At 45.0% G+C, this 60,948-nt stretch overlaps 5 protein-coding genes across 6 annotated transcripts in view; 2 read left to right on the top strand and 3 right to left on the bottom strand.

Annotated features, from left to right (window-relative positions):
* Positions 1 to 424: 424 nt before the first annotated feature.
* On the bottom strand, positions 425 to 5,781 carry LOC118100436 (ORM1-like protein 3). Its single transcript, XM_035145547.2, is given in 5 exon segments — positions 425 to 3,085; positions 4,329 to 4,445; positions 4,447 to 4,478; positions 4,763 to 4,991; positions 5,465 to 5,781. Coding segments are annotated over 4 exon segments (459 nt in total). The 5' UTR covers positions 4,937 to 4,991; positions 5,465 to 5,781; the 3' UTR covers positions 425 to 2,949.
* Positions 5,782 to 13,788: 8,007 nt separating this feature from the next.
* On the top strand, positions 13,789 to 31,418 carry wnt3 (wingless-type MMTV integration site family, member 3). The gene is made up of 4 exons (XM_035145983.2): positions 13,789 to 14,159; positions 25,156 to 25,397; positions 28,022 to 28,287; positions 30,908 to 31,418. The coding sequence occupies exons 1-4, from the start codon at positions 14,080 to 14,082 to the stop codon at positions 31,385 to 31,387; spliced, it is 1,068 nt and encodes a 355-aa protein (XP_035001874.1). The 5' UTR covers positions 13,789 to 14,079; the 3' UTR covers positions 31,388 to 31,418.
* Positions 31,419 to 34,287: 2,869 nt separating this feature from the next.
* Positions 34,288 to 52,085, bottom strand: LOC118100840 (vesicle-fusing ATPase). 2 transcript variants are annotated; one of them, XM_047338394.1, is made up of 21 exons: positions 51,980 to 52,085; positions 49,866 to 49,951; positions 49,381 to 49,477; positions 48,474 to 48,513; positions 47,277 to 47,443; positions 46,959 to 47,066; positions 46,778 to 46,853; positions 46,014 to 46,169; positions 44,118 to 44,317; positions 42,990 to 43,155; positions 42,705 to 42,779; positions 42,336 to 42,523; positions 41,725 to 41,820; positions 41,233 to 41,389; positions 40,999 to 41,132; positions 40,658 to 40,724; positions 40,477 to 40,556; positions 38,856 to 38,990; positions 38,527 to 38,640; positions 35,395 to 35,446; positions 34,288 to 35,290 (listed from the first exon to the last, which is right to left on the bottom strand). In XM_047338394.1, exons 1-21 carry the CDS (start codon positions 51,989 to 51,991, stop codon positions 35,265 to 35,267), a joined length of 2,232 nt encoding a protein of 743 aa, XP_047194350.1. In that variant the 5' UTR covers positions 51,992 to 52,085; the 3' UTR covers positions 34,288 to 35,264. The 2 variants fall into 2 exon arrangements, with proteins under 2 accessions (XP_047194350.1, XP_047194351.1); XM_047338395.1 differs by lacking the exon at positions 51,980 to 52,085 and adding an exon at positions 48,887 to 48,902 and having other exon boundaries at positions 49,866 to 49,880.
* Positions 52,086 to 52,739: 654 nt separating this feature from the next.
* sfxn2 (sideroflexin 2) lies at positions 52,740 to 59,884 on the bottom strand. Its single transcript, XM_035145914.2, has 12 exons — positions 59,752 to 59,884; positions 57,109 to 57,350; positions 56,496 to 56,666; positions 56,318 to 56,416; positions 55,954 to 56,029; positions 55,203 to 55,288; positions 54,726 to 54,786; positions 54,551 to 54,617; positions 54,424 to 54,473; positions 54,281 to 54,330; positions 54,137 to 54,184; positions 52,740 to 53,654 (listed from the first exon to the last, which is right to left on the bottom strand). Exons 2-12 carry the CDS (start codon positions 57,261 to 57,263, stop codon positions 53,555 to 53,557), a joined length of 963 nt encoding a protein of 320 aa, XP_035001805.1. The 5' UTR covers positions 57,264 to 57,350; positions 59,752 to 59,884; the 3' UTR covers positions 52,740 to 53,554.
* LOC118100620 (ADP-ribosylation factor-like protein 3) overlaps positions 59,768 to 60,948 on the top strand; it is a 4,294-nt gene continuing 3,113 nt past the window's right edge. Inside the window, exons 1-2 of the mRNA XM_035145917.2 lie at positions 59,768 to 59,892; positions 60,431 to 60,534. Coding sequence (XP_035001808.1) covers positions 60,466 to 60,534 — 69 coding nt within the window. The 5' untranslated portion in view covers positions 59,768 to 59,892; positions 60,431 to 60,465. The remainder of the gene's footprint in view (positions 59,893 to 60,430; positions 60,535 to 60,948) is intronic.

The following is a 60,948-nucleotide window of genomic DNA, read 5'->3' as shown; positions in this document are numbered from 1 at the left end:
AGAAAGTGTAGTCAAACCTTCCTCTAGTTTGGTACATTTCCTTCACAGTGTCCTCTGTGCAAAAAGCTCTGGAAGTAATAAAAAATCCACTTCAATAAAGGGATCGACTGTTATGACATGTTTTTTAAAAAAAAGAGTCGTCTGAACCTCCGAACATGAGCTCGACTAAACGCTACAAGTCAAAACAAGTCACTGACTCATGGAGACATGGCAGCGCACCAGAAACCTGTTTCTGTTTCACATTAACACTCTGTCCTCCAATCTTTCACACTGGGTTTAGATTTAAACATTAAATTCCTCCGGTGTGTTATATGCAGTTGGTTTTTTCTGCAAAGTTAAAAAGCCCCAAAGAAAACACTGCTCCTGAAATGTTTGGATTTCCGAGACACTGACACACTCTGGAAACAACAGAGACTTTTCTGGATGATACTTAAAAAATACTGTATTTTGGGGTCACACACTCTTTACAGAACATCACACTGACATTTCCTTCAGGTACCAACGAACAGAAACCACGAGCAGAGCTTCACATTGAATCCACATTCAGTTCAACCGTTCTTCTGCAGCTGTTGTCTTCAATAATCCAGTAAAAAAAACCTAACTGATGGTCACTTTGTGCTACAACGTCTCATATCGAAGCCCTTAATGCTGATCATGACATTTGAAAACATCCTGATGGAGAAATAAATGCTGCAGCAGAGAAACTCGAGTATTTACAACTTCTCAATTGTCTGGATCTTTGGTCCTCGCCTGTAAATGACACCAATTCAACACGTCAGTCTGCGGAAAGAAACAACTCAATGCAACAGTTTTGTTTTAGTAATAATTCTTATTAAAACCGTAGAAGCAGAAACTAGTGTTGTGTCTTTATTAATGTTTGTGTGTCTGAGATAGAAACGAGTGGTCAACACTGTTCAGGTTAACGTCAGTAAACATGTTTCATATGTTTCATCGAGCAGAAGAAGAAGAAGAAATTCAGTCCTTCGATAGAGATCTCACTTTAAAACAGAAACTGAAACGTAAAAATGAATCTGGAAACAACAATTTGACTCTTAACTCGACAACGTGTAAAACATAGTTTTTTTTAAGCTTAAATAAAGATGATTTCACGTGTTTATCTGGAGATTTGACTGTTTTGACTCAATAAAATCAAAACCCTGTTAAACCAGCGAGTGACATCCTACATGTTAAAATCATGACTTCACATTATAGAACAATTCAAGAGGAGACTTGTCAGGAGGAAATGGTTCATGGACACTTCAGCCGTCCAGTACGATGACAAATAAGATCAAACACAATCATTCTACTGGAAATATGGGTTTTGTATTTAGATTTGTTCTTAAAAGATAAAGGTTTAACTTAGACTTTACTCTCTGGACAAAACTACTGCTAAAAAATGTACCTGTGGGTAAAGCTTAAGAAAAACAAAGTCTCTTTCCAACTATTTTCCTACAGGAAGAGGGAAGAACCTTAAAGCTGCATTAATCAATACTTTTGATATTAACTGTGGATGAAATGAGGTTGAGAAAAAGTGATTTCATCAATGTGATAAGAACCAAAAACAGAAACTATCCTGGATAAAAATGATTTGATGTGAATTTGACTTTTTAGTTTGGTTCATGTCCCATCCACTTACATGGAGGAGGTGGCGTTTATAATGATAACTTTAATAATAACTTTATTTTATGACCTATACTGCAGCCAGCCACCAGGAGGCGATCTGGATGCTTTGGCTTCACTGTCATGTCGTCCATCTTTATGTGGTCTGTGGTTCACAGCTTTACTGAGAGCTTAGTGCCCCCTAGTGGCTAAAAAGTAGATTGATGCAGCTTTAAATTGTCCATTTTTGATTTTTCATGAAGGAAATTGACAATATTTCATTTTAAGAGCTACGTCATATATTTGACCCTAAATAGGGATGAAGACAATATTAAAAACACTTGAACCTTTCATGATTGACAGCTGCACAGTACTTAAGACTGCTCGTGTGTACCTAATAAACTGGTTACTTATCATTTAAATGCAGGTATGGAAGTGAGATGCAGAAATACCACGATCATGTCAGTGTAATGGGACCTGAGTGCTGTCACAGAGCAGTTGTAGGCATGTGTCCCCGTATAAAACTCTAACTCTGAGCAAAGTAATGACAGGAAAACGTGACCCTTCCCTCAGACGGCAGAATCTTTGGTTACGTTGGATCAGCGCAGAGCTCTCGTGCATATCTTCTGCTCTCAGACCAGACGACTCCGCAGACTGCAGGCGCTCTGCGACACAAACCGGGACAAGAGGAGTCCAAATATGGACATGGTCAGATAAAATAAGAGCTGCTCAACTTAACTCCTTTGGCCCTGAGCGGAGCAGCGAGGGCTAAATATAAAACGCTGTGTGGCTTCTGGTGTCTGGACTCTGAAGTCGTTCACAGTTCCCTCACCACGTCGTGACGCTGTCGCTACTCGAGCCCAGAAGCCTCGGGAGAGAGGAAGCTCAACATGGGAGAGAAGCTGAATAAACACAGCAGTGTAGCATTAGCTAAAAAAAAACTAAGAGTACTGTCTAAGGTGCCGATTGAAAATGGCACAATATCAGTGCAACTACATCTTCCTCTAACTTCTAAAAACTGCCATCTCTACAGAAACAGACATAATACTGTATAATATATAATTCCTCTTTACAAATGCTTTTTAAGTGTCTGTGGAAAACTTGTAAAAAGGCGACAGGCCTCAACAGTACACTTTCCCTTTCTCCTCTCTGTAAAGAACCTCGTCTCTTTCCTGGGGTTTGGAGCCATGGCAGCGTCCCAGCGGGCGTCATTTAGAGTCGGCAGGCAGAGTCCGGAGCCAAAGAGCAACAGATCCTCGTGGATCCGCGGCCAAATCAGAGGCCTGATACTCTGCGTGCTCTCAGCAGGTCCCTGGGGACTCGAGGAAGGAGGTGTCCTCTTCTGCCTTGTCAGTACTTATTAATCCCAAAGATCCTCACGCCGTGGAGCTGCGGCAGCTTGGGGATGAGCACAGTGAGCAGGGAAACGGTGTTGACCACAAAATGGACCCGATCGTATTTGGTGTAGAAGCTGGTGAGAATATACCTGAATGGGATGAATCAAAAGAAGAGGAAGTTACAGAGCGAAGCTCTGAAGAAGAGGGAGATATATTCATGCACTACAGGGGACAATAGATTGTGTTTGAAACCTCACAAGATGATCACTGATGTGTTTCTATTTGGGTTTTGTCTGTAAAGCTTTATTCTGGGAAACATTCAGAAACGTTAATAAAAGGCAGTTCCCAGCACAAACCCTGACATCAAGCTGGTGACAGGTCAGAGACGCAAAAACCCCAAAATTATATCAAGATAAAAATATTTACATATAAGAAGATTTCAATAATTATCTAAATGAATGTCAAATTATTATCATCATTATTTAAACAATGATTTTTGCTCCTGAGCTTCTGGTTTTAAACTCTTTTTTATGAACAGAGATATTTTACAAATCTGAGGTTAATCAACTATGTGTTTTACTTCCTATATCAATATATGAGACTATTGTTGTAATGCTATAGGTGAAAATGATATTGTGATTATTATTAATGTTTTACTGTCCAGCTACAGGCAATGAGAGAAGAAGAAAGCAGCTGTGCCCATGTGATGTAAACAGATTTTTAAATGAACACACACACACACCAGTGGGGGATGTGTGTGACTGTACAATGAGGAGCTGCACATCCTGTTCTCTGCTGAACAAGGGAGGAAATAAGAAAAGCTCCCTAATGAATCCTTTTTTCCATCTGGAGCCTTGAGCTTGACCACTTGTCTCTTCCTGCTGGAAACAGCTGGAAGAGGAGGAGTACACCTGCAAAACTGCTCTCACTACAATGTTCAGGCTGAGCTGGCATGTCAGCCGCAGGGAGCCAGAGTGCTTCCTGTAAGCTGAAGTCTGCAGGTTAATAAGAACAGGGCGAGAGCTCCTGCTGCAAACTACTGAGCCCCAGAACAAGAGGGTGGTTGATAATAAGAGAGCAGAGGAGATGTGGATCAATAAACTCTCTTTGTGAGAGTGAACTCAAATATAAGAGCTACAAGGACGACATGATGTTCACAGATGAAACAGAAAATACAAGGTGCTAGTATAGCAGATCAAACACAACTGGTGCTGGTTGTTCTTCTGGTTGGTTTGTCTACTCTGTCTAATGTCTGCACACAACCAATGGAACTCTATAAAAGCTGAAATCCTGCTTTTCTCATTTCTATGACCGGACTTGTAAATGAGAAGCTTTTCCTGAACATGTAACAGAATTTCTGAGACAAGCGTTAGCTTTATTGGTGACACTCACAGCACAATGGGTGTGATGGTGAGGAACTTGTGCGACGCGGTAAACTGGATGCCGTAGTCCATCTGCTCCCAGTGCGTGAGGAGGCGCGCCTTGCCCTGGTCGGGGGTCTCGAAGGCGTCCCTTGACCGTGTGCAGGAGCAGGTACATGCACTGCAACAGGGAAGAGACACAGAGACCGTCAGAGACGGAAAGAAGAGGCTGTTGTAACAAATGTACAGAACTGATATTACACATCTGGTGAATGAATGACTAACACCACTTGTTGTTCCTGGGACACAATCACTCAGGAAGAGAGTTTGAAAGGTGGTTAACTTTACGTAGAGCAGTGATAGAGAGGGGGTGAACCTCTTCACTAAGCCAGCGTGTTCAGTTAATGATGAAGTGAACTGTGGTGGCGTGTGCGTGTGCGTGTGCATGTGCTCGGCTCCACTGACCAGATTGTGGATGAGATTGGTGAGGGTCCAGACCACGGGCACGCTGGCGAAGGGGATGCTGAGCAGGATGATGTGCAGGAGGCCGATGCCCAGGATGTACGACAGCCACATGCCCCTGCTGTTCATCACCCGGGTGTTGGGGTTCACCTCGCTGTGCGCCGTGCCCACGTTCATGGTGGCAGCTGGCGTCAATGGACACCTAACAGCCAATCAGGAGCCAGTATTTTTCCTGTAGCAAAGGTAAACAAGGAAGTAAGAAATGTGCTGACAAAATCACGCCCCTGCTGCAGATCAACTAATTGATTATTGATCGAAAAACCTGTATATTACTTATTAGCATCAGAACTGTAGTGACAACGGTTAAATACTATAATACTATAGCTACAACATTAGCCACCATTCAATTACAATCACAGTTATATTGCACGACACATAACGGTCACCTGTCAGCCAATCAGAGATCAGCATTCCGCTGTGGCAAAGGTAAACAAGGAAGTGATGCGAACAGGGGCTAAACGAAGATGCTAACATGTTTTAAAGTGAATTAAAAACAGAGAACAAGTCGAGTCCGTCTAGTTCGCGACAGGAAACAAACGTCGCTCTTCACATTTAACAACTTAGAGCCTGAAATGTAACAGGATGTTAAATAATGGCGGCTACGGGCTCAGATCTACAAGTAGCCGCAGATTAAAGATCACTCACTGCGGAGAAAAATGGCTTCTGCTCGGACCGTTATCCCCGTGCGTGCGTGTGTGTGTGTGAGTGTGCGCGTGTCTTAACGGAGCCTCCGGTTGGGTAACGCGGTCACCGGGAGGCTGGCGACGCTCCGGTGCCTCGGTCCGTCCGACCCCCACCCCCCTCCCGCACACACAGCTCACACGGCCCGGGGCCACACATCCGCTGGTGCTCCGTGTTCGAGCCCCACCACACGGCACCGTCCACGCGTCACGTCATCGCTGCTCGTGTTCACGGCTCCGATCCTCGACTCGCTTCTTCAGCATCGCTTCTTTTTTTTTCTTTTTTTTTTAACTCTGCGCATTGCAACGTGATTGGCTGCCTCGTGCCACGGGGTCCTCGCCGACCAATCACCGCTCAATGCGTTGAAATGACCTGGATCACGCCCCCTATCGACGTCAGGGTGGAGGAGGAGGAGGATCCCAAGGAAAGAGCATGATTGACACATGGAGTATATTTATATATATTTATATATAAATACAATAAATATACTTATAAAACTATTGATTATGGATTATTGATCAAATATGATATATATATTTTTTTTTTCAACTTCTATGCGGTTCCATATATATATATACACATATACATATATACATTGTATATTAATCTAAATATCTATCTATCTATCTATCTATCTGTCTATCTGTCTGTCTGTCTGTCTGTCTGTCTGTCTGTCTGTCTGTCTGTCTGTCCATCTATCTATCCATCTATCTATCCAACTTATTTTCTTCAAATCTTATTAGATATTGTAAAAATGCATGTTGCTGGATGAGTGAGGCTTTATTATGTCTTGATTTGAATAATTGCAGAACAGTGTAGATCGCAAGGAGGCAACAGAGCAAAAGAAAAGTCAGAGAATCACTGAAGATTTTTGATTTCAACCCAGAGTCTAAGTCTATTTTTATATATCGTCTTCACTATTGACTGAAAGAATGAAATGCTGGATAAAAGGTGAGTTTTCTCCTCAGGGTGTCGGGGCTCAGCGTTGGAGACGGGGTGAGGAGTTTGAACATCCAGAAGGAGCTCGGAGCAGAGACGCTGGTCCTTCCTGTTGAGAGTTGCCAGTTGAGGTGGTCTGAGCATCAGAGCGGCTCTCGGGCACCTTCCATTGGAGGTTTTCCAGGCATGCCCTGATGGGGAGGAGACCCCCGGGGCAGACCCAGAACTTATACATCCCATCTAGCCTGAAAACAGCTCAGCATCCCTCAAGAGGAGCTGGGAAGCGTAGCTGGGGAAAGGGATGTGTGGAACACCCTGTTGCCACCATGACCCAACCTCAGATAAGGGAAGGAAGGTGAAGTCTGGGCTGTAGCTGAAAGTCTAGCGAGCCACGCACATGACTCCCTGCAGCTTAAAATAAAGAAACAGGGGGAAAAGACGTAGGTATTATGGGTCTTGAGATAACATTTTAACACTCTCTGGTTCTCTCCATACCTCGGTACAAAAGGAGGCCTTGACTCGTCATGCAGCCAAGGTGAGAGGAGACCTTGCTGGAGGCGAGGAAAGCTGACTGATGAGGCTGATACTCTGCTCCTCAAATCAAAGATCAACAGTGTCATGTTCGAGATCCAAAGATAAGCACGAATACTAATTTAGGGCCTCAGTCGCCGGAGGCTGGGGGGGTCAACTGTGTTCTCCTTGCATGCGATGTCACATGACACCCACTGTCTCTGAGGGCTGTGATGAGTGGCATCAGACAGGTTTGGCCGGCTGACAGTGGACTCTCTCACATGCTCGTGGCCTCGGGTGCTGAAGCTGTCGTAGCTGTGTAAACCTAGAGGTCTGTGCAACTGCGAACGATGGATGACAGTGTGGTGAGATCATCGCTGGCACTGGAACAATGGACGAATACATGACAGAGATAAAATGCACCTCAAGAGGAGGAGGAGGAGGAGGAGGAAGTGTCATCGTCAAGTCGTCATCTGGACATATTTGACATTCAGGGACACATTTTGAAGCAGGACAGTGAACTCTTCTCCTGTTGTTTCCTCAAAATAAATACACCGACATGTTTTCTCGTGCAGCATCAGTGAGAAGAGCTGAGCCGAGACAGAGTGGATATGCAATATTTGCCGTAGGACACCTCTGGCTGCCACCGCCGATGATAAAATCAGAGCTTCAAAGTCCTGCGGTTGTATCCATTTCTCCACAACCACATATTTAATAGATGTTTAGATAAGTTCCGCTGTAGACTACACTTCTCTGCACTTTGTGCGAATGCCCACGGGTCATCGACGCTGCGGTTGTCAGACGCAATGTGATTCCGTTAACAAGGCCCATGCCAGTAATAAAAGGCTTTTAATGATGAGATGCATTTCATGTTGTAATCTGCTCTGGCGTCTGCAGCTGCGAGTCCAGTGTCAATTATTTTTTATGTGTCATCAGCAAAGAATGTGTCGTTCGGAGGCACAGTCGACGATTCAGAAACTTGTAGCTATCGAGTCTTACAGGGGTTTTATGATTGTTTGACATTTATAGTGTGTTGGAGGGATAGCGTGCACGTTACTCTCAGGCTAATGCAGCTTTAATGGCTCATAAAACCACAACAGCAGCTTTAAAAGAAAATCTGGAGGAAATCCGAAGCTGTTTATTCTTTTTTGTAGCAGATATATGGAATAATTCAGTGTTCCTGGCTGAGGGCTCTGGTGTTACAGAATTACATCAATTTAATCTTGACCCATTAAAACCCAATCAGTCAATCAAAAGCCTAATCAAACACAACACAATTATAATATCGAATTTACAAACTTCACTTCATTGAACATGAGCAGCTCCACATTTCATAAAGATTAATTTGCTTTCTCCTGTTTTATATAATTCTAAAGTGAAAATTCATTGTATAAGAGTAGACGATCCACATTCTGCTCCTTATAGTACAGTACAAGGATTTAAATACAAAGATTGTCTTGCTATTTTCCTTTTGTATAATTTTAAAGAGAAAATCCGTACTTTCCCATATCGCTGGTCACAAAAAGAGTATTTGTCAAAGCATCACTTTGGACTCTGGAACCACATGTTGTGCATTTATCACAATAATTGACGTTTTTACTGATAAACCCTCCAAAGTATCAGAATCAATCACTGGCTGCAGCTGTCGTCATCACAACACAGGCTCATGACATCATCCATACAGGGTTCAGAGTTTCATGAATGACAAATCAGGAGCGTGTGATTGTGTTTCACCAGCAGGTGTCAGCATCCACACACTGTGAGGGGGGTGCTGTGATTCAGTGAAGTTTATTTTAACATGAGCACAGAGGTGCAGTCGAGATATAAGAAATGATATAAGAAATGTGTGTTTCTACTTGTCACCACTAATTAACCCTGTTACCACTGAAGAAACACACACAGAACCACAGTCTAATACATCTACTACATTTACTTTTACACATGATTCCTAATTTTCAAGGATAAAGTTAATTGTGCATGTAGAACTGCAGGTTTTAATATCTACATATATATATATATATATATATATATATATGTCTGTATATATGCTCTTCTGCAAATGTATTAGATACACCTAGCTGAAGTTAGTGTGATCTAATCAAACAACCTTGTAATAACTCCCACGTTCATGAAAGTTATAATGTGCAGTTTTAATTGAAAATGTTATTCTGGGATGTGTCAATAGATTTTTTCCTCCTCCTATATTGTAATGGGGAGTCTCAGGAATATTAATTCAATACAGTCGACTCACCACTGAAAATACACAGAATAATCTGTAGCATTCATTTCTTTGTTTCTTGTCATTTCACTCGTGCTCATTTGTTGAGAATTTGTTTTCACCGGTATTTTCACATTTACAGCATTTTCCACACTTTCTGCCAAATGTGAGGCTACATGAAAATGCTCGGTGTTCAAATTGAAGAAAGAAAAACGGATAAATATGAAAACAAAAAAAGGAAAAATATGGAAATTATTTACAACGGCTGCTGTAAATCTAAAGAGTAAAGTACCTGAATATATTCAGCAAATTAAATCAAATGTTACTTGAGAATATAAAAACACGAGTGGCCTGTAATGTTCCTCAGGTCAATGGCACTGGCACTGGTTTGGCCTGTGGATGAGCTGGACGGTGCCGGGGCAGATTTTCTCCAATGGCAGAGGTGGACTTGTGACCCAGCCGGGCTCGGATGATGGCCCCGCTGGAAAAGGCTGACGCAGGGAGTCCATTATTGCCCCTGGAGGAAGCTGAGGATTAGAACACCAAAGAATTTCAATAAAAGAAGTGTCTGTTTGGGGGTCGGGGAGGGGCAGAAGGATGGTGGAGGTGGTGGTGGTGGGTTGGGGTTGGGGGGGTGGGGGGGTTCTCCTCATTGTCCCAACAGTGATTGAGAGCAAGAGGAGGGGAGTGGGAGGGCATTGTGTTCGCAGCTCCTCTGAAGAAGGTGGTTATTAGGGGGGATGGCTGAGGAGGGGTGAGGGATAGGGAGGCTGTTGACTCTTCATCTTGTGTGAACAAAGTCTCTGGCACGTAGCCCTCTTCTGTCCCTCTGTCCTGGACTCCCTTGTTTACGAGTGCCATGAATTCTGTCCCTCTCGACGGGGACCCCCACCAACTCCAACCTGCACCGCCGCACATTGTGGGGCTTAAGTGCCCTTTAATTAGGCCGCCTCAGTGTCCGGCTGAAGAACGCCGGGGCTTTGGGCTCCTCCATGTGGGACCTTGCTGAGTGACTCACACAAACACACACACACCAGCAGAGGGATGAAGTGTTTGCTGCTCTAATGAAAAAGGTTTATTTGGGGGAAGAGTTCTTGTCGTCTTTGTCCCGTCGTTTTAAAAAGTCCTGACAAAGGCATTGATATCATCTTCAACACTCGTCCACTTCCAGGACACAGGAAAGAGACTCTGAAGCTCTTTCAGCCTCATGACTCCCAGAAGGCTCCAACAAATCATCATGCACTTCCTGTACAAAGAGAAAAAGAACTGCACATTGGGACTTTATTATAAAATAATCAATCAGTCGCACAATTGATTGACAATTGGAGGCCAAAGAAACCCTGTGAAATTCAAGTGAGGTGATGTAGGAGGAGGTGATTTCATGCAAAAATATGTAAAGGAGCGTGAATTCATACAAACTCTCCCTTCAACAAACACATGCACAGCTTTGTCATTGTGATGGAGCACGTTTCATTATCATAGAGCCACCACCACCAAAAAAAAAAACAGAAAGCACAGGATCCGGGGTATAAAGGAGGAGCTGGGCAGGAGACATTGGGAATTTGCTGAACTGCTCCGGCAAAATGAGTAATTTCTGGATGCCCCATTGTGTGAAGAGCTTATAGGCTGAGGGCTCTGAAAGCAAAGGATATAAACACGGGAGCAAGTGAACTAAAGTGAAAGATGGTAGGAATGAGGGAGCGATGAAAAGAAGTTTGTGAACGGAGCAGGGTGGGATTGGGCGTGTTCAAAAAAGTTTTTCGCTTCAGCCCAGTGTGTGTAGATACCCTCCTAATCCTGGTTTTATTGGCTGCCTGTGTCCAGCCATGCTGTTCGGATTGAGTAGGGGAGGGAAGGGAGGTGGGGAGAGGGAGGTGGGGAGGGGGGGGCGAACACATGTCCTTCTTTGTGGTAATACGCTGATTAGGCCTTAGAAAGAGCCGGACCTGGTTACGGCCTTTCTCAGGTCACCGTAGAAACCGGCCCGGTAGGGGAGCTCTGTGTGCGCCTCCCCTCCCGTGCACCTACTGATGCAGACACGCAGACCGAGGCCTTCCTCTGCAGACATCTGTACAAAACACCACCACTCAAAACACCACCACTCAAAACACCACCACAAGTGTTGCTGGCTCCCGTGTTCTTGACCTTAATCGCTGCCGCCGTTCCAGACAGTTCGCTCTGCACTTGTGGCCCCAACCTGGGAAATGTGGTTTCAATGTTGTTCAGATGCAGACCGCAGACTGATTCCTCTGCCTGCGCTCGTAAATTACACCACTGTCACATTCCCACCATCCATCCCTGGCCCCGCACACCGTTTACCGCTCCTTACAGTGCAACCGTTATCCAAGTCCCAGAGCTGAGCTCGGCACATTTCTGACAGTGCCGTAACGCACGACAATGTTCATGATCGAAAGCAGACCTGCCTCATTGTCAGCGCCACCATGACATATCGCAGCTCGACTCGGGGCATTGAAAAGACGTCTTTATTGGAATAATGTAGGAGACTCCCCACTACGACAGGCTGGAGACTGGCTCCACAAAGATATCTATCAATTATTGTCACATTTAGAGAGTCGGAGGACCCCCCCCCCCCACCCCTTTCCCAAAGCTGGGTGGTAGGTCGAGTGCTGCTCAGTCACTGCCTGTTTCCCTATCTTCTTTGTTATGGAGGAATAAAACACAAGAGGGGCTGGGTGAACGGGGGCACTCCACTGCTGACCTCCAGACTTTGGTCACTGTGGCTCGGTCCCTGCGGTGGGCACCGGGCCTCCTCTCTGCAGAGTGCACGCTCCCAGCCCCTGCTGAGCGACCTTCCAGCCCCCTGAGCCCGCCGAGCTCAGTGGTGACCTGGAGGTCCTCTGCAGAAAGGTCCCCGGGCAACAGAGGGAGGCACTGAGATATTCTTTGCTTCATTTTAAATATGGCTAATACATTTAAAATCACTTAAGAGCGACAGAATTCATTCTGGAGGGACGTCGGTTAAAAACTCGGTGCAGGGAAAGTGTCACGTTTGAGTCACCTGTCATCATAAACTCTAATATTTGATAAAAACAGGTATCAGAGTCCAATAAAATCACTTTGTTTCTTTTGCTGCATTATTAAATTAGGATGAAATCAATAAAACATTTGTGTTTGAACGCATTATGACCTCCCTCGCTTGGAAGCAGATCTCCCAAAGGCTGGTTTCCATATGGCTCCACACTCTCAGTCTGCTGTGAGGTAATCCATCTGGTCTGACGAAGCCGTAAAACGTCCTTTTACCGTTTAATCTTCACATTTAAAAATTACTGTTTAGGTCCAAAAGGGCCTTTAAATGCAGCTCACATGCCACCGAGGGGGATTCTCCTGTTTTGGGTTCTTATTCACACTTTTTGAGAATCGTGTGCTGGGATTGAACTGCAGGGAAACTGGCCTCTGAGGGGCGTGCAGCTAAGAACTAGCAGAAAACTGGTGGTTCGATTAAAACAATCCCGACGCTAAAGAAACTTCGAAACCTCACTTTTCATAAAAAGTTATGTTCTGTGAAGTCATGTATGAAATTTGCAGCGATGCACCCCGTCATTATTGGTTTGAAAATGTCTTTCACAGTGGCCACGTCTTTGGTGGTCATTCTTTCCATGACGACCGACCGGTGATCCCCCGAGACACAACTCCCCGACTAGATTGTTATCACCGCCACGACCAAGGACTTCTGTTTGATCTCGGCCCGGGCGTCTTGTTTGTATTCGTCCCCGATCGGTTTCCTTCAGTGGGAATCGAATGCGTGGTTACTCCAGGCTAAGTCCATCACAAGTGTCCCACCCTCCTCTTTCACTCTCTATCTCTTTCCCTCCTCCGTCACCCCTCCTGTCCCGCGGCTGCTCGCCCCGCAGCCCATCAGAATGACAATGGTGTTGATGTAAAATGTGTTGCCTTTGGGCCGCCGGAGCATATAACCCCTGCATGCCTGGCCCGGCCACCGCCGCACTTTACGGCTTTATTGTGTCCCCTTTTATGTTCTCCCCTGTTGGGGTGGGCGGACAACAATTTGGAAAATTCACTGTATATATATGTGTGTGTGTGTGTCTGTGTGTGAGTTTGTGTGTGTGTGTGCACTGTGTATCCGGATCAATTAGTCAGGGCACAACCCCTAAAAATCAATATGTCAACATGTGAGTGTCCTGAGGAGCAGCCGGCCGGCGTCCGCTCACCTCCAGCCGCTGATACATTCTCCTTTTTTGTTTTGTGTAATCACGTAAAGGAAACAAGTTGAGTAACAAGCCGACTCTACCTTTTTTCATGTGTCCCTCCCTATACCTCCCTCTCCCGTTTCCCTCCCTCCCTCTTTTTCACTCTTTCCTTTCTTTTCCACATTACCAGGGGGTGGCGTGTGATTGACAGATGGGAACGAATAATAATTTTTTTTCGTAACCTAAGGCCATCTCCTGTGATTGGCTTGCCAGCTGACATCTCCAAAAAAACCTCATTCTCCCCCACCACCCCCACCCCACCCCGCACCCTTCTCTCCGCCACCCCCCCTTTAATATTGGGCCTGTGGATGAGGCATCCTGAGGAGAAAAAGTAGAGAGAGAGAGAAAAAGATATCTACCTTAGGGAAGAACCTCAGAGAGAGGGAGGGAAGGAAGGGACGGGTAGGAGCGTGTGTGCATGTGTGTGAGAGACACTTATTCTCTTAACTACTGGGAGACAGACACACTTTCCTGGCCCGACTCAAAAGAAGAGGGGGAAAACAGGAGGAAGATTTTTTTTTTTTTTTTTTTGCAAATATCATTTTAATTTTCCCCTCATTCAACAATCAAGCTGCCCTAAAGCTCCTCTTCCTGGAAAACTCTTCTTCTTCTTCACTGCCTACTGGAAGTTCTATGCATTGATCCATTTGCCCTCCTCACACACACTTGCAAAGGCTTACCTCATGGATTTGTATCTGATTGGATATTTGATGTGTGTGTGGTTGTCCAGCTCGCGGGTGCTTGGAGGCTATCCCATCTGGTGGTGAGTACAAATCCACAGTTTCAGCATCAGACCCCTATGGCCACATAAAGAGAGAGACTCTTGTTTTTTTTATTTTTTTTTATTTGGTCAAATGATCATTTCTGAGAGGGCAGAATGTGCACTTTCAGTTGACTGCGTGGAAAAATGTTCTCCGGCCCATTCCCAAAAAATCTTAACCTCAAATACTAGTGTAACGGAAAAGGCTCGCCGTGCTTTTCCCCTCCACACTCATGTCCATTTATCACATTGGAGCATGTTGTGATGCACAGAGGCAGAATTTTTTTAGTTGGGGAGCCGTTAAATTACCAAAGATGCTGAGTTATTTTTCTGAATTTAAGGAGAAGAACTTGTTAGCGAGCGGTTGACATGTTGATATGAATTGAAAACAGCACTGCGAGGAGCTGCGGAGCGTTTCCACACAACAGTGCGGGTCAGTCGGATCATTCGTTATTACATAAATCGTGGCTCGAGCACAGCGAACAGAACTGATGCTGCTCGTGAAAAAGCCTCAGAACAGGATCCCTTCTCCTCCACCATCATCAATTTCTGTCTTGAAATACGAGCATATCATTTTGTGAGTTCCTCAGGAAGTACAACAATAATGACTTATATGATCAGGGTCAATTTGGTTTGTTTTGCTATTGTGCGTCACCGTTCTACATTCAGGCCGCCGGCCCCCGAAACATGACGTGCATTGATGTGAATTGTTGTTTTTTATTTGTCAGCTTTTTTTATTTTTCGGTGGTCGTGCATTCAACGCACATTGTTTTTTTGGGGGGGTGGGGGGGCACTGACAAAGTTGCACACAATTAAAAAAGAAAAAATATTTGCATTCTTGCCATGGGGCATCAGCTGTAATTAAATCAATCCATTAGAAAAAAAGAGAAACAGTTGAGCATATCATCTTGCTTCTCAATTGTACCACAGCCCCCCCCCCACCCACCCCTCCACTACGGATTTGTCAGGAGACAATATGTGTAGGTGCCGCAGGGTTTAATTCTTTGTTAAATTATCCCAGATCGCTTTTGGCCCCCAACAACTGAAATTTAGAGGTTTATCTCATTACATATTCAGCTACATTCAGCTGACCTCATAGCTCCTGGTCTCCTTTTGTAACATAAAGCTTCAATTTTGGTGATATTTGCGTGGGCGTATGACAAAGCTCTTTTGGCTCACGACACAATACTTGTCAGAGCTACTGCACTTTTAGTTGCCCAACTAGCATATGGTCCCAGCGCGCTGCTGTCCAAACCGCTAGCATCTTCTGGTTTCATTTACAGAGCAGGCAGCTGCCAAGCACACAGGCCACAGGGTTGAAGTGTAAATGGCAAAGAGGACTTTACACCCAGTCCTGGCTTCAGCGAGAACCATCAGACACCAGTGACAAAGAGCCTGGCTTCTCTCTGGCTGTGAATTACCTGCAGCTGCTTTGTTTAACCAGCTTACATGACACTGGTATAATGTTCGAACCTGAACAAAGCGCACCACCTTTGATTTGGGTAACAAATTTTTTGAAATGCAGGCCGGCGTACGGTGGGGGGTAGATGAAAAGCCGAGCCGTAGCTCCAGGTGACTGGGCAGGTGCTGACGAATGGGTGTCAAGCAGCGCTGTCAGTGGCATCAGCCCCGCGGTGCTGAACGTGTCCAAAGAGGAGACGAAATGAGGTGGTGTGTCAAACAAGAGGGTGCCGAGTTTCAGCGAGGGCCCCGGCAGACTCCTCTCGGCTTCTGTCTCAGGGGCGATGACTTGGCCATAAATTCTCAAGCCATGGTGGGACGGGTTGGAGGGGAAGAGGAGTTTTGACTGCTGTATGCCTGGCAGCCTTGCTTTTACAAGACGGGGTGTTGAAAACAAAACAGAGCATAAATAACTCCAGTGATATGCACATATGCATGCATGCGGACGAGGTGTAGCAGGGAGAAGAGGGAATAGCACGCAAATGAGGTGGGTTTGGAGAGGTGAGCGGGGCAGTAAATTGCCTTCTTGAAATGCAAGAATGTTGGAGAAGAAGTGGTTTTGCAGCCAAACGGTCGAAATCTAAGTTTGGGAGAATTTACGACGGCAGAGTGACGTCCTCTTAATCCACAGGTCTCACAGCGTCTCTCTCCAATAATCTAACGACGCCTGACCTGAAAAATAACTCTGCTCTTTGACTTTTTGCATGTTTAATATCAAAATGTAGGAGCCTGATGTGCCAAAGTTGTTAATAAGAGTCTCTATTGTACTACTGCTGCTATTGTGTTGAGTCAGTGTGTCTTAACTCATCAACATCATATTTGGAGAACAGCTCAAAGTGCAGCGTGAGCCAGCCCAGTGTTTGTGTTCTTGCATAAACAGCAGTGGATGTAAGTGCATGATGACAGTCACTTTCAACAAGGAATTACCTCAGCTGAACGCCGTCCAACGCCAGCCACCGAGCACCAGCGCGGATTATCGGTTTAACTCTGTCATATCACACCGCGCAGCCACGAGATCTTCCAATCCAATAACTGTTATTCTCCTAATCCCGCGCTATCATCGCTGTAGCTACAGATGCATTGGGAGAGCAGAGACACCGTGAACTTTGTGTTAATCTTTCTGGAGCTGGGTGGGATTTGAAGTCGTCTCATGCAGATACAGTTTGCAGTTACTTGGGATGCACAGTGTTGGGGGTGTAGAACAAAACAGGGAACAAAGGGAGGAAGAAGAAATTATGCAATTGAATTTATAAATGTCTCAACGTCTTAAATAACGGTCAGCATGAAGGTTGCTGTTCCTGAAATCATCAGCATCAATATTTCTTGGTTCTGCTTCACATCCACTGCAGGTGAAACGTCAAAATCAAGTCTGACAATCTAAAATGAGCAATGACGAATGTAATGCAAGTAAAAAATGAAGTAAATCTGTATCATCAGGACAAAAACAATGTGCAGAGGGATACATTTGAAGTATTACACGTATAAGCCTTCTGTGTGAAAATGAATTCCGGACACGATTAAGGCTTTTCACATCCTCTAATTAAATTTGGGGAGCATGCATAGGCTTAAACACAGCTTCCTGACTAATATTGTGTTTGCTCTACTTGTGGAAGTTTTGGGAACCTCACTAATATCAGTCGTACCTCTCGAAAAGATCTCGAGTAAAGCCTTTCCAGATCAACCTGAGCGGCTTAAAGAGGCTCTAGAGTCCATCTCTGGGTCTCAGGAATGTCATTATCTGACTGTGACACCCCCCCACCACCACCGCCACCTCCACCATCACCACCGCCACCAATCCTCCATCCAGTCGTCAACCCCGACCACTGGAGAGGGGATCACTTAAATGATTCTTACAGCGAGAAAATCCTCCATCTGCTGCCCTGTGTGTAAAGATCAGGGATGTTCGGGGTATTATTCCCGACGTTGCGAAGGAAGGTGGAGAAAAGAGCAGGAAAGGTCCAGAAGAATGTCATTCATAAGAAACGTCAGGGTTCCATTCTGAATGGCTGAGCGCCGCCGCTGCCGCCGCAGAGCCAGGATCAAAGGCAAATGTGGACTAAAGGCCGAGAGAAATGTCTCCACGAGAAATGTGTTTTCCTCACAAATATGGACCGGTTGTCTGTGTGAGGAAAGTTTTAAAATGACTTGAGCCCAGGAGCAGGTGCATTTTCATTGCTGAGGCATCACTGAGGAAAATATTGTTTAAAAAGTTGAATAGGAAAACTTTAAATTTCAAAGAATCACAAAAACTATCTAGAATTGGCACATTTCTCAGCTACAGATTGGAGGTATAGTTTATTTGTTATCGTGCAGCAGCTGAAAAAAGCCTTTACCCGAATAAAAGCACATTTAAATCCACCACGTCCAGATTTTTATTCGGATCTCCACGAAATTCCAGACACTCTCTGAAGATTCACACATAATTCTCCGGGACATTAACGGATAATAAAACAAACAAACAAACAAAAAGTCCTTAGCTCCCAATGTTAAAGGAAGTGAACAAAACATCCCCACACACTCATCGATATCAGTTCCTTTTATCCGTCTGCTTTATTTCATCCAGTTCCATGAATTATTCACAAGGACATTGGTGAAAATGTAAAAACTATTTTCGTATCTGGCTATGTTAAAGCGAAGAAAAAAAAAACTAGATCAACAGGTTTTACTGGATCTGCGCCTTCATTTAATGGTTTCTTGTCTCATCCTTCCACCAAGATTCATGGAAATGTGCGTAACAAACAAACAAACAAACAAACAAACAAACAAACAAACATCATCTCCTTGGCAGATGTAGTAATACACCAGTCGTGTTTCCAGTTATCTCCCACATCTTTACACCAGTGTATCGTCTGTGATCGTGCACGTGAGACGACATTATCCAGCCGAACCCGAGCGAGGTGAGAGGTTCAAAGGAGAGTGGTATTTCAAAGCAGCGAGGGCGAGTCCTAATCTCCAGCCACCATCAAAGGACATGCAAAACGCTTGTGTAGGAAATGACCGAGTCCCGCAGCGCACGGCTATTAGGTGCACTAAAACACAGGCCAGGACGGTTCCTCAAAGGGAGAACGGCCACGGCCCCGGGCAAAGGGATCATTAGGGGACACACACACACACACACACACACACACACACACACACACACACACCATATTTAAAGTCTTCATTACCTGGCTGATCTCACCTGTATGGCTTGTTGCAGAGGTTCATTATCAGCAGTTTCTCTGACACTCAGGGTCGGTGACAGAGATGATCACACCTGTGCAGCCTGGATTCAACCCTCAGGTCAAACTAATCACTGAAACATGCGGCGTGGACAGGAAGAGAGGACGGTCACTCAGTGTCTGGGATCCAGTTTATATCGTCACGGACAAAAATGTTCAGAAAGTGTCTCTGGAATCACACGACTTCATCTAAATGTGATTAATGAAGACGCGGTGATCAGCTCATTCCTACGCCAAACACACTGAAATTTGGATCTGCACCAAACAAGCCCCTATTTTCTTTAAGATCCCTGAATTATTCTCTGAGGAATCAACTGAAATGTTGAAAAATGGCCGAACTCACAATGATATAGAACATTAAAAAAAATCCTGGATCCACACCAGAATTTATTGGGTTCTTCGTTGGGTTATCGTCCGCCCCTTCTCAAACTTTTACAGAAATCGGTTAAGTAGTTTTTGCCTAATCCTGCTCACAAACAAACAAATGCAGAGGATTTGGGCTGTGGTAATAATTTGCCGGGTTATGGGATTGGGAGTCTTTGAAATTAGAATTTCATTACTTATACAAAATACAATTTCTAATATATCAAATTGAGAAATATAATAATAAATGTATAACAAGATCTGACCTGAAGTTTGATGCCAGTTTTCGTACAGTTCAGCCTGGAACAAATAAAGTATTGACATGAAACCACATTGCTCTTTGCATGGGTGAAAATGTAAAATGTAAAAGTCCAAATATACATGACTATTGGATTAATAAAGGCGGGAACCAGCAGATGAGAGGGTAATGAGTTTATAAACCAGCGCTGGCAGCGACTCTGCCTCTGTAACGTCTATCGGCCGGGAAGCTGCGCTAACGGGTTCGAAAAGTCAACAGCAGTTTTTTCTTTTTAATTACTTCTGTCGAAGATTCCAGTCGTAGATTCCAGACGATCCATTACGAGTTATGATTTGCATAGGATGCATTACTGCAGAGAATTCGAGCAGCGGTGCCAACAAGCAGCCACTAATGAGCAGTGTCAGGGAACAATGTGCTGTTTGAGTTGTGGTTCATTCACGGTCCCTCACGACTCCCATTCAAACAAGCTCTGTCCTTTAAACGACAACAGCTCAGACTCCGCTGTGTCCACCTCAGGCAGCCCGACACCGAGCTTCCCGTCTGACGTGCAGTCGTCAGTGCCGAGCTCCTGCTTCTCCCTGACAGGCAGGTTTACAAGTTTATACCTTGTTCGGTTTCCCTCGTCGCGTCTCCATATTTGTGACTGCAGGGCTTCCTTGTCCCAACTCCACACTCCCTGCTACAGTCTGCAGAGGGAAGCGAGAGGAGGGAAAAGAACAGGTTGAAACAATTTTTCAGTGGTCCTGTCATTTTTTATCTGATCAGCCAGGAGCTGTTGGACCACAAATCAAAAGTGTGCCAAAGAGAAGACAACAGAAAACACAGGCAGCAGCTTTGCATTCCAGGTTCCACCAGGAAAAGTCCCATCCTCGGGCCTTCCATGGCCCACTTACTCTCTTTCGAGTGTCTTCATCTCCCCGCAGACTCTGTTGTGGGATTCACAAATGAGATTCTGATGGCGGTGTTTTCAGCGCACACGTCTCTGACTTCACTCCTCGTTTAGCGGCGCGATGCCCCGCGGGCGAATCTGACAAGTTGAGCTGAGGCATGGACATATAGAGGTAAATTAGAGGTAGATTAAAGTTTAATGCAAACAGTATTTTCAGTCTCCTACTGCAGTGACAGAACCCACTTGGTACGCAGCGCTCGAGGCGCTAACTCGGCACAAGCTAACGTTATTGATTTCTCTGTAATGAAATAAGTGAACTTGTTTGGACACGGGTTGGAACACGTGTAAAGGCAAAATCCTTTCTAACTCAGTTTATCTGTGTCAAACATTTATAAACATTTATAACTTAATCTACTATTTGCACTTTATAATTGACAATGAAGTTGAATGTTTTCTAATCTAAACTTGCTCTTTGCTTATGAAATGAAAGACAGGAGACAAAAAAAGAATAATTAGAATCCGACCCTGGAAAAAACAATCCTGGAAATTTACAAACTGGGAAAGTGATCCAAAATGAAACCATCAGAATCCCACCCTAATTGTGGCCCTCCACGTACGAGGTGGAGTTTAACACATCATCCGTCGCAGTCGACCTGACAGCAATCGCCCAGAGAGCGTCTCAGCGTGTGATTAAACGAAATTTGGAAAAATTATATCATCATCTGTAACAGTTTTCAGCATGTTACAGAACAAAGGCCGTTAAAATGATTGCACAGGATGGGCATTAGGAAAAATGCACCCACCCTTTTCCTCTCATGAGTGATAACGTGGTTGGAAGTGAGAACTTAACAAGTAGCAACTCAACCCTTGTTTCACTGTGATGATTATACTATATTATATGATGTATATAAACGACTGATGATGTGTTTAACTACAGCTCGTACATGAAGGGCCACCGTGAGGGTTCGATTCTGATGGTTTCATTTAACGTTGCTTTCTAAGTTCATCAAACTGGATTATTTTCAGCCCCTGATTCTAAAAAAAAGTATATTTAAGGTTTATGTCTTAAATATATGTTTGTAATACTCAGTTTGACCTCATTGATGCTAAGTGAGTGGACCAAGTGTCCAAATCGCAGCCTCCAAAGTTAAAATAGAGTTAGAAAACTGTTTCAACGAAAATAAAATGACTAAACTAGATGAAAGTCAGATTTATTGATTTAGCAAACAAGCTAATATGGCTACAAGCTTTGCAGATTACACAAAAATATGAGGTTAACCTTGAAAAATATATGATATAATTGGATGTAGTCTTCATCATTTTACGTTTAATATGTCACTAGATTTCTAGATTCTTCAAGATTCTTCTAATGCTGTGCAAATAGTACAAAAAATCTTGAATATGCTAACGTGTCTGAATAAAGACGGAAACTGGAAGCAACACATCTACACCCTTTTTTGGTGTCGACTATTACACCAAAGTTTGACCCAGGACCCAAAACAAACCTGAGGATCCTTATCAAAGTCAAGTTCGATCGCACCTCAGAGAATTTGAGTTTGTATACGAGCAACATTTCATCGTCACGAGCTTCTATTTGACTCCCGATGCAAACAGCCTGAACGAACCCTGGTCATGAACTTCAGGCTGTTTCTGTACAGGCCACCAGGCTAAAGGCCGTGGGGTCACATGTCACGTTCTGCTCAACAGGTTCAGAGGTTCACCTGGTACCTCTCGTGCCTCTGGACTTGAGAGGCTGTCACACAAAGAGAAGCTCATCTGTGCACAGACATGTGCTACACGCTGACCCCTGTAATGCAGACCTCCCACAAGAGCAGCTGCAACACATTTCTGACTCTACGAGATTCCTTGACTCACCCGTTGACTCAAGTTCGCTCAGAGACTAAACAAAAACAAGATGCAACTTTTCTAAGCAGGAGATTGAAGAGGTGATTTTACTGCACCGGGAGCGGTCGGGGGCAAAAGTTTGTGTTGACAGTGTCTTGATTGTGTGAATTTCCACCCTTCAGCAAGGTGTGTGGTGGAATCCCTTTGTTTCCTCTGCCTCATTTCTGTGGTTTCCAGCAGCCCATCATACTTTCAAATCTGCGCAGTTTAGAAACCGAGAAAAACCCCAACCAAGCCGTAAAACCCCTCCAGGCCAGTAGAGGCCCCATTCGGACCTGCCCGGGCATGCACCTGCCAAGCCCTGCAGTTCGCTGCTGCTCTGCTGCTCGTCTCGGCCCCTGCAGCGGATTCCCCCGGCATTCTGCCTCTGCGGAGGTCTCTGCTGCTCCCTCGCTCGGTCGAGACACGTCGCTTGTGGCTTCCGAGAAGTGAGGCGAAGCAGGCAGGATCAGCGTGGCACACATGTGGTCTGCATGCATGAGTCTGTTTGCACGACACGCCTCACAGCCCCCGAGGGTTAAGACTCTCATTAGCACCTCGCCAAAAAGATATCCCTTTCATCTCGTCTGTCCGTACGGATCAAATGATGCACATCCTTTGCAAACAAAGACAAATAGGCTGGCAGATCCACGGGCTGTAGTCTAAACATGCTACGGCCACCACAAAGTCCCGTGCGGTTAGCTAATTGATTCCATCAGAAATCCTGGATTCACCGGCCAAGGGAATTATATCTCAGCAGTTTAGCTTTCCTGACTGAAACCTAAAATATACCACAGGTTGGCACAGTGCTCTAAATGCAAAGATATATGATTCAAACAAGAGATATTGAACTGATGTTATGGGGGAAAACACCAGAGTTCAAGTCCAAGCTCTGTGCACGGCATCGTTTTTGCTGTGGTCCCATCTCACGACTCAGACATTAATGGGCAGTAACCAAACCAGCAGACAGTGTAATTAAGGTCCTTAGTCACTCAGTCACCAGACAGAGTGAAGTCAGCAACACTTGAACTCGGTGGAGTATCGGCAGATGAGCTAATGTGGCTGCCTTCGCTCGGGTAAACTCGAGACAAGAACACGAACGGAGATTGATGAGGTCGATCAAATGACTGAGTCTGCAGGCGAACATCAAACTGGGCAAAACAGCATTTTAAGTTTCAACTATGAAGTCGTGGGACGTATCTTTATTCATGCACATGAGTGTTTCTGCTAGTTTCACTGCTCCGTCTCTGAGGAGCTGCTCTGTTTGAAACTCACGAGCTGTTTGTTGTGTATCAGCGTCAGTCATCAAGTGACTCACTCTGATTATGTGATCATCATATATCCATAAGACCAGCTGGAAAAGCAAAAACAGCTCCAGCCTCACGTCTCAGTGCGTAAGCTCCCCTTGATCAGACCTTGATCCCCGAGAGCCTGCTGCAACAATGCTCACCTGAGATCAAATACAGTGAGCGGGAGGGGAGAGGGGCTGATGGGACGTGGGGGGGGGGCAGGGTTTTGGTGGCGGCCATAAGTAGAAAGCAAAAGTGCACAAGAGCCGTGAACCTATCTGAGGGGGGATTTTTTTCACCGTGACTTCAATGGCTTAACTTTTGTGTCGGGGTGGGGCACGGCGCTGCACTCATCTGTCAGAGTCAGTGGCTGCTGTGATTGGGTTGCGCCCTGCGGGGGTCCTGAGGTCATCCTGAGTGGCGCTCTGATCTGATCTGTGTCAATTGTTCCTCCGTGGTCCTCTCACGGCTTCCAGCGCCACGCTGTCCGCCAAGTGCTGGAGCGTCGACGGTGGCGATGAGCTTGAATTGGCAGCACATCTCCACATCGACTGAAGTAACACAGAGAATTCTGGAAAACACGGGAGGCTCAGAAATATATAAACAAGAAATCTGAGTCCGACTTCCTACAACAAACGCATGATCTGCAGGAAGAAACCAAAGTTTTGTTTAAGCTTGTCATCACAAAAAGCGTGTTAAAACATGGGCACGGCAAACATCTCTTCTCCCTCTCTTTTATTTAATAGAAACCAATTAAAATTAATTACTTAAATGAAACTATAATGGTTTCTGGCATCTCAAGATGATCTGTCTCATGGTGGTGATTAATCCCCGCTCTGGCACATCAGCACGAGCCTTCTGGTGAGACATGCATCTTTAGATATCTTGTTTTTGTCCGTCACCAGCGAAGCTCAGCTCCTTTCTTACAACATCAACTCCAGAAAAGCAGATTATTGATGGTGCAGGTGTTCTCGTAAATTAGAAATTCTACGAAGGGGCTTTTTCTGAACTAAACAGACAGGTTCTTGTGTGTTATCTGTCAGATCTGCAGGTCTGTGTATGCTAACAAGTGCTTTGAAAAGTCAGAGCTAATAGCTTGTATCCCTGCCCTGAAGTGGGCCTATTAGCCTCCTCCTCCTCCTCCTCCTCCTCCTCCTCCTCCGCTGCTGCTGGAAAAAAGAGACAAAATAAACAGGAGCTCCTGGTATAAATTACATTAAGCAGATAAGTCAATAAAACACTCCAGTATGAATGACTGTATTGTCACAGAGCTCTGCTTACAGTAAAACCTGAGATTAACGCAGAAGCGGTCCCTCTTGTGGAGGAGCTTCTCTTTCACGGAGGCCTCAGGTCACCACTACCACCAGCGTCGCTGTTGTGGGGTTGAGTTCAGGGCACGGGCTTGTACTGTGAGGCGGGTGGCTTAAATTCCCACGTTCTTTAAACTTGTGAATGCCCCAGGGCTGATAAAACACATACAGAGTTTGTATGTCGAAACTTTTCATTCCTCATTCGTTAGAATGGCAAAGTTTACGGAAGAACATGATATGAAAACCACAAATCTGACGACACATTTAATGCCAACCAGAATTAATTTCCGACAGACTTAACGATGCTCTCCCTCTCTGCGCAGGTCCCTGGCCCTTGGGCAGCAGTACTCCTCTCTGGGCTCCCAACCCATCCTGTGCGGCTCCATCCCCGGCCTGGTGCCCAAGCAGCTGCGCTTCTGCCGCAACTACATAGAGATCATGCCCAGCGTGGCGGAAGGTGTGAAGCTGGGGATCCAGGAGTGCCAGCACCAGTTCAGGGGCCGGCGATGGAACTGCACCACCATCAAGGACAACCTCGCCATCTTTGGCCCAGTGCTAGATAAAGGTAGATTTCTTTTCTGTGTAAGTAGTAGCTGTATTTTGCAGGGATGCATCTATAACTGGATTATGTGCCAAACAACACACAGCTGTAAAAATGTGAGGCTGTATTGCTGCGGCTTTTGCAAGCTGTTACAAAACAGCAGCGTTTACCTGTTTTCCACCCTGAGGCTCATCACTGCTTGTTCTCTGGGCTTTTGCTGACTAGCTGGAGCAATTACAATAATATACACCTTTCCTGGCTGCATCGAGAAATGAGCGCAGCTACAAGCACTGACACATTATCCAACCTCCATCCACTTCAGTTTCGCATTTGTCTGCAGAGTCAGAGGCTTATTTTCGGGTTTTTTCCGAGCGTGTTTACACTCTAATACATGAAAGAGGGTCAGCGAGGTAAATCCATCAACAGAGCCTGACAAGTGCAGGTGATATACTGGAGACATCCATCACACGCTTCACACTCAGAATACTAATTGGGCTTTAAGCGTCCAAGTAAACCTGACAGCGGGGAAACAGTAGGTGCAGGTGTCCTGCTTTATTCACACTCCCTAATTATGAAGCTAGAAGTTTGTGTGTTTGTGAGGCTGCTGATTGGAAATGAATTACCCTGTGTGTCAGAGGGGAAAGAATCTGGGCAGAAATGGGCAGCGTGAGCAGTCCAAGCTCCTCAGTCAAATAAAAGGGAGAGGGGAGGCCAAATGAGATTACAGGCAATAGAAAAGGGCTGGGGGGCTCCGCTCAACCCCTACTGTGCATGAAGACCAGTGCTCGCCTCACACAGTCCAGCTCCCACGGACGCCCCATTCACACGCCCTTTTGACTCTGTCATGAAAACAGGCTGAAAGGGGATCTCTCCCAACCTAGCCTGGGTGTGCACTTTGGGACAGGGAAGGGAAGGAAGCAAGGGGCGTAGGAAAGGAAGCAGAGATGAAGGGGATGAAGGATGGAAGTGTTCGACGTTAGAGAGGAGAGCGCTACCAGCCGCGGGCACCGTGCTCTGCGTGTTGGCCATGGCGGTGCAGTTGGTGGACGCCGGGAGGAAACGGGGGGGCTGAGGTCCTGTGGTGGGTGGTGGTGTATGGGATTTCAGCTCAGGGTGTTGGTGGAGGGGAGAGGGGAGGGAGTTAGGGAGTTTGGGGAATGCCAGCTCCGGGCAGAGCGGGGCTGCGGGGGCGCGAGTCGCTGGGCCCTTTGTGCGGATAATACAGTGTGACACAAGGGAAACAAAGGCGGATTGATGGGCCCAGCAGGTAGCAGGAGCTGCGCTAGCCTTGGCTAACAGCCAGGGCTCCCGGGGCCCAGGGCTCACAGGCCCATGTTGTGGAGGGCCCAGTGAGGCTTGCCAGGGCGAGCGGGGATGCCCAACCTGAGGACTGTGGGTCATCATGGACGGGTTCACTGGAGATTTAGACTGAAACTGCATCTTTTTACTGGGAATGAACAGTGAAAATAAATGTATAGAGGCTCTGGATCTCAACAGTCAACACATGCCCGAAGTTTGTGTTTTTAAAATGTTACCAGACATAAAGTATGTGTGATTTATGGGTTTGCAGCATCTGCATTACATTTTCTCAATAAAAGACCACATCAGACGATCCCTCTTCTACAAACACACACTCAAACGTCAAACAGCTTCAAGATTCACTACAAATATTGACCGTTGTGGGATCGTAGCAGCTCAACAGGCAAAAACACGGAGCATGAAAAGTGTATTTTTGTTGTGCCGTCTCGTTCAGGGTGGGAAAATATGAGTAGCCTCCAACCAAACATTAGTAAACTGTATCTGTGGCTTCTGTGGCAGCGGAGTAGCACAGGAATTTCTGGCTTTAGTAGCCGTTGTGGTCTGGGAAACACAAATTTAATTCTCCGGGTCGTGTTCATACAAATTTAAGAACTCCAACGATGACGCAACTGTGCACATCAGGAACAGAGGCCACTCGATGCTCTTGAGAAGTCAAGCCGCCGCTTAAGGCCACCTCGTACCCCTACCTGTGTGTGTGTGTGTGTAACAGAGCTAGTAGAATGTAACGGGTGAGCCACGGTAAGTGTGCTGTGATTGTGAAACAATGGTGTCTGGTTACATAATAAGCTGTTGCCTTCAAAGGAGGCGTAACTCCATCCCTCAGTGTTGAAAAAGAAGCGGCACTGACACACCGCTCGGTTTCACCAGCAGGCCTTGGGCTCTGGATGGAGGGGTGGGGGGGGGTGACAACATTCCTGAAACACTATCCAGATGCAAAGCAGCGCACCTCAGGGATGACAGGAGGTCACTGAGATCCCACTGAGCGTTAGGCCGTCCTGACACAACCACAATGGGCTGATGTCACTGCAGGGACTCTGCTTCTAGGCTCCTTCACTTTGCTTCCTCATCACCGCTGATGATCGTTGGAAAATAGTGTGAACCGTGTTTTCTTATTGTTAAATAAATATGAGAGGTTGGGGGTTAGAGGTATGCCTTGCTGTTTTTTTTTACAGGTATGTAAATGTCGCTTCTCAAAGATGAAGTGTTGTGTTAAAAGACGTTTGCCTGGAGGGATCCTGGCTCTGTGGATGACGGCAGCAGTACATGTTGTCCATGTTGAACAAAAGACTGACTCTGTCTCCCTGTCTGTCTGCATCTGTCCCCCTCAGCGACCAGAGAGTCAGCGTTTGTGCACGCCATAGCCTCGGCAGGCGTCGCCTTCGCGGTGACGCGCTCCTGCGCTGAGGGCACGTCCACCATGTGCGGCTGCGACTCCCATCACAAGGGACCCCCCGGCGAGGGCTGGAAGTGGGGCGGCTGCAGCGAGGACGCGGAGTTTGGGGTCCTGGTGTCCAGAGAGTTTGCCGACGCCAGAGAGAACCGCCCTGATGCTCGCTCGGCAATGAACCGGCACAACAACGAGGCCGGACGCACGGTAAACAGACACATGTGAAGCCCCTGTGCAAAGATGTACTGTTAATATCCTGTATCCATATTCTGCTCATATTCAGGTTCATAATTCTAATTTGGGTTATTACTCGAAAAGGTTTTCATGCTCTTATGTTCTGAAAACATATCACTCTACTCATTCTGTCCACTGCTGCAGCTCCTCTCTTCAGCCTCTGTCTGAAACACTTGGTTTTCGCTCCTGTCTCTTTAAGACCCCCCCCTCCTGATAAAACCCAGTCCGCTCTGATTGGTCAGCTGCCCCTCTCAGCCTCCGCCCTCGCTTTACCTGGCTCTGTTAGTGGGCGTGTCAGACTACCCGCTAGGCAATGCATCCTGCAAACGTCAGCCATCGATGTCACGGCCGAGCTACTGACGAGGCGTAGTGAGTAGAAGAAGTAGAAGAAGAAGAAGCAGCTCCAGTAGATGGCGGTAATGCACCTTAACGTTGGTGGCCACCCGCCAATAAACCGAACAAAGAAGAAGAAAGAAGAAGATTCATATGTGATTGTCTAACATCCTTTGCAGTATTTTACGATGACAAGCGTCCACCTTTCTGGAAAGAGCTTCCCAAAAGGAGAAGGTCCACATACTTTTGTCCAGATAGTGAACATATTGAATATCACAGGACTAAACAGATCTGACAGCAGAGGTGTAATGTTCACAAGATTCACTGAGTATCTGCAACTGACTGCGAGATAAACACAGGTTGTGTTGTTGTGTCAGACAACCTCAGCACAATGTGCGTTATGCGTTACAGCAGAAGGTGAAAACTGAAAGTGCAGCAAACTCTGGGCGATAAGTTTCTCTGAGACAGAGTGAATTCATCCAGGAAACTTTATCGTTCAGGATTTTATAATTGTTCATGTGACGGGTCGGGATTTGGTTTTCGACTCGTCCGCACATTTCTGAGCTTCCACCTGAAAATGAGCACTTGACTTTGAATGACTGTTTAATTGCTCATCACGGCAACACACCCTCATTGCTGCCGTGCCCCCACACACACACACACACTCGCCTTTCATGCCTTGCATCCCAATGAAATAAAAAAGCCCCTGACAGTCAAATATCCCGAGCTTGAGGAGTTCGGGGGTTGGGGAGAAAGAAGGAAATCAGCCCAGACTTAAAACATCAGTGGCTGCTGTCACCACCGGGAGAAACTAGAATCCCCGGCTGCTGGCCGAGGGGCAAACGGAGGGACCACACGGCAACAAGACAAGTCTTTGATGAGCGCACACAGGAGCAGTCAGAGACCACAGGAGCGAAGTGAACGGCAGCAGTGTCAGGAGCCTCGTCTCCACCTGGCCCTCTCACGCTCCTCTACTTAGCCCCGAGGGCCCCTGGGACCTGATGTTGGCATGACAGGCTCAGTGTGATGTCACCAGTATATCTACCCCCCCTCCCCCCCCTCCTCAGCCAGAGGTGCCACAGCCACCTGCCTTCCGCCGCAGCCGAGGGGAATTCTGCGGCTAAATATAGCCGCAGAATTAAAGCACAACACAATCACAACACAAAGGTAAAACTGGCCCCGCGGCAGCACAGTCACGGAGTGAGCCAGTGACTTCAGAGGGAATTAGGCCCTCTGTACTCCACAGCTGCACCGCACTTCAGTAAACTGCAGCCAGTGGCGTATTGTTATTCTTGGCCGGCTCCGAGTCTTTAGTGGTTTTGTTCGTCTGCATTATTGAATTTCCTGTTAAATTTCTAACCATCGGATTCCATCAGAGCTGAGGTGGCGACTGTCACACAAGCAATGAGTCACTTCTCAAATTAAAACCAGCACTTTGAGGATGAGCACATTTGGAAGGAAAGATTCTTTCAGCTTGTTGCTTTATTGATTTAGTTCCTGTGGAAATTGTTAATAAAAGTCCACAGATCAAAGGCTCCACCGGTAAAAGATCTTTTGGGGTTTATTGACGAAGAAAAATAAATCAGAACATGTGGATCTGCTGCAGTGATGCGTTCTACAGCGTTAGAAAAGTTTAAATATTCATGACCGTGCCTCATGTTTTGGAATCTGCTGAAACTGCCGCGACTCCAAGCTGATGGAGCTGCCACTCAAAGCCGAGGGGACCTTTTGATCTCAAGTGTTGCTCAAAGGCATCAGGAAATAAAAGTAATTCAAATGTTTCAAATGTTGAACGCTCGCCAGATCCATAAATAGCTGCGTTTTGGTTTAAATCAAAGGAGACGTGATGTTTTTTCACTGTTTCTTTCCTCTACTGTGTTATAACGTTTTTTCTTGTGAATGTAAAAGTTCTGCAGAGTTGAAAAGACCGATACTTACGCATCATTGTGATGTCACAATACCCCACATATGCATAATGCACGTCGGAGGTGGTTGACCAATCACGACAGATTGGACAAGCTGGCCAATCAGGGGGCCTTAAAGAGACAGGAGTGAAAATCAAGTGTTTCAGACAGAGGCTGAAAAGAGGAGCTGCAGCAATTGACAATTAATAACACTAATTTAAATGATCAACTTGAATATCGTGCAGAGTCCGATTCTCTTTAGATAGATGTTATAATTTCAAGTGTATATTTATTCCAGAAGCTGAGGTGTTGACATTTTCCTACAAGTTGAACCTAAACGTGTCCTCTGCCCTCAGACCATCCTCGACCACATGCACCTGCGCTGCAAATGCCACGGCCTGTCGGGAAGCTGCGAGGTGAAGACGTGTTGGTGGGCGCAGCCGGACTTCCGCATGCTGGGCGACTACCTGAAAGACAAGTACGACAGCGCCTCGGAGATGGTGGTGGAGAAGCACCGGGAGTCGCGCGGCTGGGTGGAGACGCTGCGGGTCAAGTACGCCTTCTTCAAGCATCCCACCGAGCGCGACCTGGTCTACTACGAGGGCTCGCCCAACTTCTGCGAGCCCAACACAGAGACGGGCTCGTTCGGGACACGCGACCGGGTCTGCAACGTGTCGTCCCACGGCATCGAGGGCTGCGACCTGCTGTGCTGCGGCCGCGGCCACAACACCCGGACTGAGAAACGCAAGGAGAAGTGCCACTGCATCTTCCACTGGTGCTGCTACGTCAGCTGTCAGGAGTGCGTGCGCGTCTATGACGTGCACACGTGCAAGTGAGAGGAGGCCTCAGGCAAACGGACTGCTGGACTTCAAGTGCTGCCCCCCCCACTCCCAACGTCGACTTCCCAGCTCTCCAGACACGCACACAGAAACACACTCAACTTATACACCTTTAAACCCCCCGTCCACACTAATGCAGATATTTAGCTAAATGAACTTTTCCCTCTGAGCCTCTCGTCCACACGCAAACAGCTAAAACTACGGTGGCTGAGAGAGCTCAACACACTGCAAATTAAGAAAACAACTTTTGTCACAACACATGCAAATACAGAAACGGCTGCAAATTGCGTAAGCGACACAGGAAATGTTTCCAGGGGACCTAAAAAATTGATGAACGTGGCTGTAGTTCAATGCTTTGTGAAGTTCCATCACCACTGACGAGTAGCAGACTTCACAAAGCATTGAACTACAGCCACGCGCATCACTTTCTTAGGTCCCCAGGAAACAAGTTGTTTTCTCAGTTTGCATGTGTTGAACTCTCTCGGCCACCGTATTAAAACAGTAATTTCAAAAAGTATAGTGTTTCCCTGTGAATATGTAAAACGGAGCATTTGGGAGACAATGACATCACCAGCTTACATCGTGCATGCCCGCTGTTGCTTTGTGTAACGAGTGAGCACCTGAAACAACAACAACAACAACAACAATGCGTCCACCTTGAGTTTAACTTCGGGGATGGTCATGCTTCTGGTCACGCTAACAAACTTCTCCTCTGCTATTTGATGGATCGCCGATGTAGACTTCATCGCCACCTACTGACCCGACGTATTTGTTTGAGCGTTTGAAGTTTTCCTGAGATATTTTTTTAAAACGAAGCTGGTGTGGACGGAGATTATTTTAAAACCAGAGAGGGAAACATCCATTCAAAACAATATCCGCAGTAGCACAGACGAGGACTTAAAGTTAAAAACACACCTGCACTAGCATCCGTCTTCCGAACCACTACACCCACAACATCCAACCAGGAAGTGTTGTGCGAGCTCATCCCTCTTCCCTGCAGCATTGGGCCACGGCCCCCCCCTCCCCGACCCCCCCGTCTTTATTTATTTCCCCCCTCCATGCCCACACGATGCTTGTGGCATGTACAGTAACACTTTGTACCTGTGAGATTAATGCAGTAAAAAAAAAACAGAAAAGAAACTTTCAGACTCTCTTTGCTTTTAAGTAAAAAAAAAAGCATTTGTCTAACTAACACCTCACCGCTCCGGGCAGTCTGTGCCGGTTGACCTTTACTTTGATTTTATTTTTTCTTTAAACTAAACCAACCTCTAAACCGTCACTTAGTCCCAAGTGATATCGAGCACGTCGGCAGCCCCAGGAATCCATCACTTTGTGACTACTGATTGAACTACGAGCAGCGGGCGGCCAGCGGAGGTGCCACCGTCCTGTGTTTCGTAAAAAAACTACTGAGCAGATGAAATCCTCAGTGTTGCTCCTCCCTGCTGACCAGCGCTACTGCACCAGTCAACCAGGGGGAAGCCTGGAAGAGATATATGCTACAGCCGGATTTTATATCCCTGCATTTCTGAAATATTACCAATGGGCTGGGAGTGGAGGTATGCAGGAGGGAGTGTGTGTGTGTGTGTGTGTGTGTGATCCACGTGCTCAATCCACAACAACCCTACACATGTTTATGCACTATTCAGTTTCACATAACTCCAGGTGGTAAACATTTGAGCATTGTTTCTGTGGGAGTTTGTTCCTGGGTCACGATCAACCTGTAAATCGATTGTTGGTTTGATGCAACGTTACATTACGTCGGGTGAAGCAGCGTTTTGGAGAAAATCAAGTTTTCAAATTTGTGCCAGCGAGCAGATCAATGGTCTACGGCTGAATTTGAGTCACGCTTTACGAGCAAAGATCGTCTCATCTGAAGCTACGTGCAATCATCAAGGTCGACTTTGAGACTTTAGGCAAATCTTTTATCACTGTAATAAAAAAAGGGGGGACATGTGATGACATGTGCAGACCAGACTGGATTCTGATTGGCTGTCACATCCTTCCTTTCCCTCCATACCCCCTCAGTGAGACATCTGAGGTTTTTAAGAAGCATGATTTATGAACTTGTATTCTTGTCAGCGCTCCCCCAAAAAACACCCCGGCCATCGCTGTTTCTCTGAGCAAATGGGTTTTTTAAACGCTTGAGGAAAATTGTTGTGATATTTGGCGCCCAGAAAAAAAAAACAGTATCTCGACTTTGGATTCCGAAAACATTAAAGACAGTTATACAGGATGTGTGTGTGTGTGTGATGGCTGCTAGCGACACAGAGGTGGATGGATGGAGGGATGGATGATGGATGGATGGATGATGGATGGATGGTGCATGAGTGGGACAGGCTGCCTCTTCACAAAGGTGGAACAAACTGTGAGGTTTCCAGACAACATGTCCTGACAGTCCCACCTGCTTCCTATCAAGTATATTCAACAACAACAACACAAGCTCCCCGGTGGTGTGTACAGGCCGTCCTCTCTTTGTGACATAGCTTAGCATTTGCGTCATGTTCGAACGCAGCCCTCCACCGTTCTGTGCTCCCTCCCTCCCTCCCTCCTCCCACTCCCCCTATACACCCCCCCCGCTATATCCAAAGTTTTGTACAAATGTTTTAAAGTGAATAATTCCCTTTTTATTTTATAATCGTAAATGTTATGTTTTTATAAATATTATTTATTATACAATGTATATATCTGTATGACTGAGCTAAGATTATATATTTGAAGAACAAAACCGTGTCGTCTATCTCGTGCTTTTTTTCCCCAGAGGTGCGCACACACACACACACACACACACACACACACACACACACACACACACACACACACACACACACACTTCTAAACTAAACTTTTCACATATTGTACATGGATCATTGATTCAGAACTTCTATTTAGAAATTGGGAATTGAAAGAACAAGTTATTTATTATATTATATCTTCTTTTATTGTCAATAAATCCTTATTAGGGCCGAACTTTGGTCCCCATAAGGTCCACTGGTCCTGACAGGGTCAGTGTTTCTGCTCGAAAAGGTCCTAAAGAGGTACAAAAACAAACAGGCACACATACTAATAACTGTTGTAATAACTGTTGAAGAAGAAATGCAGGGAAGATGACCACATGCTGTAACAACACAATTTCCATCTGTAAGACGTTTCATCAATGGAGGAGTAACTGACACAACACATGTTCCTGATTGGTTCAATTCAACAACTATGTAACTACTATAAGATCTAATGGATCGTTTCTTTTCCCTGGTTAATGAGTTGCTGTAGTGCACAAGGCTTTTCTCAGGGTGAAAGAGAAATAGTTTCAACTAACTGGACGATATCAGTCCTTCATGTTCCTCTGTGGATATTACACCAAACAACTTCCCTTGAGAAAGTTACATCGTCATTTGATTTAATGATTAATTCCAGCAATTCCGCTGAGTTTCTTCTTAGTATTAGAATCAATTTATTCATAAAATATAAATGTGAGCAAACTTAAGTAAGTGAATGTGAAAAACGTAACAAAGTGAGATCTTCAAGTTGTGGAATGATCAGATCACAAGTCTGTGCTTACAAACGAATGAGGCCCATATGAACAGTATAATCATTAGTGTTTATGCATGAATATCTACTTCGCATCTTTTGCCTTCACTCTTTCATATATAAAATCAAAATGGAGTCATCACAGCACAGTATATACAGACACCACAAACACTGCATATTCTTCTCATTTTAATCATCACAGGAGGTCGCCTGGTCATTTGCTGCTGCAGAAAGCCGCAGTGCAGATAGAGAAGTGCTCAGAGCTTCGGGGATGGGAAGAAGGGAAGGAAGGAAGGAAGGAAGGAAGGAAGGAAGGAAGGAAGGAAGGAAGGAAGGAAGGAAGGAGGGATCAAGAGAGATGGAAACTAGCCAAGTCTGCAAGAAGAAAAACAAAACATAAAATGTGCGTTATTTATCACTGTTGAAGCAACGATAAAAAAAATCGTACAAACGAGAGAAACATGACAATACTCACGCACCTTCATCCCTCAACAGGCTCAGGAACTTGCTCACTCTGTAGTCGGGATCCATCTGAAAGACAGAAACATTACGTCTCAGTACGAACACGCACACGGGAAAACAACCTCACATTTCCCAACAGGTCTTGTTTTCCTTTGGAAACAATCGTTGGTTTAACCGAGTATCCAGAAGTAAAGGTGCTGAAACATCTGAGCCCTTTGAAAAAGCGGCGGGTCTTGGAGTTCGAGCTTCAGTTTGAACAAACAGGAGGAGGGGAGAGGAAGTCAAATTAATGGCAACCTGTGCAATAACTTACAGAACGTCTGGAAGCGCCTGTAGCAACGAGAACTAAGATGTGAGAGCAGGGAGGAGACATCGGAATGAGAGGAGAGACGACAGAGAGAAAACCGGGAGACTCACTGTGGATGTGTATGTGCGTAGTTGTGCAGCATGTCTCGGCAAACACATACTTCATACTTCTTTGGGCTTGGGATGGGGTGTGTGTGTGTCTGTGTGTGTGTCTGTGAGAGTGGGGGCTGCAGGGTGCAAAACATGGCCACATTGGTGCATACCACAGCAATTACAAAGCATCCAGGCCCAACAACCAGGCCGTACACATCGTCAACATACCACAGACACGCAGTCAGCAGGAGAAATTAACACCAGGCAATGAGTGAGACTTCGGTTAATTTCTGCAGCTGCCTGCCGCAGAGTCAGCGACTTGTTTTGTCAGGAAACCAAACAAGATGTGGCAGCTGAGTTTTCAGATGGAGTCGCCACTGTGGGCTTTAAAAACAGAAAGATCAGTCGGAAGTTAGTTACGCTCAGGCCCCAGATAAGATTCATCTAGAAAGAACGAAAATCCTGCACAGTTTCCATGATTCTGAAGAAACGAAGAGTAAAAACAAGCGATGCAACAAAGACGGAGCGACCCTGATGGCAGTGGCGTGTTTTTGCAGGGACATGTAGTTTGGAGACAATGAAACGCGATCCAGGATGTTTTTAAAATCTTTAAGACGCCAAACCACAGCAGAGCGGTTTCCACTACTCGCAGACAGAATGTTTACGACATCACAGAGGAAAATCCCAAACTAAAGACCTGGTCACATCTAAAACCATAAAATTTCACTTCAGTGGAATCGGTGGATTCATTCACGAGCACGGAGCAAATTCAGCATCGGGGCTCGAGTTCAAACTCAACTTTGGTGAACTCCTGACGCGAACTCGTCCCGTTGGACAATAACAAACTGGACTTCTGTAGAAACATCTTGTAAAACCAGTGGAGTCGCCATCTTCTGGTCGTGCGAGAGAACGTGTGTTTCTGGGGACTTACGCATTGGCTTCACTTTTGGGACCAGGGTCCATTTTTAAATCTCTTGGACAGTTTGACAGATGAGGAGGGACCGACGTCTTATTTAAGAGACAAGGTTTCTTAATATTCGTGTTATGTATTTGCTCGGTGAAACACAAGCAGCAGAAGAGAAATGATTGTGTTGTGCTGCTGTGAGAACAAGGACAGTGACAGATGTTAGTGGACTGTTCGACCCCGTAGCCAAACTCACTCAGGATTTATATTTAGGTGTCTACCCGCGCTATTTCCTGCCCGCCGTGCTTTTGACCACAGTGCCAGTCAACTTCACCAGGTGAAGTTTGATACGACTGCAGCTTCAGGCCAAAAATGATTATTAACAAACCAAAACCAACAATATCTAACAAAACCAATCCATCTCGATCCAAAAGACAGAAAATCATGTCCTTGCTGGGTTTAACATTTTCCTTCTGCACTTCACTGTCTCGGTATTAAAGAGAAACTTCAGAATTCTTGTCACAAGTTTGTTCAATAAGTGTTTTGTAGGTGAGGAATGTTTTCAAAAGGTTGGGTAAAGTAGATATGATGCAATAAAAAGGTGAAATCAAACGTCCTGTCTGGATAAAACTGGGTGTTTCTCTGGGGTTTATCATTGTTGGAGATATTTTGGATAATGTAAGAACACAAGTCAACAAACATATTATATGTTTAATATATAATATTATATAATAGGTCTCGTAATAAAGACGAATAGTTTCATATTATACCTTTAATCTATTTGTCTCTATAAATACAATTTTAATCACTCATTTAATTTGGGTAAAAACAGAAATGACTAAACCAATTTCGAATGTGAAAAATGCACAGAATTATATTTCCTCTGCCAAACCACAAAACCCAGAAAGGCCACTTTAAAAAAAGTGAATAGACCAACTACACTTATTTCTGTACATACGACTGGTTCATTGAAAAGAAGCCAAGAATCTGTTATGCGTTGGAATGTTTTCACTTTTGTTTCCACAGTTCGTTCGCCTGTCTCATCCGTCGGCCCATTGGATGACTGATGTTAATTGTGAGTAAGCTGAAACCAGGAAGTGTGTTGTTCTTATGAGAACCTTCCCTGGGATTCAGAACACATTCATGTCTTTGGGAACGCTGTGTAGAAAAACGTGGTTTCATAACTACAGGAGTATCGGACCGCGACTGTTTTGCAGGAAGGTTTGTGAACTGGAAATGTCCTGAATCCTGGAAAGCTCAACAAATCATCAGCAAAGCCGCAGAGTTTTTCATTCCCGCTGATCTACGACAGCGTTTTGTGCCCGAGAGACAGATTCCGTTGACTGCCCAGATTGATGGCGAGATGTAGAGGAAGAGGAGGGACAGGCCGCCCGAGCTCAGACCACACTATTAGAAAAACAATAACACGGGCTGAGCCAATTTGGAAGTTGTGGACGTGAAGTGATGAGGGAGCCTTGCTTTTCACATTTTACATACACCCATGTCAAGTTGACCTTTTCTATCGGAAACCACATTAGATTTATCATAAAAAAAACATCTCGGAGCCTGTAAATGTGATTATTTTACTGACGCACGGTGGAGCTCCGAGCTAACGTCAGCATGCTAACATGCGCTCATAGCATGCTGATGTTTAGCAAATATAATTCACCATCTTCATTTAGCATCTTAGCACCATCATCTGCTGAATAGTACAGACCTGGCAACCCACCAGGCCAATGAGAGCCCCTGCCAGGCCCCAAACCAGCAGAACAACGACTGCCATCACTGCAGCAGGTTCAGGAAACAAGGCTAAAACCAAGCAATGCAAAGAGATGCTCTTTCTCACCTGCACGGCCATTTCAATCAGCATGAGCAGCTTTTTGATGCCAATCGACAGACTGTCGTCCTTCACAGCTTCTGCTATGATGGCCCGCTCCTTCTCCTGGAAACTGCCCAGCAGCTGTGGGGAGGGGGCAAAGAGAGAGGGGGCACTTAAATCTGTGAATTCATTAATTGAATTGGGTAATGCATTTAGAAATTGTACAATAAAAAGGATTAAAACTAAAGTACTGTTGCCCGGTCTGAACAGCATCAGCAAGTGTTCAGCGTGGGCACGTGTCGGTGTGTGTTTTGCGCCTGCTTCTGTTTTGGTGTGTGTACAGTTTGTCTCGTTACCTCCAGAGCCTCCATCAGCTGCTCCCCACTGGAGATGTTGGGAATGTGGATGGTGGTGCTGAAAGCGTTTAACATCCTCATTTCCTGGAGGACGTCTTTACGACTGGTGGTGCCAATGATCAGCAGCTTCCGGCCCTGAAAGAGAAGCAGGTTCATTCATACATTTATTCATTCATTCATACTCTTCAGCTGTTCTTTCCTCAAGGGTCAATGTAAACTGGATTCTATGCCAGCAGAGTTATGTTCTTTACTGTCATGGACTCACATGGAGTTCTAAGAAACCAAATACACTGTCGCACGGGTGAAGCACGTCTTAAACAAAAGAACAACTTCTTATACACAACATTACGATTCAAACAGTTTATCTATTTGATTATAAACTGGGAAGAAAGAAAGATAAGAGATAAACATCAAATCTTCACACCAAATTATAAAAGAAAGAAACCTGGTACAAATTCAGTTCAACAGAACTACAAGTGGGAGAATGGCTGTGGTGCCTCAAATAGAATAAATAACAATAATGACAATAAAAGAGATGGCGGTAGCTCCATGAAACAACCATATCATGACCTCTTCAAATACCCTGTGGCAGGAGTATGAGTCCTTCTGAAACCAGGAGGCAGACAGAACTACACCTTCCTGTTTTAATACTTTAAAAAATATGGTTTACCAGGTGAGAACAGTCCTGTAAAGACTGTTTCCACCGTCCAGTGGAATCAGTTTCTTCAGGGGGTGTCGCTGAGTTTTAAATGCTTCCCACCACCTTGTCTAAATGATTCCAGTCTTGAGCTTAAGTGTTGCCATCACACAGTTATTGCAAAGGTGAGGGTGCGTTATGATAGTATATGATTCTCTGTATCTATCTCAGCCACAGTGAACCAGATCACGCAGAAAAGAAGGGAAGAGACAGAGAGAGGAAAGAGACGGAATCAGGAAACAACAGAAGAGAAGACAAATACGAGCAGAGAAGAAAGAGGAGAGGCAAAAGAATCCTGGCTCCACTAAGCCGATGAGCTGGACCAGGAGAAGACGACGACGGAGGAGAGGCAGAGGAGTGGCGAGAAGACAGGGGGATTATGGCTGCTGGCTGCCCCCCCATGGCGTGGGGGGTTGTGATGCTGCATGCAGATGAGGTGCCACACAGGCGGTGGTGCTGCCAGGTCCTGGCTCTCTCACAGAGCCCATTCTCCTCCGTGTCCCCCTGGCCTCCCCTGGCCCCAGGCACCCCGCTGGGCCCAGCGCTTTACAACCCCAGAGGAGCACTGCAGCCAGGCATTCAACACCAGGCCCCGCGCCACTTCTCATGCACATGCAGCCATATAGTGAGCTATACTCTCATTCACAAACCCATCAACAACAGACACACACAAGCTACAACCAAAGAGACTATGAGAAATGGGTCTCCACCACCACCATTCACTCGGAGCACAACAGGCCTGGACCAAAACACTGGCTAATAACCGTACACTCACACACAGTCGCTCACACATGCCAGTCGCAGCCAGAGACCTCCAACAATTCCTCACAGGACTTTGCATTGGCATCCACATGATCTGCTGCCCTCTTTCTGCCACCTGAGGACTAGCAACGCCACAGAGGGTAGAAAATAAGAGTCTATTACCTTAGGAGGAGATTTCTTCAGCAGCACCAGCAGAGCTTGTAACACCAGGTTGGAGAAACGAGGACCGATTGGGACATAGTCTGATGACACATTAACAATGAATCATGACCTTCCACCTGGACAAGATAAAATACAGTAGATGTAATTGGCAGTAGAATATGAGATGTGTCTTTACACTTACCCAACAAGCGTTCTATGTCGTCCACGACCACACAGCTCAGCTGGGATTTGTAGGCATCTTCAAATATCTATCACAGAAAAATAAAAGTTCAATCAGGTCTAAATCAAACCAACACAACTGGAATTATGTATCATCAGGACGCACGAAAAGTAATGGTTTTAGTAAAGATTTGTTAGGTCTGATTTCAAAGCTGTTTCTATAAAAAAAAAATTACGTAAAAATATTTGTCTTTGTGGCCTTTTCACGACTCCCATATTTTAAACAACCCCTGAACTTTTCTAGACCTTTGTTTCAGGACTTTGAGGAGAACATATTAAAAATATACAGGTGTCGAGTGTTACCTCTTTGATGGCTTGGCATTTGGCGATCTCTGAGTGTCCGATCATCTTGTCGGGGGAGCAAATCTTGATAAAGGGGAACTGGGAGTCTTCCGCAATCTTAGCTGCCAGCGCCGTTTTACCGCTGTTCGATGGACCTGTGAACGATCAAATAAACCAGGACATACCGCCGTTCAGTTTGTGTTAAACTGCTGAACATTGACTGAGGACGCGTGTGCTCATGTTCACGTGTTCTACCTTCCAGGAGCACGGAGACGAGGGGCGTGCGGTCGCTGTTTTTCGTTTGCTTCACCAGCAGCTGCCCGTCCTCCAACACCGCCGACACCGGGTCGCCCCACCGGATGATACCATTCATGATGTAGCTGGCATAGTCCTCCTGGTTGGTACCGAACGCCTGGAGGAGAGGAAGACATGTTGTTAATGTAAGTTTTCCTCAAAAAACTCACGAACACACACTAACTGGGGTTTGTGGAACCTGACACCCTGGTGAACACAAACTTCTAACTAACTAACTTCTCTATTTTTGCAGTCTGGACGCTGTTGCTGTTCCTTTTCTGATTCAACTCTATGATCCACTTTGAACTTCTGGGCGTTTGTAGGTAAATAGCGATGAACATTTGTGTATTTGCTGTACTTGCTTTATTAAAGGGGCATTATTTTCAAATTAATTCGATGGGTTTTTGTATTACAATATATTTTTTCACAAAACCTCTGTGTAGAGAAACTTACAGGTTTGATGTCATTATTCAGCGACGTGATGAAGTCCAGCCGGCTGACCTGCAGCTTCTCCGCCGTCTCGATGTTCACCTCCACAGTGGTGCTGGCCTAAACACATGAAGCAAATAATGGGTCCCATCATTACTGGATAAACTCTGTGCCCCCACTAGTGAAATCCATTACATGAAGTGTCGCACGTTGAGATTGCACCGTGTGTAGACGATTGTGTGTCAGGAGACAACGTGCTCCCTCAGAGCAGAAAGGTCAAACAGAGAGAAGGAGGCCGGGAAGAATCAGTGCTGAGAGGAGTGAAGTAAAACGTCACCAGACATGTGTAAGGCCCCTTGTCTGTTATTCATCATCACCCTATAATATCTGCAGCTTTGTGTGTGTGTCTGTGTGTGTGTCTGTGTGTGTGTGAGAACACCTTATCTGTGTGTGCTGCCGAGTTGTGTTGAATTTAAAACTATGCACCTGATAAACACTACACCTTTTTTTTTTTTTAAAAACACTTTAAACCCAAACTTAGAATTCCCAGTCACACAAAGTAAACATGGACATAAATTAAACATTAAGTATAAATGTGAGTCATGTTACAGGAAATGTCTCTTGAGGATTCTGACCCTTATATGTCTGTTCATGGCGGTGGACTGTGCAGCCCTGACCAGGCCCTCCAGTTCGGCACCACTGTAGTTTTTGGTGTCCACGGCCAGCTCCTTAACGTCCACGTCGTCGGCCAGCAGCTCGTTCTGACGCATCTTCGCTGTGTGGATGTGAAGGATCTGAATGCGGCCCTTTTCATCCGGTAACCCTGACGGAAGACGATAAGATAGAATATTTAAAAGAGAAGAGAATATAGAGCATTTATGTTGCCTGTCTAGATCATAGACTGTAAATAAAGATGGATGATGAATCCTCCTGCTGTACAAACATGAAACAAAAAAAATCCCGACACAGGTGCTGCCATCTTGCAATTGTGGTTCTTTTCTCACCAATCTCCATCTTGACCTCCAGTCTCCCTGGCCTCAACAAGGCCCCGTCTATCAGGTCCGGCCTGTTGGTCATCCCTGAGGCAGCAGCAGATGGACAGATCGGGAAAAAGAAGGGAAGGCAGAGGGAAGAAGACGAATGAGACCGAGGAGATAAGTGCAGATGTTCAGAGATTACATCAGAGAGTCTTGAGTGTGTGTGTGTGTGTGAGTGTGTGTGTGTGTGTGTGTGTGTGTGTGTGTGTGTGTGTGTGTGTGTGTGTGTGTGTGTGTGTGTGTGTTGAGCACCTATGACCAGGATGTTGTTGAGCTGCTCCACTCCGTCGATCTTGGACAGCAGCTGGTTGACCACGGTGTCGTGGACGCCGGTGCTGCCGGCCATGCTGCCACGCTGCTTACAGATCGCATCGATCTCATCAAAGATGATGATGTGGAGGCCGCTGTTGGCACCGAGCTGCAGAGAGACGAGGACGATAAAGATAATACTGAATATATGCAACATGACAACATGTGTTTACAGCAGCAGCGAGATACATGACGCCAGTGTTGAGTAAAAGCAGTTTCTTGAATTTGTGACTGCAGGTGTAAGAAATTCAAGAAATTCTGTTTGACTGATAAAAACGTTGTTTTCATCCATCGTAAAAAAAGACGCCGTCAATGTTTTTCTTTCATAGCGACTGAAAAATCAGAAGTGACCGTCGACAGAGAGACAGATGGAAAATCTAAGAGCGCTGCAGGGTGGGGGGTTATCTCTCCATCTACAGTCCTGTCAGTCTCAGACGTAGCATTTAAAGCAGGTGTGGAGCTGTCCTTATTACACACTGGATGGAGTGTGTGTGTGTGTGTGTGTGTGTGTGTGTGTGTGTGTGTGTGTGTGTGTGTTTTAGAGGGAGGTCTAAAAGGAGGTCAAAGACAACCCAGCCCCTCATTAGGTGGTGAAGAGTGACGCTGGACGCTAGTGTCTCACCGTCCAAACACATCACTGCTGGGTTTCAATTCATAACTGACACACACACACACACACACACACACACACACACACACACACACACACACACACACACACACACACACACACACACACACACACACACACACACACACACACACACACACAAGAACTTTATCAAAGCTATTACAGCAGCGTCTACTTAAAGGACAGATCTCTCCACTCCTGGAGAAATGAGTTTTCTTTTTGTTTTGATTGATGAAATGCTTCTCTGTATTCCAGGGGGATAATTGCAGAACACATGAAGATAATAAGTTCAGCCAAGGTGTAGAAACACAGGTAACATGTGTGGAAGCTGTAATTACACGTTTGTCAACATTATTTGTCTAATAATAAAAGATTGATTGCAGTAAAAACCTGGATAAACACTCATGTGCATGTGACTATAGACTGTAAAGGGTCCTCACCCTCTTCTGTTCTTCCTCAGCGTCTGCAAACAGCTTCCTGACGTTGGCCTCAGACTCCCCGACGTACTTGTTGAGGATCTCGGGGCCGTTGACTATCTTCGGCTCCCGGGCCTTGAGCATCTTGCCAATCTGTCGTGCCATCAGGGTTTTACCGCAGCCTGGGGGTCCGTACAGCAGGATCCCCTTCACATGCTTACAGCCTGGAGACAGACGATCAAGGGAGAGACACTGAGCACCGGGGCAGCAAATGTTTCTACTCATCATAAAGCTCCAGCAGTTCTCAAGCAGAACTGAAAGTGAGAACTTTTTCCCACTGGTTCAATACTGGTATTAGTTATGTAATGACATGTCACAGCAGCTTAACTTGAACATACTGCATTTTCTGAAATGAAAAAGAAAATCTATATCACACATGGTTATTTTCTTGTTTACAATGAATTTCAGTATTTTTTTTTTGGGATCAATATTTTCCTCGAGCTGCAGCGAGACTCCAAGGTTTTATTGTGTGGGATCAATAACATGCGGCTTTGATGATCGCTTTGTGATTGTTATTATTGTACGACGTCACAATAAAAACATACTTGTGGAGACGGTGGGCTCTCCGCTCCACCACGTTCACAGTGCGGCTCTTTTAGTGGCCTTTTGCACCTGCCTGATGACATTTCGCCCAGACTAAATGAGGGGCCCCTGATAACCATCTGAGCTGCCATTTGGGCCCGCTGAAGGAAAAGCAGCCGGGATGACAGGTGGGGGTGGAGAAGTGATGTGTTTGTGTCGGGGTCTGGGAGCGAAAAGCACTGAAGCTTCTGTCTGTCTGCTTCACCTCTCCGGGAGCAAAGGGGAGACAAGGTGAAACTTTCAAACTCTTGGTCCAACGCACACACAAAATGCGCAACATACACGTGCACACGGCCGCTCTGTCAGCACCTGCGCTCCCCACGCCTGCCAATTACAGCTTTACCTTTAGCTGGATGCTCTATCACAGCATGCCATCTCATTACAGCCGCCAGCTGGCCACAGCCAAAGGCCAACTCCTGCACACAACCACCCGGCTAAAGGTCAGCTCGCACACCGCCGGACACTGCCACAGGCCCCTGAGCAGTGTGGGTACGGAGGGTGTGAGGGCGCCAACTTAAACCAACGTGTGCACACGCCAAGTTCAGATGTTGTTCGAACAGGTTTTCACAGGAGTTCTGGATCAAGGATTAGGACTGATGTGACTGTGTGCGCGTGTGGATGGGAAGGGAGGGTGTTTTTTTTGTGCTGATGGCTTTCATTAGAAATGAACTGCTGCTCTTTGAAGAGTGAATCATCACAATCTGACAGCTGTCAAAGATCTATTAATGAGTGTGCGCAGGGATCACTGTCAGGGGGATGCCAGAGTTTTTAGTCACGGTCGAGGCGGCACAGAGGAACGCTGCCTTGCCTGCTCATTACTGATTCTCAGTTTTGCTGATACATTTCTCAAAGGAATTAATAAAAGTTGTGTTTGCCATTATGTTGATTTACGGATTAAACACAAGCTGAACAATAAGTAAAAACAGTGATTATCTTTGGCAGTAATTACTAATCAGTTCACCATCATGGATTCAGTTCTGAGTGAGAAAAAAAAAAAAAGGCCTGCTTATTATCATCTTTAAACAGTAAATATCCTTAAATCACTTATTGAATTCCACTTAGTAATAAAGGGACATTTTGCAGTAGATTGTGTTTAAAACTTGTTTTGTTTAACAGAGTTCCTGGAATGATTAAACTTGATGAAAACGTGAAAATGAAAATGTCCTCATTCTACAGATGACTTGCAGCGAAACTGAACAAAATGTGGAAGAACGGGACATAAACAAATGAATAAGTTATGGCGAGACAGACAGAAAGAAATCGGGGAGGGGGCCTCACCCATCTGTTCGACTATGTCTATAGGGAAGACTCGGGAGGCGAAGGCTCTGCGGAAGATGTCAGAGAACTCCTTGTCAAGGCCGCCAATGCCCATCTTCTCAAAATTCCAGTCCGGGCTGATGATGGACTGGCGAGACTCTCGGGTCTTGGCTTTCCCTGGAGGGAGGACACAAAACACATTAAGTGAAACCAAAGAGCACGTCCTTCTTTCCTACACTGAAAATCACCAAATAGATTCAAACAAACATTTGAAATGTTAATGTTAAGCAATGAGCTGTAAGTTACCACAGTCACAAGGAGACACGACTAAAGTGCATAAATAAATAGACAATATTTAGTGTCTGCTACAACTTTCCTTTCTTCTCAATCAAGGATGTTTCTGTTTCCTGCTGCTTCTACTGAGTCTCATCTGAGGCTTTTTATTCATTTCTGTCTCTGTGACTTTTAACGTGCAGCTCTCACTAGACATAAGTGAACAGATGAAGATGATGCTCGGCCCGTACGTTTACATTTAAAATAGATAAATACATTTTGTCTGTGAACAATTAACTCCCTCAGTGTCAGACTCCTGTGGTCAGACTGCACCCCCTCCTGGAGAAACTTACACATGGCACAATTTTGTTTTCACGTCACACTCGTCTCTCACAAGTTTATCTTTCATTCAGCTTGAGCGTATCAGTCATGCACTAAGTTTCATATAAATATATATATATACCTCAAAATTCAGAAAAATAATAGTGAGTGATTTCGGTTCCAGAACTCACCAATCAGAGTCATGGACGAGGTTTCTGACTTTTCAAAAATCACCTGACTGTTTCCCAGCAACAAGCCAATCTCAAGCTGAGGAAAGACACAAAAAAGACGATGATGAATCAAGGTTTACACAAATTGTGTAAATTAAAAACCTGTAATGCTACAGAATGGACGTGTGTGTTCCCCCGATACCTTCGGTTTCTTGCCAGAGGCTTGTTCTCCGCTCAGGAAGCTGGGGTCCATGGCCTCAATGTCTTTTATCACTAAGCCAAACAGCTTATCACAGAAACTGAACCCCAGCTAGAAAAAAGAAGATGAGGACAGGAAAGAGATTAACAAACTTACATTTAATAAACATTTGTGCTTTTGCTGTGAACACATATTTTCTCTGATCGATTTATTATTAAAAAGGGGGTTAGGGTTAGGACACTTCCACAATCTGAAGTATTGAATTCCACTAAATTAAACTTTGACATTGGCACAATGTTAACCCCTTAAAGCCCTGAGCACCTGCTGGCCGACGCAGAAAGCCTGGTTGTTGAAGTGCTGGAGGAATTCGCCGGCCATCTTGTCGGAGTCGTACGGGTTGTTGTCCACGATCTTCTTCTGCAGGAAGTCTATCTCCACTGTCATGCTGCTTATACACTGCTTGGTCTTGTCAAACTTGTAGTTTGTTGCTGGAGGTGGAGGAAACAAAACGGACAGTTTAGACAACAGCATCATGACCTGGATCATTTCTGATGACATTTTCCACACATTGACCATGTCGCACTATGTTTGCAGCAGGTCCTGATATTCTGGATATTCCTGCTCTGATTTCTTGTATTTTACAACTCCTTCTACTTTAAGGAATATTCAGCTTTTTCTGCAATTATTGGATTTTATAATGAGTGTCTATGGGGGGCTTTGAGAGTGGTGACATCATGCAAGGACCTAGTGAGATCATCCCATGCCTTCGATCTTGACGGCCTGACATTATCATATTATGCATCTTTTATATTTTATTCAGTCCTGATATGTGGACAGTATTATAATAGAACCCATCACTGTGGCCTGAGGGAGCCACTAGGCTTTTCTCTGGATGCTGGCCAGCTGTGACAGATGTGCAGAGACACCCTCCAAATCATATTGTTGAAACATCTCTCTCTGCCGAGTAAATCATCTTCTGACACCTGAACAATAGCAAAACCCCCCCGAACAGCACGTATGATTAGTATTCTGCAGGATGCTGCCATCAGAGTCTGATGTTTTTCTGGACGAGATAAAGACTCCGGCCTTTAAAATCTGTCGCATGTAAGTTCCATGAACTCTTCAGAGTCTGAGGGCTGATGTCAGAGGCTCTAATGTTTCCACTGTGGTTTCTTTAAATCAAAAGACAGAAAGGCTGTCAGGCTGCTAATCAACAGATGACACATTAATGTTAGTCACCACAAAAAGGCTGAAAGGATCAGACGTCCTTGCAGCCTGAATGTGAGGCGCTGATAACGGCCACTGAAAACACAACTGTGTGAGCTTGTCTTTAAAATACTAATATCAAATATTAGTGCATTCAAATTCTGTTGATTTACATCTGCATGTTCAAATGTGTCTGATTATGTGACCACCCAGTCTGATAAATTATTCTTTTTATCTTTTTTCAGACATGAAAATTGGGTCTGGACATTTTCCAGATTCAAGAAAATCTCAAGCTGTAAAAATGAACCTTACCTTCAACCTCTTGACCAATCGATAGGCCTGCCCACTTTCTCTGTGAAGAAATAGAGAACACATTATTACGACACATTATTGCAAAAGAAAAAACACTCTTGTTACTATTTAGCCATCGATAAGGCAAAGATATGAGACAAGGGACAACTACAAGCACAAATAAACATACTACGCATTTCAGGGAGACATCAGTGCAACGTTCCTCTGCAGTTTGGGTCTTATTTCACAACATGTATCTATATTGGAATAACATAACTCAGAGCTGTAGTTTACATGTCCGCTGAACGCTACCAGGCCAAGTATGAGTTTATCAAATTCAAAACAACTTTATTTGTCCCCGGAGGGCAATTCAATCATTATCCAATGAACACCTGGTGTAAAATAAGACCGTTTTGAGGAGGTTACAGTCGTACCTGTGTGCTGTTGTGGCTGCCAAGTTTATAGACGGAGGCAGAGCAGGCAGAGACAGGCAAAGTGAAAGAGGAGAAAGCAGTAACAGACAGATTCAGACAAACAGAGACGTCCATGAAAAGAATCCACAGCAACAACAAAGCAAGAAAGCTCAAAGGTTTACTTTTGCATTCATGGTTAAAAAGAAAAATGTGAAAACTGACGATTTCTGCCTTCAGCACCATGTTAACATTCACAGGTGCTTTGTAAAGAAAAACTGTGGATATGTGGACATCTGCTGGTCATTTCAAGAGAATACAGTTTCCAGGCCCGAAGTCGACATTTATACAAACAGTTCATGAGGAGAGCAAGAATCTCTGAAGAACTGCTTGAACAAAAATGTAAGTTAAAAGGGAAAGTTTATTTTATTCGCTTAAATGTCTGAGCACAGCATCGCACAGTTTCCTTAAGGTGACAAATCCCAGACAACATATTTCTCCGAAACGATGAACCCAACCTGTAGCAGACTGAAGGCGATGGTCCCGGATTTGACACTCGGATGCTTCTTCAAGGTGAACACAAACTTGTGGCTTAAATTGCGCACGGTCACGTGTCTGCGTTGGGATGAACAAGTGGGAGACAGAGGGAAATAAGAAGTACAGAACAAGTTGTTACTGTTTGTCTTGTTTAACTAGGGCAGCTTAACATGAAACAATCACGAGTTTATATTTCTTCATCACGTTCTTCCTCTGCGATCTCTGTCAAAGATAATTCTTGATCGTAGATAAAATAATTTCCCAGTTTAGGTCGGAACTTTGAACCACATCTCTTCAGGTTCCGTGACAACAATGCTGCCCTCTGCTGACGAGGATTTTGAGATGCATCCTCATTATCTGTTTTCCTTATTTAATTGAATGTGTTAAAACACGGGGGGCACAAGGTAAATACCAAAGTGAATCACCATGGTTACGGTTACATGCATCAGGAGGAAATCCCACTCACTGTTCAAACTGTGGCTCCTTCTCATTGATGACGGCACAGTTGGTCAACGACAGTTCGTCGGTCGGGCATCGAGCCGCTTGCATAATCTGGAAAGACAGCAGAGAAAATAATGCAAACATTGACTTCACTGAGGAGGAAATGTCTAGAGACAGTATCCAGATTAGAGCTGCAGATAAAGACGGCTTAAATTACAGATTAATACATTCAATTCTCAACTAGTTGTTCAGTCTATGGAGTGTTAAAAAATGTAATATCTTTATTATGTGTACAAAATCTTATGTTGTTCAACTTATTTGAGAAGCTGGAGCAACAATTAATCAATTATCAAAATAGTTGCTGTTGAGCTAATTGATCAACAGATCGCTGCAGCTCTGATTTGAATGATGAACATATTTTAAAAGTTGCTACTTAAAATTAAAGTAAAGTGGCAAATAAAAAATCTTCTAAGAGCTTTACATGCAATTGCTTAATTCACAGTTTATGACAAAACAAGTTAGGTTCTGTGCACTGAAAATTACAGTGTCTGTATAGTGAATATTTTAATGCACAGTTCAACATCTGCTGCATATTACAAGAGTCGTTATTCTGGACTGTTATGGATAATAATTCACAGTGTTTACAATCCAAATGGACGTCCAGACAGTTGTGCATCTACAGAGAAAGCCACTTCGTGTGAACCAGCACTCTTGAGGCGTTGCTCCCACTTCCCATCAAAAACCACTATGACATACATGTTGCTATGGCGATCACTTCACACTGGTAAAGCCTCTGTGGAGCTTCAGCACAGCCGACTATTACTTTCCACCAGTTGAGTTCCCACAGGGTCCGACACTCCCTCACGTCTTATTCTCCTCTATGTTTAAATGACAAGCGCCTGTAGGTCAGAGTAAACCCAGATTCCTCTTCCGTTAGCATTTTTAATTAACTTTTATTAGCACTGTCACAAAGATTAGTCCACAACACTGTACTCAGCCCGACCGACGTGGATTTGTTTGGGGAGAATATATTTCTGTTCAAGTGACAAACCCAACTCCACTGGAAGAGAAATTATAATATTATATATATATATGTACACATATTTTGGCTGAAAGATCCATGAATTGTACCTTAAAGCCGAGTTCTAATAGCATAGGAAATCCAAAGTCTTTCCTATGCACCAGAGATTGTGTTAATTGCATTCCTCGCGTTGTTCACATAACCACTTGAAATGTAAAGTGTAAATGAGGAAGGAAACAGTCCCAGTATATAAAACCATTTACCGTCATCTAAAATTGTACAAATTGTTCTTTCCTTTACCCTAGAATGGGCCTTTTATATTTAAATACTTTATCTTTACATCTGGAGCAGGTCCTCTCTGTGGAGGCCGCCATGTTTTTTACAGTAAAGTAAACTCAACACCTTTTGAGTTTTTAATACAACTGAAGGTTTCCACAGGTTCTACGTGACGTTTGGGAGTGGAGGGTGCGGTGAGACACGTCACCACTAGGTGTCACTATATCCGACACACTGGACCTTTAATAAAACCATTAGACAAATAAACTCAGAATGATAAGAATCTTCAGTTGCAGCCTGAACAACCTTCACGAAGCGGCTGCACTAGACTGGGAAACTCCAAACTGGTTCCACCGCAGAGACGCTTCGTTGACTCTGCAGCTGCTGGTAACCAGGATCCTCTGACAGGACACCAGTTGATCTGACTGGTCCTCCTGTTCACGTTGAGCCACTTAATGCTGTTAGCGGACACTTCCCTCCTCCCTCCGCTGAGCCACCATTGAGTCGGACTGGTGCAGCCACATTTAAACCCCCTCAGCTGCCCCTTCCTGCCCAGTGGGAGCCAGTGGGAGCCAGTGGGAGCCGGTGACTCGGCTGACACCGCGTCGAGCTGTTCGAGTTAAAGCTGAAACCAGCGGTTAACCGGACCGGTCATAAGGTTTCTACTTCCGGGCTGCGGACCAACTTTTGAATGACAAGTAGTTCTGCCACACAGGCTGGTCCTGCGCGGGGTCACTTCACGCGCTAAAAGCAGACTCCGGTCGGTTCCGTTCAACGTGCGGCGGTTTGTTACTGTTGTGTGTCTGTGTGTGAGTCTGAGTGTTGGTTTTAAAGTCACTCACGCGGCCGCTCATCTTTGTTTTCCTCCGTTTCTTCTCCTCCGCCTCAAGTGCAACTCAGCGTTAACGCTCCGCGACGTGCAGGGGGCGGGACCTCCGTGCGCACGGTGATGTCACCGCGTACACAGCGCGTAACGGGGACCGGAAATAAGTTACGGCGGCGACAGAAACTTTTATTCTTATAAAAAAATATGAATAAATATGAATAAACAGATGTGCATTATAGGAAGAAACCGAATAAAAATGTCTGAAAATGTTATTATCAATTTACTAACTCTCATAAGTAGTCATAATTTTCTGCTTGTTAGTTTTGTATTTTCTAATTTGGTGAAATTGTCATATTGATCAGAGTAACTCGTCTTGGTTGTTTTTAAATTCAGATCTTTTGGCAAACTGCCATTTAATCTGTAAAACGTTGGTTACTGGATATTCAAATTCTTCCTCATCTGGAATAGTCTAATCTAATCTAATTCCCTTATCTGTCTTCTTTTAATTGTGTAATTATACTTATTGTTGTATATTGTGGATTTTGCCTCAGCGTGTATGTTTTTATATCTACAGATGTAAGTTTGTTGTGTGTTTGTTCACTGTTTCTTTGTTTGTCTGTTCTCTCTTCAACATCAACCTGCCTGGGACTGCAGAAGAAAGACTAACTCTGGTACATGTACATGAACCACTGTTTTGTAAATGTTACAGCAAAAGATCCAGTGCACATCAGACTGTGCATCTTCCTAAATTTCTACAGCTAAACAATTAACACAGCTCTTCAAAAACGTTTTTATTCGTTCACAGACAAGTCTATCTTTCAAAACCGGAAAACGTCTTCACCCTTGTACTTAATATAGTACATTTGATTACAAACAGAATGGAAATTACTCCAGAACACTTTCTAATTTTCTGCAAACGTTGGTAATGATTTGAGCATGTTAAAGCCCTCAAAAAGCCAATTCATTTGCCTGAAAAAAAAAAAAATCCTTACAATTTCAATAGGGCCTCCCGCCGTCGGTGCTCGGGCCCTAATTATCAAACTGGCAAAACTCTCAAAGATAAATCATGCAAACAAGTCAGCAGAGGGCAGCATCCACCTTAAATCATGACCACTTCAGACTATAAAACTATGCATAGAGGAATTGCTCTGGTTCCACAGTAAAGCTGAAAGGACAAAGTCCAGCAGCATTGTTGCTTCTGCCACTTTGTGGAAGGCACAGACCGTAAAGGAGGGTTGGCAGGAAGAGAACAAGACACTGAACAGGTAAAGAAAACAACTACAGACGAGTAGCAACCAACACAGAGATTTTAATCTGGAAAAGCAATGTGCTGTTCCTGAGAGGATGAGATCATTTGGTGTCTGGACAGGAGTTCACTGTGCCCCACTCATCCGTCATGTGTAATGTAAGAAAACAGAAATCATTAAGACGCTGAAGAAAGACAAGATTGATCCCAAATCCCACAGATGAGCACCGGTTTGAGGACGTCGAAGCTAATCGGCGTCATTTAATGAAACTGAAGACAAATGACAAACACTAACAGTATTTATCCGGTCTTGTGTGTAGTTAAGAGTGATCAGCGCTCTCAGCCTCAGAGGCCTTTGTTGAAGTAGACTCGTTGTACTTTGTCTCCGTATTGAGACACGATGGAGTCTCTCAGCTCCGGCTCCAGCTTGGACACGGCCATGGAGCTGTGAGAGAGAGAGGTGGTGATGAAGGATGAGAAGGAGAAGAGGAAGAAGAGAAGCGTGGTCAGAATCAGTTTGATTAAACAAACGAATGCTGGTTCCTTTGCTTACGCAGACTAAACAGACCAATCATCGCTAATGAGAACACGATTTTCTCAGATAGTGAAGTTCTTTTCCTTCAACGCGCTTTAAGAGCATTTCTAGGTAACTGCACCCTATCAGATATCAAAATCTGAATTTATAAATACGAGATTATATTCAGAGGAGAATCTTCCACATTGCTTCACGTCTTATTTTCAAACTAAATCACAAATTCACTCAACCAGACAATTATGTAATCTTCATTTTCCCAAACACACATGCGTTGTGCATGTGTGTAAACTCTGTAGTCGATTCTCCGGCTTTTACCCGCAGGTCGTGTCAGAAAAAGGCTGAAGCTACAGTTTACGTGTCAGCAGGTGAAAGTACAGAAACGGGTTCATTACCATCTCTGAGGAAACAGGGAGCAGGCAGCCGGCACCATGAAGATTAAACTTTAAGAACAGAGAAAAAAGAAGTTAATTTTTTCTACCATGAAAGTCTCAGAGGACATTAAAGATCCTGTGAACCTTGAAACCTCTTGTACTTACAACACGCCCACCATCATCACTTGGATTGGTCCGTGGAGATACGTGATTCTCTGTGAAAAGACAGAAGAAGAGTTGCGAACAGATGCACACAATCGTGATGAGGAGTTTAACGGGGGGGAAGGCAGTGAAGATAAAGGTCTCACCTGCATGAACTTGTACTTTTCCACCCTCTGCATGATGATGGGGAGAATAACTGACAGAAGAAAAGAGAAACACATTAAGAGAGGAAGATTCAGTAACGTATTTATAAAAAGAAACTTCTCTACATACTCATTCCTGGTGCAGCCATGGTGATCCGAGAGATGACCACCTGTGTGATGCCTTTTGCTGCAGCTTTCTACACAGGAGAGAAAGAGCATATTGTGAATTATATATAAAAATCAGCTATACTCTAATCCACACAAATAAATGACAGTGTGTGTGAAGGTGTGTCGGGGGTGCTGACCGTAGACTGGCCCAGTTTGTTCCCATCTTCATCTGTGACAGCGATGCCATTCAGAATCTCCCTGGGAAAGAGAGAGAAATGATATTGAACATTGATGGTGTGTGTCTCTTGTCACCCATGGAGCCACATTGTTAGACAATGACATGCTGCTTGCATGGATAGAAACAGATAACGCATATATTTGCATTTATACTTATATTATATAGACATTATATTCACATTTGGCCTCCACACATATTTTGTTACAGCCCTGAAAGCGAGACACGTCTCACCACTATGTTAATACCAGTAATGCAGCATGAACACTTCATTTATCATCCAACGCAGGAAATGTAATGCTGTGTTTGTGGCTTCTCCGCTGGAAAAGACACTTTGATTTCACCAATGAAATCTGCACAATACGAACCACAGTACCCCCCCCGCTCCACATACATACATTTCTTTTAGGAGTTCAAAGAGAAACACAGCAGGACTCACTGTTGCCTCATCATAGGAATATTAACACAGTTGGCTGCTGCCACCGCTGCAAAGGGAACCCAGCGAGCCACGAGAGGAGGAGCTTTCTGCAGGAGGAAGAGAAACGATAAATAGGGCAGGGGTTAAAGACACAGGCCTCAATATAGAAGACAAGTAGGATGCTGAAAACATCAGTCCCATTGTGATACTACAGCAGGTGTAACATAATAACAGTGTGATAACAGTCAGATTTGGTGAAAGGACATTTGAAGAGACACAGCATGGCTTCTGTTGCCTTGGTCGCACTGAGCCATCACCATGACAACTGATCAAACTCCATCACTGATGAGGACTGTAACACATGTTCCTGACAATCTCTTTAAAATGGATTTGAAAACTAAATGAACTCAAAGTCTCACAAGCTTGAACTGGGGCCTTACACCACATGTCATGTTCTTCTTCACTGCACAGAAAGAATCATCCAACTATCATGTGACTAATAAACCATTTGTATATTCTCCAAATGTATCTTATAAATCACTGCTCCTGTTGTCTTCAACCACTGAGGAAGATGAGGAGATGGGGAAGGACCAGAAGAACACAAAGAAAGTAAGTGGATGTTGAGTTACAGGAAACACAGCTGCTCAATTAACCGTTTCTAACTATCCGGACGAGTTTGGTGATAATCAAACATGAAGAATGACTCGTTGAAAACACAAAGCTCTCAGTGAATCCTGTGCAGGTGCAGGAAACAGTAAGTGGGGGTTTGTACCTTTGTGTAGAGGTTGAGTCCGACTGCTGTTGCCAGCGCTGTGCTGGTCGCTGTGATGTAGGCGACTCCAATCTGCCTGAGACACACAGGACAGCAGCTGTTTTCACATTCACTGCTGGTAAACACTCAGAAGTCGTTTAATCGTTTGAAACGGACGCGTCTCTTCTTATCCAGATAAGATTTAATACACTTGTTCATATTTAGTGGCATGTAGACTTCTGCGTAAGATCGACCAATTGTGTAATTGTGTTGTTTTTGTGTCATTCCTCCTCCAGTCCAGAGGGCGGTTCCCGTTGGAATGTGGATCGTGGTGGATCTGAGACCCTCCACATGACGAGTGTTAGTGGAGTTTACAGGAACTTACTTGGAAGTGATTGGGGAGGCAGCGTTGCGGTTGGTGTAGTTGACCAGAGCGTTAAAGGACTGATTCACCCACTGCCAGAACACCACAGCAGGAACTGTCCTGGAAACACAGAGTTATGAGACCATGACAGTTTCCTTTATGGGTTAAAAAGCAGCTCGTCCTGTTGGCTCCTCACTACCTGTAGAACTGCAGCATGCAGCCGGTGATGGCCATGCCTCCGGGCACCTGGAAGGACATGCGGCCGATCAGGTTCATGCGGTCTCCGGTGTCTGGGTGGAAGGCCGAGTCGTACAGCTGCTTAGCAAAGTGGAGCTGCTCCTCAGTCGTGCCGGGAGGGATGGACCCTGCCCTGCAGAGCATCACACAGTGGAACACACTCACTACCATAGAATGAAGTAGACATTTCCACGGCCTGCAGACACATTCTTTTGTAGCCTCTTTTGAGTTTTGACTTTTTTTTCGTGCTGAAACTTGCAGGGAGGACACAGCTGAAATGCACACAACGGATTTGGGGGAGGGGAAAGTCATAAACATATTTTATATACCGTGCGCCATTTTTGTGCTTCTGCATAGAGCTCCAAATACTTTGACACAGGCATCGGTTCTCATCACCAAAAGCTCTCGAATCTCGTTGAAATCTTCTTAATAAACGTTTCAGGCTCTTCACCAGAGTTTTCTGTGGGCGAGACCGACTCCTTTAGACTTTGGTCTTTGAATCTCCGCACAACTTTTAAATGAACTGTTGCTGAAACACAGAAGTTATAGTTTCTGTTTCCTTTTTTGTTTCGTACCTGCAGCTTTCTACTAGAGCTTTTGCTTCGTCCAATTGCGAGTCAGGTAGCAGCGCTGTTCGACAGTCGGTGACGTTGAAGAAGTATTTCAGTCGGCCCATAAATGTGGACTGATCCCATCGTGGAGCGTCGATGTTGAAGGAGCTCGAAGCCATCGTGGTGGAAAGAAAAGAAAAGAGTCCCAGACCTGATGCATAAAGAAGTTACTCTGCAGAAGGTCACTGGGCAGCTGCAGCTGAAGCCTGGAGAAAGAAGGAGAAGGAGGTTAATGTAACAAACTGAATTTAAAAATAAGGAGATGATACAACAGGAGACCTCAGCTGCACCTCAAGTCTTCACTGAATCACAGTTAATGAATGAATTACATGTCTGGTTCATGTTTGAGATCGTTCTTGTTAAAACCAGCGAGGCCTCAACTGAGCTGATGTAACATTTACAGATTGTTACTCAGGTTCCTTTACCTTTTAACTCCAAATTGTGTGTGTGTTTGGCTTTGAAGGAAACGTATATGAAAACCTGGAACCACAGAGTCCCAGAGATGCAACAGCAGATTTGATGAAGAAGTTGGATCCAGGATTGTTTTTTTTCCCTCTTTCTTTTGCAATAGGATGTTTTTTTTGACATTCTCACAGTTTTCCCAGGGAATAATTCGTGGCTCTTAATGAAAAAAGGCTCAGGGGGCTGATTTCTATTAGTATGAGCGGTTTAGAGCAGCTTGATTGAATTTAAGGGGACTGTTGGGCCTTGGCGCAGGTACGTGCTCCACTGAGTGCCCTTCTAGTTTTAGCCCTAAGTTCTTTGGCTGTAGCCGCCTCCCAAGCTGTTGTAAATATGCTGTTTCCTCACATGCCCCCTTGGGTTCAAACCCATCATATCTCTAGACAAACATAAACTCCTGATCCTCCGTAAAAAAATTATCTCGGGCTAAATTTCCACTAGTAATCATTGACCACCTGCTGGTAAATGGTTCCACAGGTCGTCATTCTGCGTTTTTTGCGGCCGCAGCATTTTGCTTCTTACTCTGCATCGGGAGGAAGTACAACCTGCTGACCGCAGCTCAAAACATCCCTCTGTACATCTTCATCATTCCATTACTAATCATTTGCTGCAAGAATTATGTGAAAAGAGAAATCTCCCAGCAACACAACGCTGCCCTGTGTAATCTTCAGTAAATAAAAGGCCACATGGGGAGAGGAGTGTATCAGTGCTCTCTGGAGGATCAGCCTGGTTTGAACTGGATTGCTTGTTTGGAAAGTAGGGGAAAGGCCTGAAGAACCTGGTGGGGAACATGGATCAATCATCAAAGAGACTCTTGCATGAAACGTTGATAAGAAAATCAGCTAAAACTGGCACTGACAGGCTGCACAGGATAAATCTCCCTTTGGAGAAACTGGGTCATTAGACTGTGAACGAAAGACTTCACCAACAGATTCATTATTCCAAGTAATTTGTAAATTGTGAAATTTCCTACGTATGTACAAAGATATGATGACCTGCATGAGAATCTTCACAGGTTAGAGAAATGCAGTGCAAAAACACAGTCTATATAATTAATCGACTAATCGCTATTGGATGAAAAATGTATCAATGGTTGAAATAATCGTTGTTTTAATCGTTATTTTAAACTAACAATACTTGATTAGCTCCGCGAAGAGGTTCTGTTTTCGTCCGCATTTGTTTGTATGTGTGTTAGTTAGCAGGATTACACAAAAACTACTACATGGATTTCCACAAAACTTGGTGGAGGGATGTGGTGTGTGTGAGGGAAGAAGCTGATATACTTTGGATTTAATAATCTCAGCTCTAACACTGATGGTAGTTTAGTCAATAACCAAGCCTCTGATCTCATGAGCTCTTCATGTGTTTGGTATGTGCAGATGTATGTGTGTCAGGTGACCCTGAACACCAGCTGTCACACAACACCAGCTGGGTAAGAGAAGAGTATTTATAGATATGATAAATGTAAATAGTGGTGGAGTAGACATATAAAGAAAATACTCAAAGTACATGTTGTGACTTTTTGCAATTTGCAGTGCGTTGAGCTCTCTCAGCCACCGTACTTACGTGTAAGGACATATAAAAAATGTGAATGGAATAAAAAACTAGTATGTACAGTGTAAAAACAAGAACAACTATGAACAGTGAACTGGTTGCACAGACAGAATGAATATGGCCCAGTTAAGAGAGTTATGTGGAGGAGATATATATAGAAAATACTCAAAGTACAAGTTGTGTACTTCAGTAGTGCACAGCTCAAAGACTTTCAGAGGTTGACAAACTGGATCTGCAAGCCAGAGCTCAGCAGCTCCCATGTGATCCCGTGTATGAAACTACAAACCGAGCTTGTTGGGGTTCGAGGTCGTGTGTGTGTGTGTGTGTGTGTGTGTGTGTGTGTGTGTGTGTGTGTGTGTGTGTGTGTGTGCAGAAAACACGTGAGATCCCATGTAGCAGAAACACATGTGTGGCCAGAGTGGGGTGAGCTGCAGGGTGTCAGGAGAGACCGAGGAGTGGGGACGTCCCAGTAGAGTGATGCAACATCTGCCAGAGTTTACCAGTGGAGGAGCAGGAGAGAAGATGAAGATGATGAAGACGAGACAGACACACGGAGGCTGCAGCTCCGATCACACCGCAGCTGGGTCTTACCTGAGAGACGCCTCCGCAGAGCAGGAGCTGTCACCGTCAGACCGAATGTGATCGTGGAGGCTCAGGGCACAGTGGAGAAATGTGCACGTGGCAGGCCCTCGTCCAATCACAGGCCGGGGCAGCCACCCCCCCCTACTGCCGGTGAACACACGCACACACACAGGGTCACACTCAGACACACACACACACAGGGTCACACTCAGACACACACACACACCGATTTGAACTCAATGTTGTGTCGAGTTACCTCCTGCTAGCCCTCATGCTAACTAGCTAGCCCATTAGCTCCCTGGTAGCATGGCGGGTTTCGAAGTCTCGTGCAGACATGAAGGAGATTTATTACGAGCAGTAACTAAAAGTAACGCAGCCACAGTAAATAAATACAAAATGTAACGCGCAGGTTTTGTTGACACACACTTAGCATGCGGCTAGCTGCTAGCTAACTGCTAGCTAACTACCCCCCCACGTTGCATCTTCGCTAAGGGTGCGTTCACGTGGTGTTGGGAAAAAAATGGAAAATCACGTGAACGCCACCTGAAGTTGGAACGACGCACAACAATAATTATTTTATCGTTACCTTGTTTTATGTTTACATTAAATTTGTTTATGAATATCATAGAATGAAATAACTTTATTGAAATCGGGGCTTTTTTTCTGTTCTTATCATCTTGTCCGACAGCGCGTGAATGCAGCACGGGACCGAGCTTTGTACGTATGCGTGCGTGTGACGTCACTCCCCTTAGTAACCCTCGGCGGCGTCTCCAGGAGAGAAGCAACAAGATGGTGAGTTTCGGTCTGTCCCGATTATCCGACGTCCACGCGTCTCTCACGCGATAACATTGACGCAAACCGTCGCCCACTTGCGCTGCGCATGTTTCACCGACGAATAATCTGTGCGCAACTTTGTCGCGAAGCTGCCGAAGAAGCTGCGTCGTCGCGGCGCTCCGTTATCAGGGGAGGGGAGGGGTGGGGGGGGGATTAGCTTTAGCACGCTAGCTGTGTTGAGCTCTCATTAGTGAGCAGCAACAGATGATGGGACGGGCTGCTAGCATCGTTAGCATCGTTAGCATCGTTAGCCAGGAGCTTTACCCATCACCCAGAGCCAATGTGGCGAGAGGAGGCTGCACTGGGAGGTTTGTTTGTGTAATGGTGGACCTCCCGCACCAGTGCTGCCCCCTCACTCTCTCTCTCTCCTCC

Source organism: Hippoglossus stenolepis, chromosome 21, assembly GCF_022539355.2.
Source record: "Hippoglossus stenolepis isolate QCI-W04-F060 chromosome 21, HSTE1.2, whole genome shotgun sequence".
NCBI classification, from domain to species: domain Eukaryota; kingdom Metazoa; phylum Chordata; class Actinopteri; order Pleuronectiformes; family Pleuronectidae; genus Hippoglossus; species Hippoglossus stenolepis.
This window is presented reverse-complemented; position numbering and strand designations above follow the sequence as displayed.

Coding starts and splice junctions, on each gene's coding strand:
- sfxn2 (XM_035145914.2), bottom strand. CDS start 57,263: ATGGCTTCGAGCTCCTTCAACATCGACGCTCCACGATGGGATCAGTCC. Junction 56,417..56,495: donor TGCATGCTGCAGTTCTACAG/GTAGTGAGGAGC, acceptor CTGTGTTTCCAG/GACAGTTCCTGCTGTGGTGT. Junction 54,474..54,550: donor CATGGCTGCACCAGGAATGA/GTATGTAGAGAA, acceptor TTCTTCTGTCAG/TTATTCTCCCCATCATCATG.
- wnt3 (XM_035145983.2), top strand. CDS start 14,080: ATGGATTTGTATCTGATTGGATATTTGATGTGTGTGTGGTTGTCCAGC. Junction 14,160..25,155: donor GGAGGCTATCCCATCTGGTG/GTGAGTACAAAT, acceptor CTCTCTGCGCAG/GTCCCTGGCCCTTGGGCAGC. Junction 25,398..28,021: donor TGGCCCAGTGCTAGATAAAG/GTAGATTTCTTT, acceptor TGTCCCCCTCAG/CGACCAGAGAGTCAGCGTTT.
- LOC118100840 (XM_047338394.1), bottom strand. Junction 41,821..42,335: donor CCATGAACAGACATATAAGG/GTCAGAATCCTC, acceptor TCATGTGTTTAG/GCCAGCACCACTGTGGAGGT. Junction 38,641..38,855: donor AGCTGATGGAGGCTCTGGAG/GTAACGAGACAA, acceptor CCCTCCCCACAG/CTGCTGGGCAGTTTCCAGGA.